The sequence below is a fragment of the Papaver somniferum genome, chromosome 11, assembly GCF_003573695.1.
Source record: "Papaver somniferum cultivar HN1 chromosome 11, ASM357369v1, whole genome shotgun sequence".
In the NCBI taxonomy this organism is placed as follows: Eukaryota; Viridiplantae; Streptophyta; class Magnoliopsida; order Ranunculales; family Papaveraceae; genus Papaver; species Papaver somniferum.
The window spans coordinates 75,508,569-75,580,657 of record NC_039368.1 but is presented as its reverse complement, the minus strand read 5'-3'; the positions used below and the strand labels follow the sequence as shown (position 1 = coordinate 75,580,657).

The 72,089-nt window shown below is 39.0% G+C and overlaps 2 protein-coding genes and 1 pseudogene across 7 annotated transcripts; 1 reads left to right on the top strand and 2 right to left on the bottom strand.

Moving 5' to 3' along the window:
* Positions 1-30,207: 30,207 nt before the first annotated feature.
* On the top strand, positions 30,208-33,959 carry LOC113323258 (annotated as a pseudogene).
* A 7,798-nt stretch (positions 33,960-41,757) lies between these two features.
* On the bottom strand, positions 41,758-50,423 carry LOC113321108. 6 transcript variants are annotated; one of them, XR_003346474.1, is made up of 7 exons: positions 49,427-50,423; positions 48,593-49,287; positions 43,854-48,381; positions 43,649-43,779; positions 43,477-43,563; positions 43,256-43,405; positions 41,758-42,599 (listed from the first exon to the last, which is right to left on the bottom strand). XR_003346474.1 is itself a non-coding variant. In XM_026568992.1 (6 exons), the coding sequence occupies exons 3-6, from the start codon at positions 48,617-48,619 to the stop codon at positions 42,399-42,401; spliced, it is 465 nt and encodes a 154-aa protein (XP_026424777.1). In that variant the 5' UTR covers positions 48,620-49,287; positions 49,427-49,500; positions 49,883-50,423; the 3' UTR covers positions 41,758-42,398. The 6 variants fall into 6 exon arrangements, 2 of the variants coding, with proteins under 2 accessions (XP_026424777.1, XP_026424776.1); XR_003346475.1 differs by having other exon boundaries at positions 43,854-48,813; positions 48,924-49,287; XR_003346472.1 differs by having other exon boundaries at positions 43,854-49,287.
* A 1,635-nt stretch (positions 50,424-52,058) lies between these two features.
* LOC113321107 (plant UBX domain-containing protein 7-like) lies at positions 52,059-55,465 on the bottom strand. Its single transcript, XM_026568989.1, has 9 exons — positions 55,341-55,465; positions 54,605-54,926; positions 54,338-54,494; positions 54,142-54,249; positions 53,452-53,572; positions 53,166-53,246; positions 52,699-52,767; positions 52,442-52,585; positions 52,059-52,278 (listed from the first exon to the last, which is right to left on the bottom strand). The coding sequence occupies exons 2-9, from the start codon at positions 54,918-54,920 to the stop codon at positions 52,186-52,188; spliced, it is 1,089 nt and encodes a 362-aa protein (XP_026424774.1). The 5' UTR covers positions 54,921-54,926; positions 55,341-55,465; the 3' UTR covers positions 52,059-52,185.
* Positions 55,466-72,089: the final 16,624 nt, after the last annotated feature.

Below are 72,089 nucleotides of genomic sequence, written 5' to 3'. Positions count from 1 at the left end.
ATGGGTCCTTTTGAAAACAGATCCACTACTCTGAAGATCTTTGATGTTGGTCCTATTCAGCAACATTTGACCCAACTGGAGTATGGCCTGCCAATTATTCTCAAACAAATTACCATTCAAAATGTTACTGTGGCAGCCTCTATTTCTGGTTCCGAGTCAACTCCTAGTGGTCCGATTCGTACTACTAATTCATCAAGAAGGTTGAAAATTGTTATTATCCCAAATACCAATCCTACCATCACTAGAGGAACAATTAACTCAGCTGAACAAGATGCTCTAGCAAATCTCAAAAGAAAAATTAACCCCAAGGCTGATTTAAGGTAACGTACCAAAGCTAATTCTAGTTTGGCAAGCATGGTAGTTATCCCTGAAGAACAAACCTCTACTGAACCTGATTATGCTCAACTGTGTCCTCCAATTACCAAATTGGGGGATTTACCAGCCATTGACCTTTCTACATGTTCTCTTAATACCCAACCAATTTTTAACTCTTTCGGGATCTATAATGTAGCTGCTGATAATTCCCCAAGCAACAATGGTGTATGCAATAATTCTCCTCTCAATGCTGCTAGTTCTAGTCTTGATTCTTCCCAATTTACTTCTCAGAGTGGTGATGGTACCAATGCTTCTCTTGGTGGTGGATCCGATTCTACCACTCAGGTAAATTCAATCCCCTCAAACCCCTTATCTGATAACATCAATACTTCTATTAACCAATTTCATGTTAACAACATCAACATAGTTTCTTGGAACATTAGAGGTTTTGGAAAAAATCTGCAAATAAATAACTTAGTTTGCTATGTAGGAATGTTAACCCTGATATCATTTTTGTCTCCGCGACTAAAATGGGTAAAGATATGGCAGTTAGGAAACTTAAAAACATGGGTTTTCCTTGTAATTTTGATGTCCCTAGTGTGGGTAGAAGTGGAGGTCTAGTTTTGGCTTGGAAAAAGGAAATTCACTTGAATATTATCTCGTCCAGCTTGAGAGGCATCTATGTTACTTCAACTGACATCATACACTCAAAAAATTATCACATTCACTTTGTGTATGGGGAACCTAATAATAACTCAAGACCTATTTTTTGGGAACAACAGTGCATACAACCTAATGCTCCCATAAATGATCCTGTTTTATTCATAGGAGATTTTAACACCCTTCTAGGAACTGAATATAAAAATGAGGGCCTTGAAGTTAATGATTCTGATTTTGAACATCTTTGAAATTTCTGTTCTGTTTTTAATCTGCATAATCCTGGTTTTCCTGGACCTAGATTCACTTGGCCAAATATGCAACAAGGTCCTGGTTTAATTCTTGAAAGGTTAGATAGATGCTTTATAAACCAAATTGTTGAATATCTTTTCCCCAAATTTTGTGTTAATAACCTCCCTAGGAACTCTTCTGATCATTTCCTCATGCATATAGGATTTAACTATGAGGATATTTGTATGCCTAGACCTTTCCACTTCATGGCTATGTGGATTGAGGACCCCACCTGTAGAAACATTATTGCCAACTCTTGGTCTGTCAATGTAGTGGGTTCCCCAGCTTGTAAACTTAAAGCCAAGTTGTTAAGTACCAAGAAAGGTCTAAGGGATTGGAATAAAACTTCTTTTGGTAATATCCAAAATAATATATCTACCATTAGAAAAGACTTAGCTGAGATCCAAGTCTCCAATCCCACAGACACCAATACCACTTCCAGACTCAAAGCTAGACTTGAGTACCTCTATAACTTAGAGGAGTTGTATTGGAAAGACAAATCCATGGAGGTTTGGCTTCTGGAAGTGTTTGAGGGTGAAAACGATTTTTGCTGATTTTGGTAATTTCGGGTGTGTGGGTAAGAAACGAGTGTAAACCCTAAAAAATGTACTGCAAGGGAGTACTTTAGATTTGAGAGAGTCAAACTGTACAAATCCGGCCTAAACCAAGAAATGGCCATTCCATACTTTCTTCGGTCACAAAGTGAATGATAAGGGTTGGTTTTGGGAAGGGAAGCGAAGAGAGTGTTGAGACCAGAATAGTTGATTCTGGAAGAGTAGTTGTTTCATGACTTGTATCAGAAAGTGGGAAGCTAACAGATGGAAAGCTAGTAAATATTTTCTGAGTGTTGTATCCTCCTGACCTGAACTTGTTGTTCGGTAGAAATAAGTAATGCTTATTTATACCAGTCGAAGTGAAACGTACTCTGGTCTCTTAAAGAAATGGGAAATGGGTGAGTAAATGGGAGGAGGTGGTAACGGATAACGCCTGGAATTGATGTTCCATAAAAGAAAGCGTTTCACCATTACTCCTTGTATTTACTAACCGCCTCATCCTTATGACACTATCTTATAACAGGCGTAGTGTACGCCGCACGCTGTAAACCGCCAAACCAATACCCAATAAGCATCCCCAGTTTGTGACATGTGTTGATGTCTCGAGCGTTTTCGTGGAAAACATGTAGCATGTTGTTGTTGTCTGGTAAGTTGAGCTTGGGAGACTTGCCGACTCGGTGGTGACCTTCGACAGTCGAGATTTTGCTTCTTGAGAGGAAAGGTAGTCGTTGATTATTATAACCCTTCGTTTGTTATCCAGTGGCGTGAAAGCATGATCACTATGGCTTTAATATGGACTAGTTTAGGCGCGGCCAAAAGTTAGGGTTTTGGCTTTGTTAAGGCGCGACCAAACTAGGGAAAAAGGTTGCCATGCGTTAGCTGGTAACCTTGGACGGTTAAGATCTGCATCTTAGATGAAAAGTGGTCGTTGAATGTTGCGGGCCTTCGTTTTGGTAGCCGCATAGGGAAGGCCGACATGGTATGGCGCGGCAAGGTGGCTGGAATGCCATTGGCACATGTGGCATGGCCGGCTTTCCTTGGTGCGATTTGGCGTGGCCAAAATTAGGGTTTTGGCGTTGGGCCAAAGGTTACCATGCGTTGGTTGGCGACCTTGGACGGCTAAGATTTGCATCTAAGATGGAAGGGTGGTAGTTGATTATGCACGCCTTTGTTTTAGCAGCCATGAAGGGGAAGCTGGCATGGCATGGTGATAGACGCATTTATGTGTCTAACTTGTCCTCAATTTTCCGTATTATTAGTACTCGATTTAGTACTTATTATGGTGTTTTGTGTGTTTGTAGGTATTCTTTGGGAAATAAATATTGTTGGAAAATTCGGCTCGAAATGTTGCTCGGAGCACCCCGGAGGACAATAGTTATACGGACCCCCATTTTTGCTAAGTGTCACCCACGGCTATATGTAGCCCATTTTTATCCACAACACCCATTTTTGTCCACAACACCCTTATCCCACGTTTGAATTAAATTTTTTTGGCGGGAAATATTTTTTTTAACCTGCAACATATTCTTCTTCGGATTTGGAGGAGCTGCAGTGAGACTCAATGGCTGAATTTGCACGGGATGACTTTACGGAGCGTAACAGGCGTGGTATGGTTGATTATTTCGATTGGAATTGGCTGCATCATCGGATTGAAGCTAAACAGGGCAACCGTGTTCACAAGGGAGACAGTCACGGGATTACATCGAGTTTGGACGTGTACTGCACGCGTTGGTTGCTTCAGAAACGTGAAAGAATTAAACAAAGATTCTATACACGTATCCAGACGCGTGCAGGAGAAGAAAAAGGGAAGAAACTATTCCCGAGAATATTTTCTTTGCTTTCGGAGTTATGAGGATTATTTGGAGTAATGGGGTGATATTCAAAGGCCTCTGTGGGTATATATTGGCTTATGGTATCACATAGAATGGGGATAGAGAGTTTGGGAGAGTTACAGAGCATCACAGAGCCGAAAAATTGAGTTGCAGAGAACACCATTTCTGCTGCTGCAGAACTGAAGAACAGACTCACGAAGACAGTCGTTTATCAACAGTGATAACGACACAAAGGCGGGGGTCGTAGAAGCTGAACATCGACAGTTGGCTTTTATCGTTTTATGTAACAATGTTTTGCAACAATTAAAAACGTTGCAAACACCCGATTTTTAATAGTTTTTCTCCAATTCATCATTTGTAAACACTTTGAGCAAAGAAATCAACTTTTGAGCGCGTTTCCATAATGATGAGCTAAACCCAATCCTTGGGGCGACGGAGGATGCTATCTTTCCAATGAAAAAGTGGTAATTCTTAATTATTTAATTTGTGAAATTTTTATTTATGATTATTTGCCTAGATTGAAAATAGATTTTATGGTTTTTGTTAAACAATTGTATTTTCTTTTGATGGAACATGCTTATCCTAGGGTTTTGATGTCTCATGCTTTGGATTAACATTTGTTGTTTCTAAAAATCTACATTTGTAATAGTTGAGAATCAATTTGAACGTGTGAAATTGCATGATTATAATTAGTATCACTTTGGAATTGGTAAATAGCGGAATCCTAGCCCCAGTCTCTCCATAATTTTCACAACACTTTTTATTCGAATTTGTTACTACAACAACTTTGAAACCACATCAAATTTTTGGCGCCGCCGACGCGGATTTGTCTTTAGGATAGAGTTTTGGGATTTTTTTTTAGGTTTTTATTTTTATTTGTTCTTCTTTACGTTTTTGGGTTTTTGTCTTTTTCTTTCAGATTTTGGAATTTGGAGCGAAAGAAAATTTTGCCAAAGCTTTTGGTGAATACTTAAAGACTGGAGTAAAAGGCAAAGCGAAAGGAGCGAAAGAAGAAGATTTTTTTTTTATATAAAAAAAGAGAGACATTTTTATTTTTTTTAGACTTTCTTTTTCTTTTGCACTTTATATTTTTGGACTGTGGACTTTAAATTTTGGGACATTATTTTTTAAACCCTACGGAAGGGTAGTTTAAATATAAACTGTTTGCAGAGAAAGAGGCTGACTACGATATCACCTCGGCCCCTCGGGTTCGTACATGACATAGGAGTCGTAGCCCGAGTCGACTACAAAGTGTCATCCCCCGTCTGGTAAGGTAGGTAAGTTTGTAGAAACACTCGCGAATCCCCTGTCAGCGAGTTACTGTCTTCCTTCGTATGCATATATGTTGAGGACTTGAAAACGGTTGCTTTAATTTCCTAGTAAAGGGCAAGGACTGGCCATACAAGATAAGGGTTCGGATTTCATCACCGTTCTCTTCTTGCCCGCCTTAGGAAAACGACACCAAACGCGAACCTAAGCCTAAAATTTTGACTAGAACGAGACCGATAGGGTAACGAGCTTAACAGGAAAGTCACTCGAAAAATATTGGTTACTCTTTTAAGCATACTTCGAAGTTCTTGACGGTTTCTGTAAGTTGAATGCGTGACTGCGCCGCCTTGTAATACCGGTGAGGCCTTGGGTATCAAAGCTCCACCGAGCTTCCCTCACCTCTATTCAACTTACTTTAACTCGGATTGATTCCAGAGGGGTTTGCTTAAATTGTAACGAATTCCCGTTCGAAGGGTTAGAAGATGTTCTAGAAACAATCTAAGTGGAGCCATCATGCTTTTTGTTTGCTAGAAATCAGTAGGTTTGCTGTGGTGGAGTCAGCCTTGTTTGTGTTTGCATAGAACATCCTTTCCGTTTTAGGGCTTTTCTTTTTGATTTTGTTTTTCTAGTGTATGCCCGAAGTTTTTAAACGCGCTTGGAAAAGAAACACTCTAGGTCGTTTGATTAGTGAAAAACCTAGTAGTTCTTCTTGTGAAGGTCGGGAGCTCGGAGACTCTTATTTTGAGAGCCCCGTTTTTGGAAACTTCAGTTTTGAGAATCGGTCTCTTTTTCAGAAAAGTACCCCTAATACTCCTAGTCCTTTGGTAGTGCCAGAAATGACAACTTTGAAAGCTTTGCTAAACCCAACTAGGACCTCTCGTCCGTCTTGTATCAAGTTAGCTGAAACCGAGGCAAATTATGAAATGAAACCTGGGACTTTACAGATGCTCCCAATTTTTTTAGGGAAGGAGAATGAGAACCCCTATTTTCATGTTAGGGAATTTGAGGAAGTTTGTAGTACTCTGAAAATTAAAAACCTAAGTGATGATGCGTAGAAACTTAGGTTATTCCCCTTTTCCTTAAAAGATAAAGCCAAATCTTGGCTGTATAGTTTGGACTCTGAGTCAATTGAAACCTATGACCAACTTACTTCTGCCTTTATACATAAGTTTTTCCCAAGGCATAAAACATCGTCTATTAGGACACAAATATGTACTTTTGCCCAACAAGAGGGAGAATCTTTATATAGGTACTTATAAAGGTTCAATGACTTGATATCTCAATGTCCCATCATGGTTTGGAGAAGGTTAGGTTAGTTCAGATCCTCTACGAGGGTTTACATTATTCAACAACAACCATGGTTGAGTCATTATGCACAGGTGGGTTTGAGAATAAAACTGCTGATGAAGTGATGACATTTTTGAATGAAATCACCGATAAGACCCAACAATGGGAAAATAGTAGGGAACCCTAGAAAACAATTCTTCTAAGTAGAGGAAATGTTAATAGGGTAGAAGGATCTTATGAGTCAGATGCCAAAATAACAGCTATAGCCAAAAGGATAGAAGCCTTAGAATTAGGTCATTCTAGTGGTAGTAGTGGAAGAAATGAGCCTTTTTGGGAAGGACATGTTGTTGAAGAGCAAGCCAATGCTCTTTATAACAACACTAGGTTTGATAACCAACAGAAGTTTGACCCGTATTCAGAAACCTATCACCCTGGCTGGAGAAACCTTCCAAACCTTTCTTGGTCCAAGGGCCAGAATCAAGGTTAGTCTAGTAATGCTCAGGTTCCCCCAGGTTTTGGATATACTAAGAATCCTTCAGCTCCGGCACAGTTTCAGAACCCTTCGGATAAGAAGATTATGAGTTTAGAAGAGTCTCTTGCTTTGTTAACTCGTAACACTGTGCAGTTTCAGCAATCTGTTGCTCAAAGTTTAGAAGAAAATAAGAGAATAGGTCAGGCTAACTCTCAGGCTATTTCCGAGTTGAAAACCCAGGTTAGTCAGATAAATGAGTCTTTAAGAGAAATAGGTAAGTTTCCTAGTCAACCACAACCCAACCCTAGGGGAGTCCATCAAATATCTTTAGCTGGTGAGAAATCATCAAACCATGTGAACTCGATAACAACCCTTAGAAGTGGTAAAATGGTAGACAATAAGTTAGCCATGCCTAGTGGACAAAATGTAGTTCCACCTTCTACTTCCCAAGAGGAGCCCGTAGACGAGGAAACTGAAACAATCTCTAAGGATTCCCAAGAAATTTCTGATAGGTATACTTTTGTGCCTAGAGCCCCATATCCACATTTGTTAGCCCCAACAAAGAAGGAGTCGACTTTCAACGAGATAATGGAAACATTTAAGCAGGTGAACATCAACATTCCGCAATTAGAAGCAATTAGGCAGATGCCTGCTTATGCCAAGTTCCTTAAAGATCTTTGTACACGAAAGCGTAAGCTTAATGTCCATAAGAAAGCTTTTTTAGCTGGTCAGGTAAGTTCCATTCTTCTGAACCAAACACCCCCTAAGTATAAGGATCCTGGATGCCCCACCATTTCTTGTGCGATTGGTGATCACATGGTCGATAAAGCTTTACTTGACTTAGGAGCTAGTGTTAACTTACCCCCGTATCCTGTATACACCCAGCTAGGTCTTGGTAAGTTGAAACTGAATAAAATGACACTACAATTGGGTGATAGGTCTGTCAAAGTCCCTCGTGGTGTCATAGAGGATGTTCTGATTGAGGTTGATAAGTTTATTTATCCTGTGGATTTCGTTGTTCTAGACACCCAGCCTGTTTAGGACCCAAGTCGTCAAATCCCAGTGATTTTAGGTCGCCCATTTTTAGCCACAGCTAACGCTGTCATCAACTGTAGGACTGGTCTTATAAACATATCCTTTGGTAATATGACCACTGAACTAAATGTCTTTAATGTTACTTGACAACCTTCTGAGAACGATGATTTAGAAGAGGTGAATATGATTAGCACTTTAGTTCAGGATTTGGTTCAGGATAATTGGCTTGACACTTTACTGGTAGATTCTTTAGATGATTTTTAGAAAACCATTCTCTTAGATCAGATATGTGATCAATCTTTAGAAGAAGCTCTTGAGTATTTTAAAGATTCTATGGACCCAGAAATTCAGGCAACAGTTTTAGGTTTTTCTGAGGATAATGATGACCCTAAGTGTGGGGGTAGAGAACTAGAAGAATCTTTTGAGTATTTTAAGGACTCTGAAGATCCGGAATTTCAAAAAATAGTTAGAGGTTTGTCTGTGAACCCTAAGTTCGGGGGTAGTGATGGTTCTTATGATTGTATTGTATCCCTAATTAGAGTCCCTAACTTGGGACTCGAGCCTTGTACATCTGAGATATTACTTGAGTCTTTTCAGACTCCGCAACCCGATCCTCCTGATACTGTCCAGGAGGTAACCCAGGTATTAGAGACCTATTTTTCGGATGAATCTATTTATCGAGACACACATATGAAGTTCAATTACGCGCCGCAGATAAACCCAGTTGTCTTGACAGAAACCTTAGATGAGGATGTGCTCCTTCTTTTCATTTTTCTGAATCAGTGCGGTTGTCTCATACTGGTGTCAGCTCTATTTGGTCTTATGGACCCACAATTGTTTCGACTATTGATATATGACTTTGGAAGGTGACAATCCTTTTTGAGGTATTTGATGTCTATCTAAAGACTTTAAATTTAGCATTTCCTGGGAGGTACTCATGCTTACGGTAATATCCTTCCTTATTTCTTTTTCCATCCATCAAGTGGTAACAGTTTCTTATTGTTCATGCTTTTAATTTTATCTTTAGAACATTGAGGACAACGTTAGATTTAAGTTTGGGGGTGGGGAAGAAACTTTTTGTTAGCTCTTAGCTGCAACAAATAAACTCCAGAGCCTAGAAATTTATGCTTATTAAGGTTGGAACTAACCAATCTAAGTGGATGGGAACATCTTGGTTGTATGAGTTGAGGAACCAATCTGATTAGATAGAAACATCTAAAGAGTTTATTCATAAAAGCACAGAGCTCAGGTGTTAGAATTAAAAAAAAACATGGTAGTTTCGCCATATCTCGTTGAATCCTAATCCTTCTATTTTTATTTTTTTAAGTGATTTGGTGGGGCACACGATTAAAGTTGTTACCTTTACTAGGGTGGAATAGAGTGATTGAGATACCTACATAAAAAAAAAAAGAAAAAAAAAGAGAGAGACCAGACCATTAGACCAACCAGAATAAATTCAATAAAGTCGACCACTGGTGCCCTTGTATATGCCAGATGTGTTGATATTAGTTAGACCGGTATCTCAGTCCATTAGGATAGGTTCACCTTGGCAGAGGCCTTCAGACAGATATGGGAAACACCGTTCACTTTTAACCATCTCTTTATCCATCTTCTTAATCTTTCCATGTGATTGGTTGACTCCGGTTATGATGTACATAAACTATCTGAGTAGAGCTCTGTCACTTATATATGAATTTTAGTATGTTGAGTGCAAACTCGTGTACAACAATTGGAAATTCGCATCAGGGTACTTCCTCCTATAGTCAATGTTTGTATGCCAACCAAGGAGATTCTTTAGTGCCTTCCAAGGTTCTGCGTAGATAGCTAGGGTCTGGAGTAATGGTTTTTTGGGTACACCTCTGGTAAACCCTCCGGAGACAACACTCCGCCGCTAGGGCCACCTAGCGGTTTAACGGCTTGTTGCACGTGCTAAGTGTAGCCATTTTTATTTTCTAGATTAGATTAGCTCGAGGACTAGCAAATAATAAGTTTGGGGATATTTGATAGACGCATTTATGTGTCTAATTTGTCCTCAATGTTCCGTATTATTAGTACTCGATTTTGTACTTATTATGGTGTTTTGTGTGTTTGTAGGTATTTTCTGGGAAATAAATATTGTTGGAAAATTCGACTCGAAAAGTTTCTTGGAGCACCCCGGAGGACAATTGCTATACGGACCCCCATTTTTGCTAAGTGTCACCCACGGCTATATGTAGCCAATTATTTTCCACAACACCCATTTTTGTCCACAGCACCCTTATCCCTCGTTTGAATTAAATTTTTTTGGCGGGATATATTTTTTAAACCTGCAACATATTCTTCTTCGTATTTGGAGGAGCTGCAGTGAGACTCAATGGATGAATTTGCACGGAATGACTTTACGGAGCGTAACAGGCGTGGTATGGTTGATTATTTCGGTTGGAATTGGCTGCATCGTCGGATTGAACCTAAACAGGGCAACCGTGTTCACAAGGAAGACAGTCACGGGATTACAGCGAGTTTGGATGTGTACCGCACGCGTTGGTTGCTTCAGAAACGTGAAGGAGTTAAACAAAGATTCTATACACGTATCCAGATGCGTGGAGGAGAAGAAAAAGGGAAGAAAATATTCCCGAGAATATTTTCTTTGCTGCCGGAGTTATGAGGATTATTTGGAGTAATGGGGGTGATATTCGAAGGCCTTTGTGGGTATATATAGGCTTATGGTATCACATAGAAGGGGGATAGAGAGTTTGGGATAGTTACAGAGCATCACAGAGCCGAAAAATTGAGTTGCAGAGAACACCATTTCTGCTGCTGCAGAACTGAAGAACACGAAGAACAGACTCACGAAGATAGTCATTTATCAACAGTGATAACGACACAGAGGCGGGGGTCGTAGAAGTTGAACAACGACAGTTGGCTTTTATCGTTTTATGTAACAGTGTTTTGAAACAATTAAAAACGTTGCAAACACCCGATTTGTAATAGTTTTCTCCAATTCATCATTTGTAAACACTTTGAGCAATGAAATCAACTTTTGAGCGCGTTTCCACAATGATGAGCTAAACCCAATCCTTGAGGCGACGGAGGATGCTATCTTTCCAATGAAAAGTGGTAATTCTTAATTATTTAATTTGTGCAATTTTTATTTATGATTATTTGCCTAGATTGAAAATAGATTTTATGGTTTTTGTTAAACAATTGTATTTTCTTTTGATGAAACATGCTTAGCCTAGGGTTTTGATGTCTCATGCTTTGGATAAAAAATTTTTGTTTCTAAAAATCTACTTTTGCAATAGTTGAGAATCAATTTGAACGTGTGAAATTGCATGATTATAATTAGTATCACTTTGGAATTGGTAAATAGCGGAATCCTAGCCCCAGTCTCTCCATAATTTTCACAACACTTTTTATTCGAGTTTGTTATATTTTTTTTTACTTATAAAAATTAAGTCTAAAAAAATCTTACTTCACAAGTCTCAACGAACCTTTTTACTACAACAACTTTGAAACCACATCACATGGCGCGGCAAGGTGGCTGGCATGCCATTGGCACATGTGGCATGGCCGGCATGCCTTGGCGCGGTTTGGCGTGGCCAAAATTAGGGTTTTGGCGTTGAGCCAAAGGTTGCCATGCGTTGGTTGGCGACCTTGGACGGCTAAGAATTGCATCTAAGATGGAAGGGTGGTCGTTGATCATCGCACGCCTTCGTTTTGGTAGCCGCATAGGGAACGCCGGCATGGTATGGCGTGCGAAGGTGGTTGGCATGCCATTGGCATATCTGGCATGGCATGCCTTGGCGCGGTTTGGCGTGGCCAAAACTAGGGTTTTGGGCCAAAGGTTACCATGCGTTGTTTGGCGACCTTAGACGGCTAAGATTTTCATCTAAGAAGGAAAGGTGGCCATGATCATCGCACGCCTTCGTTTTGGTAGCCGCATAGGGAAGCCCGGCATGGTATGGCACGACAAGGTGGTTGGCATGCCATTGGCACATGTGGCATGGCCTGCCTTGGCGCGGTTTGGCGTGGCCAAAACTAGGATTTTGGGCCAAAGGTTACCATGCGTTGTTTGACGACCTTGGACGGCTAAGATTTGAATCTAAGATGGAAGGGTGGCCGTTTATCATCGCAAGCCTTCGTTTTGGTAGCCGCGTAGGGAAGGCCGGCATGGTATGGCGCGGAAAAGTGGTTGGCATGCCATTGGCAAATGTGGCATGGCCTGCCTTGGCGCGGTTTGGCGTGGCCAAAACTAGGGTTTTAGGCCAAAGGTTACCATGCGTTGTTTGACGACCTTGGACGGCTAAGAATTGCATCTAAGATGGAAGGGTGGCCGTTAATCATCGCACTCCTTCATTTTGGTAGCCGCATAGGGAAGGTCGGCATGGTATGGCGCGACAAGGTGGTTGGCATGCCATTGGCACATGTGGCATGGCATGGTTTGGCGCGGAGGTGCAACTGGCATGGAATGCCATTGGCACAGTGGTGCGGCTGGCATGGTTGGTATGCCTTGGCGCGGAGGTGCGGGTGGCATGGTTGGCATGCCTTGGCGCGGAGATGTGGCTGGCATGGTATGCCGTTGGCACACTGGTGCGGCTGGCATTCCTTGGCGCAGAGATGTGGATGGTATGGTATGCTATTGTCACAGTGGTGTGACTGGCATGGTTGGCATACCTTGGATCGGAGACGTGGCTGGCATGGTATGCCATTGGCACAGTGGTGCGGCTGACATGATCGGCATGCCTTGGCGCGGGGACGTGGCTGGCATGGTATGCCATTGGCACAGTGGTGTGGTTGGCATGGTTGGCATGCCTTGGCGCGGGGACGTGGCTGTCATGGTATGCCATTGGCACAGTGGTGCGGCTGGCATGGTTGGCATGACTTTGCGTGGAGACGTGGATGGCATGGTATGCCATTGGCACAGTGGTGCGGAGGGCATGGTTGGCATACCTTGACGCGAAGACGTGGCTGGCATGGTATGCCATTGACACAGTGGTGTAGCTGGCATGGTTGGCATGCCTTGGCGCAGAGACGTGGATGTCATGGTCTGCCATTGGCACAGTGGTGTGGCTGGCATGGTTGGCATGCCTTGGCGCGGTAGCATGAGAATTAGGGTTTGGCATAGATGATGTCAGTCAGTGTTAAGTGTTCTGCCGTGTAACATGACCCATGTAAAAAAAAGGTACCCCGGTAATTCTTACGTAGGCATGTGATAGACGCATTTATGTGTCTATTTTGTTCTCAATTATGTATATTGTCAGTGCTCGATTTTGTATTTATTTTGGTTTTTTATGTCTTTGTAGGTGTTTTTGGAAAAATAAGATTTTGCGGCGAAATTGGCTGGAAAAGTGTTTTTTTGCGTTCATGGGAGGAAATTTGCTATTCGGACGCTCAATTTGGATAAGCAGTAACCTAATTACTAAGGGACATCCCATTTCCAGGCAGCTGCTAATCGCACCCCTACTCTGGATAGGGGCGACCATCTTCTTCATTTGAAAAACAAGAATTGGCGGGAAACAAAACCAGTTACGGGAGATTTTAGGGTTCAATCTCTGGGAAACTTCCAAACAGATTCAATCGGAGAAATTCATTGGTACGTACTTGAATGGAGTAAACAGGCATGGTATGTTTGTTTAAATCAAGAAACTTGGGATGTTAACTCGGTGTTAGCCGAAACAGGGAGGAAAATATCATGGGTTTCTATTTTACGGAAACAAGGAGACTTTTACTCGGACTCTCTCATGGATTTCGATTGGTTTGGGCTGGATATTTCAAAACAGGGTTCGTATGTGTTTGAGGCTCGATAAAAAGAAATTTACACGGACTTTAGCCAAAACAGGGGAGGATTAATATTACGAGAATTTTTGGTTGTATTTGTGGAAGGTACGTAGTGATATTGGAAGGATATGCACTCTGCAAGATTTACTGCTATCTTTAGAAGAAGTTTCAACAAAACAGAAGACATAGAGAAGCTTGGCATGGAAAGAAATCCCGAGACTTGAGGTGGAGGGAAGATAAGAAGAGCCGAAGATTTCTTGAAGTGGAATCGACCTGTGGGCTATAAAAGGAGTTAGGATAGTTCATATTAGACTTACGTACACTTTGGGGAAGTTTAGAACATAACAGAGCACAAAAACACCAAGTTGCAGAGATACAGGCGAGAGGAAGAAGAAGAACTCAGAACAACAGTAAGAGATAGTCGCGGAATCCGTGGTCTTTTCTTTCAAATTCAATCAGTTTGTCACAATTTCGGTAACAATTATTCAGAGTTCGCAACAGTTTTGTGTTAGGGTACTTTGTAACAGTGGTTCGTAACAATTATATCCGTTACAAACACGTTGTTTTATACCTTCTTTTCTTTTTAATCAACTTTTGAGCAACAAACATGTATTTTGAGCAAGTGATTAATATGAGGAGCTAAACCCCATTTCTGAGGCGTTAGAGGAAGCTATTTTTTCAACAAAAATTGGAATATTCTTATTTATTTATTTATCGCAATTATTTTTATGATTGTTTTTCCTTGAGTGAAAATTGTTTGAATGATTCTTGTTAAGCAATTGTTATTTCTTTTGATAGAGCATGCTTGGACCTAGGTTTTTGATGTTCTATGCTTCGGATTTACACTTGTTATTTTGAGAATCTACTTGTTGCAATAATTTAGAATCAAATTGAACGAAAAAATTGCATGAATATAAATATTGGATTAAATCACTTTGAACTTGGAAAATAGTGGAATCTTAGCCTCAGTGTTCTTTTAATATTGATATCAACTTTGATTGAGTTTGTCATAATTTTTAGTGAGTTTTCTATTTTAATATTGAATTTAAGTCTAATTAATATCCTTCGCAAGTCTGAGAATCAAACCACTTTTACCACTATCTACAAAACACATCAGCATGCTGATTGATTCAATAAATGCGCTAATGGACATAGTGAAGTTATGTCAGATGTACAATTTTTCGATTTTGACCCTAAGCTAAAAACCACCATCAACATTAAGTCCCCTACTTAGCTCGAAACAGGAGCATTGTTGTGAGGTAAGCATAAGATGGTGACAGGCGAGGACAAAAATCGAAACGACAGGTCTTGAAAAGATGGTCAGGAAGGTCTGACTAACCTTTTTCTAGAGGTAAGGAAAGTTCATGATCCTCATGTTTGGCGGCCTTGCATAGATTCTATTTGTGGTGTAGACCGTGAAGTGGTGAGATGAAGATCGTCGGCTTAGTCTGGCCATGCATCACCTTGGCTGGGTTAGGGAACATCATGACGCTGTCTTGGCGAGTTTTTGGTGTTGGCGCGGCGAGTTATGGCGCGACACGGTGGTGCAAGGCATGATGCGGTTTGGTGAGGCAAAACATGCGTGGACGGCTTGGCGTGGTGGGGCCAAGGCATGGGCGCGGTCCTGGTGAGGCAAGCATGGCGGACGGCTCGGTGTGGTGGGGCCAAGGCATGGCGCGGTTCTGGCTAGGCAAGGCATGCGCAGACGGCTTGGCATGGTGGTGATTTGTCTTTGTGATCCCGATTGCCTCTTTTCCTTACTTGGCTCAAATATGAAGTCATTTCCTCATTCAAATGCCAAAGTATCGTGCCATCCTGTCTCGTTTGGCTTTCATTACGGTTTTGATGAGGAGTTTCGTTTGAGGCTGATTTCCCGGCCGTGATGTAATCACGTTCCGTTTGCTCAGTCTTTGTTTCTCTTTCTTCCTTTAGGGTTTCCACAGTATTTATTCCGGTGAAGTTGCATCGTCTTCCCCGTTTTACAACAAAGATTTCCTCTTGTTGAGTCTGTCTCTCTTTATCATGTCGATCAGAAGTGAATCATCCTCGAGCCAGCTAGATTATTCAGTCAAATGCGTGAGGCCTGACTCTTGCAACAATTCCCCGTCCGGGTCATTCAAGTCAAGAAGATTATACCAGTATGTTTTTATTGATCAACAGGTGTTTCATTGTTTGCCGATGAATGAAAAATTTTCTCTTATGTGTAGAGATATCCTGTCGGAGCATGCGTCACCATCATTGATGAGGATTATTTGGTTAACCCTTTTCCTTCGAGACCGCTCCTACCAACCGCTGCAGATCTGGAGAACGCCGACTTAGGAATTTCTTGTCATGAGTATCCCAATGCTGGTTTGTCTTTCGGAAACCACATGAGGTTTCTTTCCTCTAACTACCGGAACTTTGGTGGTTTTATGGTGCGGAAAGAATTCATGGCTCTTTACACAAAGATATGGAGGATATATGGCCATATCGCCACCAGGAGTGTGGTGCAGTATTGTTCGTCTGCTTTAGTTTCTATAGTGAATTGTCTCTTGCCGATGGTCGCCGAAATGGAAAGTATGTCTATCCATATTGTCGCGAAATCAACTATTCAAAAGTGGGAGAACATGGTGTCTACCTGTGAATCTCTGAAGTTCAACGTTAGTTGGTTGTGGCATCGTCTTGATATTGTGAAAGTCGACAGAGCCGGCATTCTTACTTGCGTGGTCCCTTCTACGAAAGAAATTCTGGAAGAGGAGAAAGGTCTGACCATGGAGTCAGAGAAGGTGGCAGAGTCAATCCGGAACTTGAAGAGTAGGACTGAAAGGTATCAAAGCCGGGAGGGATTAAAATATGTTGGATGGGATTTTCTGAGTTATGTAGTTGCGAGATGTTTGGTTTCTTTCTGGGTTTTAAGCATGTTTTGCCCCCTTCCTTTTTTTGTATCGTTTTTTTTTTGAAAGAATAAGAGAATTTTATTGATTTGCTTCAATCAAACAAAGGAAAATAAACTTAATATTTGAGATGTGGAAGAAAAGTGGAGAGATGCCTGGATATCCGTGTTTGTGATATGGCGGGGCGCGAGGTGGCGGTCAGGCGTAGTATGCCTAAATCCACTTTCCGTTGATGACTGCCTCCAGTTTTCCTCCGTCTTCTTTAATGAACTTGTAGTACCCACTGTTGTACGCTTTCGTGACTATATAAGGCCCTTCCCACTTTACGGAGAATTTTGGTGCAGACGCGTCTTGCTGAATGTGTTTGGCAGTCTTTAGTACCAAATCTCCCACTTAAAAAACCCGAGGCTTCAAGATTTTGTTATATGCTCTGGAAACCCTATTTATGTATGCTCGTGCGTGTTCTTCCTCCTTGGATCTTCTGGAATCTACAGTGTCCAATTCTGCGACTCTGGCGCTCAATGCTTCAGCTTCATTCCATCGAACTCTGCTTGCTTCGGAAATCCTAGCCAACGGGATTTTAACTTCTGCTGGGAGGATGACATCTGCGCCGTAAACGAGGGAGCAGGGAGAGGCGCAGGTGGAACTTCTTGGTGATGTCCAGTACGCCCAGAGTGTCATTGGAAATTGCTCATGCCATGTCCGAGGATTATCATGCACTGTCCGACTGAGGATTCAGACCAGAGTTTTGTTAGTGCTTTCATCATGCCCGTTCCCTTGGGGGTAGTACACGGTGGAGAATGATTGCTTAATTCCGTATTCTTCGAGTAGCTCCCGTACTTTCTTGTTTGCGAAAGGAGTGCGGTTGTCGGTGATGATGTGTTTAGGCACGCCAAATCGGCAGATAATGTACTCCTTAATGAATGTCGCGATTGTAGTTCCATTCGTCCCTCTTAAAGGTATGTATTCGACCCATTTGGTGAAATATTCAGTTGTTGTTATTATGTACTCGTGATGCTTTGAGGACGGTGTATTGATCTTTCCAATGATGTTGAGTCCCCATCTGTGAAAGGGCCATGGACTGCTTATCGAATGCAGGGGAGTCGACTGTACATGGATAAGGTTTCCGTGAATTTGGCATTTTTTGCATCTCTGGACGAAAACAGTTGTATCATCCTCCATGGTTGGCCAGTAGTATTTCTCGTGTATCTGAAGAAATAATTTCCGTTTTCCTTGATGTTCGCCTTCGCGCATTTCTTTCAGCATGATCGTAATTTCTTCTTCGTTCAAACATCGTAACAAACTTCCTCCAAAGCTTTTACGATATAAGATTCCTTCGTGGAATACGAATCTCTCGGACCTTTGTTTTATCTTGGATGCATCCTTCTTATTGGTGGGGAGTATGCCATCGCGAAGGTAACTGATGTATGGTTCCTGCCAGTCCCCAGCGTGACCAATATTGAAAACTTCTAATTGGTGCTGCGGCGCTTGACATTTGGAACATGTTTTTTGAAGTAACCGGGATTAAGCCTCCATTTCTGGCCACTAATAGCCAAGGCATTGCAAACGGCGATATAGTTTTACCACTAATGTTTACCCGCAGATTTCATCATGGACGCGTTTGAGTTGTTGTTGTGCTTCTCCCTCTCCAAGACATATTGAAAAGGAACCGTCTGGATTTCGATGATATAGCACCCCTTGGAGCATGAAGAAATTTTGTACGGTTTTGAGACTGACCTTTTCCTGCAAAAGCGAGTTGTTAAGCTCTTGGATAATTGGTGTTCTCCAGTTGTCAACTTCATCTTCTTCGGGTTGTGAAATCCATGTTGAAGCCACGGTTCGTCTCTTCACTGTCAGGGTTTCCTCAAAACCTTCAAATTGCAGTTTTGATGCTAGCGTGGCTACGCAATCAGCGTGTTGGTTGCCGCTGCGCCCAATATGCGTTATGGTCACGTCGGCGAAGTAGTTTAGAAGTTTTTGTGCCTCGGCTCTGTATGGGGAAAAAGTTACTTCCTTCAGTGCATATACTCTGTTCACCTGGTTGACAAGTAATTTAGAATCCCCTCTTATTTCCAGACGTGTGGATCCAACTCGTTTAGCCAAGGACAGCCCGATGAGAAAGGCTTCATATTCCGCTGGATTATTGGTGCAGGGGAAGTCTAGCTTGAAGAAGTGCGAGAATACTTCACGGCTGGGATACTAGAACCACGCCTGATCCTCCAGTACCTTTGTTAGGAGTAGGGGAAGCGTCGAAGAATAGTATCCATATTTCTTCTTGGATGAAAGAGATTTCCGGAAAGTCTCCAAGGAGGTCCTCGTGTAGTGTCATGGTATTCTCTCCTGGGAATGCCGCCAGCAAATCCGCAACTGCTTGCCCTTTGATGGCTCTCGGGGAAGCGCATGTTATGTATAACTCTGACATTTGGAGGAGCCATTTGGACAGTCTTCCTATCAGGGTCGGTTTTGAGAGGAGGAACTTCACAGGATCGGACTTAGATATCAGCACCACTTTATTGGAAAGTAGGTAATGCCTGAATTTCTGGATGGAGTGGATCAAAGCTCAGCATGCCTTTTTTGCTTTGGCATATCTGAGTTCGACATCTCTTAAAGTTCGATTGAAGTAGTAGATGGGATATTCAATCCCTTCGTCATCTTCTTGGGCGAGGAGAGCTCTGACGGCAGTGTCACTAAAAGCAGTGCAGAGGTGAGCTTAATTATTGAGATTGTGGCTGCCAAAACTGACTACTCAAGTTAGTGACTCCGTATAACAAGCTTGCGGTTAGAGAACTGAAGGAAACAAAGGGATGACCTTTATTAACGCACTCAAGCACCTCAAATGTACTAAGAGCTACGAGATGGTATTTTTATTCTAAATGATGTGGCAACTCCACACATTTCTATATGACGTCGAAGTAATGACTGGCAGTGAGTTCTCAAGCTACTAGTGGAGGTGTCATGCTATAGACATTTTGGGTTCATACTCGGACTGAAATTGGGTTTGTTGACAGCGTGGTTCTGAGATGGGTTAGAGCGCGCAGCCGACTAAGAGCAACACAGAAGAAGTGTTGGAAAATTTGTGTCGTGGACAGAAGGGCTGTTTCTTTCGGTTGGTGTTTGTGGATGTATGCGTTGGATGGTTACAAAATGAAAATAGTGTTGAAGCCGATACTGAGATGATGGTTGTCGATGGAGAAACAAAGTAGATGACCAAGAGAACGAATTGACATCAATCTTCTACTCGAACTGAAATCGATGGAGATGTTGTGCGCAGTCGAAGGAGCAAAAGAGTGATGGTTGGTTTGTATTTTGAACTGTTGGCAGTAGAATAGAAGGAGATGGAAGGAAAGAATTGCATGATGAGTTCAATGGGTATCAGCTGCCGGTGATGATGGGTTTGGTGTGAAATAATTGGGGCAGTGCTGATGAAAGTGGTGGATTGTCTACTCTCAGTTTGGTTGTGGATCGATTGCAGGTGGTATAATTTGGAAGAAGTAGGTGACTGCAATGGGTTTGAATGATGATAAGTCTCGCTGCTGGGATTGCATGGCTGAATGGACGACGACTCAACGACGACGATGGTGATTAATTGTGAACTTGAAGGAAGTGAGTGGTTCTTGTTGGCTGGTTCCGTACGGGAATGCAACCATCGATTCAGTGAACGGAGTTAATGCTCAGTTGGTCAGAATGGGCTGTGCTGCCATGGTATCTAGTAGATAAAGAAGAGAAGTGGGTGTTGGCTTAGAACATGTTGTTGGTTTCTGCTCAGAGGGAGAATGCTCAGGTGGTCAGGGAATAGAGTTGTGGCCGGAGTCTGGACAAAACTTGGAGTTGATGTGTAAACAGTGGAGGCGAGTTCTCAGACAGAGAATACAAAGTGCATTTGGGTCTGAATTGGTGACGTAGGTTTAGAAGTTCAGGGAACGGAGGCTGTTTCTGTGGCCAGATTTTGAAGGGTCACCGGAAAGGAGTTGAATTTGGACGTTGGGTCAGTTGTTGGACTGGGCCTTGGCAGATTTGCTAGCTCTAAGTTTTAAACTCTCGTAGCAGACTATATGAAGAACGAACAGAAACTTGAGAAGGGGAGGTCGGCTTTGGAGTTCTTTGGAGGCCGCCGAAGATAGAGAGGCGTGGCTACGGAGGTGGAAGAGAGGGTTTGCAGTTCCATTTCTTCTTTTCCGTTTTGGTTTGCTAGTGATTTTCTCTCGTATGTTTATGGCTTTTAAGAAACCCATAGTTATGTCTTTCTAGATTTTTGTAACTAGGGTTGAATGTTTGAAACCATTTTGGGTATTAGACTATTTTGATTTGAATAATATGAAGCAAAGACCATTATGATTTGAATAGATTAATTCTTGAATTCTGCTTATTGATTGATTGAAAATTAGTTGTTGCTTCACCTGTTTTTAAAACCTATGTGCTTAATGAATTAGTTTTGCAAATATGTTTGTCTTATTATTTGATGATCCATGCTTGGTTAGTTTCTTTGATGGGTTATGCTTAGAAAATCCAAATAAAATTTGTGAACTATATTTAGTTTCGTATAATTTTCTCGCTAACGCAATTTGATGGTGCATGCTTTGGTTTAGTCTTTTGATGTGCCATGCTTAGGGTGTCCCAGTGATATTTGCGACTCTAATATATATAATAGGTGATGTCAATAGAACGGACAATAAATAATTCATGATTTATGTTTCATTTTAGTATTTGAATAGAAATAGTGGTGGATACATTGAACACTGGTTACCAACTTTCCCATTTGATTCGTTTTGTTATTTTAGATTATTTTTCTGTTATTATTCTTTCAAAAATCCAAAAACATTATTGTTGGTTAATTGATTGAGAATATTTATTATTGGTATTTCCACCGCTCCTCGTGGGAACGACCTGTACTTGCCTATGTCTACTAGTTATACACCGTGCGATTGCGGTTATTTACATATAGGCATCTCCGGAAACTTCTAGCGTCACATGGTATCCGGATAGCTAAGTTTACATACTGTTTCTCACCGAAAAGATAGAAATTGGAATGCTAGGGATAACAACCTTTTGAGACATTAGAGAAAAAGACATTGAGATCCTTGAAATTCAGGAGAGAACTTGTTCCTTTTAGAGGGTAACCGTGATGGACCTAACCATACATGATGGAAAGGCAAGTAGGTCAGGAAATGCCTGAAAGACAAAGCAACCTCACAATGTAGTCTTAGTTACTGGATTGCGACTCTCTCTCAGTAGAAACTTATCATCATCAACAAGCGGAGCGACATCAAAAAAGTTGAAGATGTTTTAGGTTTAGAAGCAACAATAGAAAAGAATAATTCAAAAATCAAAGTTGGAGTTATAAGAGCAAATGATATAAGTTGTTAGAATCCATGATACCAAGACATCACAAGTTGCGAAGATCCAAGTTTTGAAAGTCCTTATCTCATGACCATGTAAATTGTTGTTTTGTAATTTTTGTTTCCAACAAAAAAAAATGAAAAAAATGAAAAAAAAATGAAAAATGAAAAAAATCATCGTTACGTTTTGTTCAATAAGGCCAAAGGGAAGTAGAAATTTATAAGTCAAGGAAGAAATCGAAGAGAAGAGTTAATTGTCAAGGTTCTATGAGGTTCGATAGTTTATCATCAACAGTTGAAGACCGAAGAAGACGTTGTTTCTACTGAGCACTATGAGAGATCGAAGAAAGATACATTTGGTTGCTTTGTTAGTCCGCTTTCAATCTGGCACAAGATCTTTCTAACACTGGTTTAACTCATCACACGTAACTAGTCCAGCTGTGTAGCAGATGTCCCTCTCATCTTTATCTCTCTCCTAATCTTATCCAGCTGTAAAGCAGCGGACGCATCTTACAATGTTTATCTAGCTGTGTAGCGGATATCTCTTTATCTAGCAGTGTTGCGGATGTGTCTCCCCTTTTCTTCAGTCATTTTTAGAGCTGACACCTTTAATTTCTCTGGCATTCTAGTTACTTGGAGATAGGTTGATAATATGTATGTCCTCATAGCTCTTTGGATACTTGTGACCAATTAGAAGTCATGGTTTTGTGGGTACACCTCTGGTAAACCCTCCCGAGATTAACTCGGTCACTAGGGACACCTAGTGAGTTAGGATTTTATTTTCCATATTAGTTTTGCTCGAGGACTAGCAAATAATAAGTTTGGGGGTGTTGATAGACACATTTATGTGTCTAATATGTCTCAATTGTACGTATTGTTAGTGCTCGATTTTGTATTTATTTTGTTATTTTATGTCTTTGTAGGTATTTATAGAGAAATAAGCTCTTGCGGCGAAATTGACTCGAAAAGTGGTGTTTTACACCCCAGGATAAAGTACTAAAGGCACCCCAGAAAAATTACTAAAGGCACCCCATGTGAATGTGTTATTCGAACTCTAGCAACGGATAAGGGGCGACCACTGGATAAGGGGTGTCCTTCTTCTAAAATTCAAATTTCATTTTTGGCGGGAAAATTTTCTTCTTCACTGGCAGATCTTTTTTGATCGAAGTTTTGAACGTGTTCTAGGGAGATTCAATGGATGATTTTTGGTAGGAAGTTGTGATATGACCTAGCAAACACGTTGTGGGCTTTTGGTTCGATCAGAATTAGATAGAATCGGCTAGGAAATCCACGAGTTGCAAACAGGGAAAACACGTACAGGGAGAAGATATCCACGGGTTCTGGAAGAATTTGTACGTGTTCTGATGATGTGTAATGACTTGAACAACTTGTTGCAGTGTGACAAAGATAAACAGGGATAGTTTTCACGTAATTGACAGCTACAAATACGTGATCGAGATAAAAAAAGGAAAGAAAAATATATCGTTTACTGCCGAGTAATGTGAAAATATTTGGAGTGATTGAGCGAGATTTTATGAGGCTGTTGGGTATAAAAAGGATTCTCGAGAGTCAGAGAAGGGGGTCGAGAGTTTGGGGTTGAGAGGAGAGCTCAGGAAGCAGAAATCACGAGTTGCAGAAACTCGGTTCCTACTGCTGCTGCTGAAGAACGCGAAGAACATGAAGAACGAACGTCCAGGAACCGTCGTTCTTCAACAGTGACAACGACAGGTCAGTGTGGGTCTTAGAACCACAGCGATAATAGCACTTCTCTTTTATCGTTCTTTTGTGACGCTTCCTGTGGGTCGCACATTAGCTGTTTACACCATTTTCTCTTCTTCTCTTCACTGTAAACACCATTTGAGCAATAAATAAATATTTTGAGCGTGTTTTTATCATGATGAGCGGCTAATTCTCCCACAACCAAGGCAATGAGGAAGCTATTTACGCATGAATAATTGGTAACTATTTTATTTTCTCTAATATTTAATTATAATTCACTCAATCACTGCTTTTGCAGAGTTTTAAATTGTTTGCGTAATTTTCCTAATCAATTGTGATTCAATTAGATAGTTTATGCTTTGTTTAGATAATCTATGCTTAAGGGATACAATTGATGTTTGAGAATTTGCTTGATTATTAGTGAGTTAAAATATAAAAGACTTAAAAGATAATTAGAGTTTTGGATTATTTACCATCATCAATTCATGTGTAATAGTGGAATCAATGTTTTGGTTGTTTTCTCATACCTCTCGCCCACTTTATTAATATTTTTGTATATAATTTTATTAATCTTTAAATTTAATCTTCACAAGTCCGAGAGTTTGAACTTCATTAGTATAACAATAATCAAAATCAATATCACCTCCTATCTGGTTGTTGCCAGTTGTTGAGGGGATCATTAGCTTCGCCGAAAGCCTTCGTTTATAAAAAAAGAAAACGAAAAAAAAGAAAAAAAATGGTTTACAATAGTATTATGTACCATAAAAACAAAAACAAATGGATAGGTAGTGGCTATCTACTCGTAGATATGTTTCACCAAAACTATGAGATAATAATCTTACACCACCCTATTCATTACACTAGATACTTACGTGCACTTTTGCATGTCTTATGGACAAAAAAGCTAGCGTGTTAGTATGCATGGTGGGGTTAATGTCCTACTCACACCTTGAGCTGGTGGGTGTCTTCACATGGTTAAGTTAGAATCGGTATAAATACTGAAGGGGCTGTAACTTATTTGAGTATCCCATTTTCTTATTAAACTTAAGTTTAATAAGAAATCACTCTTCTCTCTTACATTATCTAAAGTTCATTATTTTGAGATTATATCTAATATTAGTGTCTAATTAATATTATTAGTAGCTTAATTATTACACGTTATCAATACGAGTTAGCTCTATTTTCTTCGAGTTTTGGGTTATTACTAGTTCTGGTAATATAGGTGCTGCCAAAATTTTCCGAAGCGAAAGGTAATTTTAATTACTATATTATTGTTATGTCGTCGAAATTAACTAAGCTAGACTTTGCGGCTTTAGATATTTCTGGTAACAACTATATTTCATGGGTTCTGGACACAGAGTTACATCTCCAGGCCAAGAATCATGCACACACAATTAAAGAGGGAAATGTTGTGTCCCAGCAGGATAGAGCATTGGATTTAATTTTTCTTCGTCATCATATCCACGACGGGTTGAGATCAGAATATCTAACTGTTAAGGACCCTGAGGTTCTGTGGAGTTGCTTGAAAGATAGATATGACCACCTGAAGATGGTTATTCTGCCTAAAGCCAAAAATGACTGGTTGAATTTACGTTTGCAAGATTTTAAATTTGTTTCTGAGTATAATTCTGCGTTGTTTAAAATCACTTCACAACTGAAATTGTGCGGTGAAAATATAACAGATGAACAATTACTCGAGAAAACTTTTACCACTTTCCACGCCTCGAGTGTTTTCTTCCAACAACAATATCGAGAGCGTCGTTTTAAGAAATACTCAGAGTTGATTTCATGTCTGCTTGTTGCAGAACAAAAGAATGAATTATTATTAAGAAATCATGAATCTCGTCCCGTGGGCTCTGTTTCTGTGCCCGAAGCACATGCAACAACGAGTTCTACCAATGGTAATGAACGGGGAAATAATAAGGGTAAAGGGAAACGTGTACGTGGTAATAAAAAGAACTAAGACAAGAGTTCACGGTTTAAGACAAACCACCAGGAGCGGAAAGATGGCACCCAAAGAAAGAGCAGAAGCCAGATAAAGGAAAATATTCGTCTGACAAGCCTATAAAGAACAAGGAAGATGTTTGTTACCATTATGGTATGACTGGTAATTGGTCACGTACCTGTCGTACTGCCAAGCATCTTGTTAATCTATATCAAGCATCCATGAAGCGACCCGCAGTTGATATTGAGACAAATCTTATAGAGACTAATGAGGCTTCTACTAGTTCTCCCCACTTAGACTTTGATTTTCTTACAAAGTTAGAAGAAGGAAAGTGGGACATATCTGATTTTCTTAATAAGTCAGATGATGAAGAACTTAACTAGTTTTGTAAACTAGTTGTGAACTTGTGTATTTTGTAATATAGTTGTGTGTACTCTAAGTTTTGTTTTGTTTTGTATATTATCTTTTGTATGTATAATTACATGTTTAATATACGACGTATGTTGTATTAAATTTATGTTGTTCATGTATTATATTTGTTGTGAAGGGTATGGATTCCAGAAGTAATCTATCAAAAATTAATCTTGACGGTGAAGATATGTGTTTGGTAGATAGCGGAACAACTAATACAATATTTCGCGGTAATAAATATTTTACTGATTTAAAAGGATATAAGGCAAAAGTAAACACTATCTCTGGTTCAATTAATTTAATAGATGGTTCCGGAAGAGCCAATATTATCTTACCAGGAGGTACACAACTGAAAATCAGTGATGCCTTGTATTCCTCGAGATCTTTGAGAAATCTGTTAAGTTTCAAAGATATTCGCCGAAATGCATATCATTTAGAAACAATAAGTGGAGATAATACAAAGTACTTATCTATCACATTATCTGACACACGCCAGAAACATGTTGTAGAGAATCTTGCAGCTATCTCTTCTGGGTTGTATCTTACAACAATCAAAGCTATTGAATCTTATAATGTCATAAACAAGAAGTTTAATGATCCAAAAATATTCAAGTTTTGGCATGACCGACTAGGATACCCAGGATCTACCTTGATGGGTAGAATAGTATATAACTCTCAAGGACATCCTTTGCAGAACCAAAAGCTTTTGTTAGCTACGGATATAAATTGTATTGCTTGCTCTATGGGAAAATTGATCCTCAAACCGTCATTTACAAAAGTTGTTCTTGAATCGCCAACTTTTCTTAAGAGGATCCATGGAGACATATGTGGACCTATCCACCCTCAGTGTGGACCTTTTTAGTATTTTATGGTCCTGATTGACGCATCTGCTAGATGGTCACATGTTTGTCTCTTATCCACAAGAAATGTTGCATTTGCTCGACTTCTCTCCCAAGTAATTAGGTTGCGTGCACATTTCCCATATTTTCCTATAAAGTCTACTCGGCTAGATGGAGCTGGTGAATTTACATCACAAACATTTAATGCATACTGCTTGTCTGCTGGTATTGATGTTGAACATCCTGTAGCTCATGTTCATACACAAAATGGTTTAGCTGAATCATTTATTAAACATTTGCAGTTAATAGCTCGACCCATGTTAATGAAAATGAAATTGACCGTTTCTGCATGAGGGCATGCTATTCTACATGCTGCGGCCTTAGTTCGACTTCGGCCCACTGCAAATCATCAATACTCTTCCTTACAACTTATTTTGGACCATCAAATAGATGTTTCTCATCTGCGTATTTTTGGTTGTTGTGTATAGGTGCTTGTTGCACCTCCACAATGCACTAAATTTGGCCCACAACGTAGGAAATGCATATATGTTGGTTTTGACTCACCATCTATTATTAGATATCTTGAGCCTTTAACTGGTGATATATTCACATCCCGTTTTGTTGATTGTCATTTTCATGAGACAATTTTCCCACCATTAGGGGGAGAATGTAAGCCGCCTAAAGAACGAAGTAAACTTTCTTGGTATGTACCTACTCTGTCTCATCTTGACCCCCGCACTAATCAATAAGAAATTGAAGTGCAGAAGATTATCCATCTTCAGAACATTTCCGATCAAATTCCAGATGCATTTGTTGATACAGCAAGAGTAACTAAATCATACATACCCGCTAAAAATGTCCCAGCACGTACTAATGTCCCAGTTGGACAGGTCGTGACTGTTCCAGCAAATGATTAGTCTAAGGTACGCCTGAAGCGTGGACGCCCCGTTGGTTCAAACTATTCTGTTCCCAGAAAAACTAAAAGCCAACCAGAATCAACAAAAGATAGTGCTCAAAAGGAGACTATAGATGAACGATCCTCATTTCCAAATTTACTACCTCCAGTCGAGGAAAATTCCCTTGAAGGGAAACTGGTACCAGGAAATGAAGAAATTTCCATAAATTTTGCATGCAAGAAAGAAATGTGGGATCGTAATAAGGTTCTTGTCGATGATAAATTTTCGTTTACAGTAGCTACTGAGATTACTATGGATAAAGATGGCCTCGAGCCACAATATATAGAAGAATTTCGTGAAAGACATGATTGGCCAAAATGGAAGGACGCCATTAAAGCAGAATTAGTCTCTCTCGCTAACTGTAATATTTTAGGACCTGCAGTCCTAACACCTAAAAATGTGAACCCAGTTGGTTGCAAATGGGTGTTCGTAAGAAAACGTAATGAGATAAATGAAGTTGTTCGCTATAAAGCGAGTCTTGTAGCACAAGGTTTCTCGCAGAGACCTTGGATTGACTACGAAGAAACATATTCCCCTGTTATGGATGCTATTACATTCCGATACTTGATTAGTATGGCAGTCTCTGAATGACTTGATATGCATTTGATGGATGTGGTTACAACATATCTGTATGGAGAATTGGATACAAATATACATATGAAAATGTCGGAAGGATTTACATTGTCTGAAAACAAACCACGCCATTTGTATTCACTTAAACTTAACAAAGCTGTATATGGATTAAAGCAACCTGGACAAATATGGTATAATTATCTAAGTGAATATTTGATAACTAAGGGATATGTGAATGATCCTATTTTCCCATGTGTCTTTATAAAGAAGACCACAATAGGATTCGCTATCATAGTTGTATACGTTGATGATATCAACTTAGTTGGAACTCCTGAAGAAATCTTAAAGGCAATTGAATGCTTGAAGGGAGAATTTGAGATTAAGGATCTTGGAAAAACAAAGTTTTGTCTCGGCTTGTAGATCGAGCACTATCCAAGCGGCATACTTGTTCACCAGAAGATGTACACCGAGAAACTTTTAAAACGTTTCAATATGGATAAATCTTATCCAATTATCACTCCCATGGTAGTACGATCTCTTGACACTAAAAATGACCCTTTTCGTCCGAAAGAAGAAAATGAGATTCTTCTTGGTCCAGAAGTACCATATTTGAGTGCAATTGGTGCACTACTGTATCTTGCACAATATATTAGACCTGACATTTATTTTGCAGTTAATTTGTTAGCAAGATTCAGCTCTGCTCCAACAAAGAGACATTGGGCAGGTGTAAAACATATCTTTCGATAGCTTCAGGGTACTGTAGACATGGGATTATTTTACTCAAAAGATGTATCCCATTGTTCGCATTTAGTCAGATATACAGATGCAGGTTATCTCTCCGACCCACACAAAGCCATTTCTCAAACTGGATATGTGTTTACGAGTGGCGGTACCGCAATTTCTTGGAGATCGTGTAAGCAGAGTTTTCCCGCAACCTCCTCTAACCACTCCGAGATAATCGCCTTCCATGAAGCTAGAAGAGAATGTGTACGACTAAGATCATTAATCACCCATCTCCGAAGTTCATGTGATTTACCTTCTGTCACGAAAATACCAACCATCATCAATGAAGATAATGCAGCATGTATCTCACAGATGAAAGAAGGTTACATCAAGGGTGATCGAATAAAGCATATTTCACCAAAGTTATTTTATTCTCACCATCTAGAAAAGAATAAAGAGATATGTATCCATAAGATACAGTTGTGTGAAAACTATGCAGATTTATTCACCAAATCTTTACCGACAACAGTGTTCAAAAAGCTAGCTTATGGGATCGGAATGCGACATCTGTACAAGAAGTAAACTCAGCGAAGTTTTCATGAGGGGGAGTCAATTTTTGGAACTTGACGCGTTCTACTCTTTTTCCTAGTCAAGGCTTTTGTCTCTCTCGGGATTTTTCCTTGTCTAGGTTTTAACGAGGCAACATACGCATATCTGTTTTTCTAGAATTGTACTCTTTTTTCTTTGTTCAAGTTTTTCCCAATGAATTTTCCTGACAAGATTTTAACGAGGCGATCCTTATGAATTGTAAATATCCAAGGGGAGTATTATATAGGTAGTGGCTATCTACTCATAGATATGTTTCACCAAAACTATGAGATAATAAGCTTAAACCACCTTATTCACTGCATTAGCTACTTACGTGCACTTTTGCATGTCTTATGGACAACAAAGCTAGTGTATGTTAGTATGCATGGTGGGGTTAATGTCCTACTCACACCTTGAGCTAGTGGGTGTCTTCACATGGTTAAGTTAGATTCTGTATAAATACTGAATGGGCTGTAACTTATTTGAGTATCCCATTTTCTTACGAGTTTAATAAGAAATCACTCTTCTCTCTTACATTATCTAAAGTTAATTACTTTGAGATTATATTTAATATTAGTGCCTAACTAATATTATTAGTAGCTTAATTATTACAATGGATCATTATTTAGCCGGTTGTTGGTGATATGGGCTTGGTCTTTCTATCGGGCTTCAAATATCCCGAGGTCTCGACTCTCGAGCCTGTTTTAATTCTTTTCTCTCCGCACCGTTCAAAGCCGAAGGAATTTCTAGTGAGAATTTTGGACATTTTTACTCTATTTCTAGGGTTGTGAAATTCACTTCTTCTACTTCTTCTTATTGTGAGTTTTGAATCAGCATCAATGAATCCCTTAACGCTAGTAAAGCGTATTCAACAGATAAATTCAAAAGAAGCAGCTCTAGGTATATCGGATGATGCTTCATGGCATGCTAAATATAAAGAATCTGCATGTTTTTGTTGGTGGTATTCCTTATGATCTTACTGAAGGTGATCTTCTCGCCGTTTTTGCACAGTAAGTAGTAATTCACTTCTCCCCTTATTTTATTTTTTTCTAATTTTAGTGCCAGAGTATTATCAATGTAGATATATAAGATTCCATGAAAATTTTGATTTGTTGCTTTTGTAATCAATGTAGTTGCAAACTCTTATGGTGATTATTGGAGGTTGAGAAATATGCAATGAAATATTTACTATGAACAACACAAACCTAAAAAAATGAGAAATATAATTTGTAGGGTTTCACAAAACTTTTCCCCAATTTTTTTGTTTGAAGGGATAAAGTGGATTTTTTAAGATCTGTGTGTTCCTTTTAGTAGTCAGTGAGAAAGAGAATGACTGGGTAGAATTAACTAGATTTGTAAACCAAAAAAGGAATTAGAGCTAAGAGAGACGGAGTGAGTGAGAGAGTGAAAAGGAATACAAATTTAAAAGAAAAAAACTCAAGAAAACGTTAAAGTATTGTTTTCTATTTGCTAGTTTTCGATTTTAGTTTTCGTAAATTTTATTTGCGAGGCACACTCCACCAGATATGTTTTCTATAATGTTATGTATTGTTGAGTTTTATGGTACACAGAATAATCTCATAAATTCACACCAAACAGTCTCTTATGTTTTCACTCAGAGATATTTTATGTTATAAAAAATGTGGAACTTGTTTTGATTTTCATTGATAATTTTCAGGTATGGAGAGATTGTTGATGTTAATCTTGTTAGAGATAAAGCGACAGGTAAATCGAAAGGGTTTTGTTTTGTTGCATATGAAGATCAGAGAAGTACAAATCTTGCTGTAGGTTGGTGCTATTTCAGATCCTTGCTTTTAGTTATTTGGAGATTTTTAAGTTAAAATATCAGTTTTGTTCTGATTTAGAGTGATAGGTACAAGATTGCTAGGTACCAGTTCTCTGAGTTTTTTGTTTCTTATAGATAACTTGAATGGAGCTAATGTTCTTGGTCGCATTATTCGGGTTGATCATGTTACAAAGTACAAAAAGAAAGAAGAAGAGGATGAAGAAGAGGAACAGCAGAAGAGGGAGGAGCGTGGTGTATGCCGTGCTTTCCAAAGGGGCAATTGTAATCGTGGAGCTTCGTGCAAGTTTTCACACAATGAACAAGTAAGAAATTATATATACTTTTTTTTTTTCTGTTTGACGCTGATGCAAAATGATCATGTTCGTTAAACTAATGGAACTAAGATATATCCGATAGAAGTATCTTCTTAACTAGTCAGTATTACCCTTAGAAATTTGTGCATGTCCCGTCCCTATAATTGTAGGATCGGAGTCATGGCCTCATAAGGTCAGGACAATATACATGTGTCGTCTGGTAAAGTAGGATGCAATTACACCTATCAAACACCAATTGAGTTACTGAATAGGAACATGTTTCGTTTCATCGATAATTGAAAATATTACGATGCTACATGACATAGGCTGTTTGTATCTTTGCAGTGGGATATTTTGTAGTTCCAAACTGACCACGGGACCAAATTGCTCCACGGATTTGCCTCTGTGCCCTATAATCTTAGATTCAGCTTCCCCTTCCCTGAAATAGATTTATTAGGGGCTAAGGTCTGTAGATCCTGGCTACGCTTAGAAACGTAGAAAATGCTACTTGAATATTGACGTTCCTTGTTCTTTGTGCGCATTGCACACCTGGTGCTGAATTGGATTCACACACAGGCTCATAATTGGTTAGGACTGAGGACTGAATATGAGCTCAATTGCCAATTATTTATTGCTCATCTTGTAGATTCATGCATAAGCAATTTAATTTGTTTTCTTAGCAAAATTGTTTGTTTTTTTTTTCTATTTGGCTCAATTTTCTGTTTTTTTTTTTTTTTTTTGAATTTCGAATAAAGTTGTTAAGAGAACGTTAAACGCTGGTGCTACTTGCCATAGATTAAACTGTACCTTGAGTTGCCATCCATTAGAGAAAAATAAGAAACCAAAAACCCAGCATGGCGTACATGATTGCACTCTATAAGAGCCTTCTCAAATTAATGCGTGGCTAATGCAGTAATGGAAGTACATATATTCAATTGAAATCTTGACACTGACTTAGGTTATACTACATAAATTTTAGTGCTAACATACAAGTTGGGATGCTGATAACTTTCAAGCTTAGGTCGTGGTTAGGTATCCAACATTTCTTTCTTGTCGCCTGTTAAGGGCAGCTTCTCTTATCAATGAGCTGGGAAGGTGATATTGGTATTATCTCTCTTATCAATGAGCTGGGATATTGGTATAATCAACAGATAGACACTGTATAAAGAGAACTCACAGATACAAACAGTTTGACGTAAAACCTTCTCAACCAGAAACTAAGAAAAATTATCCACAATTGACTGGGAATCCTTTTTCAATGATACCAGAATCCGCAGATATAGTATCCCATTCCCCATGTTTTCTTTCTCACAGGCATCTTCATCAACTATGTTCCATAATATCAATACGGCGTTTTAAGTTCTGATTTGAGATTTACAATATTTTGCTTACTCTTATGTAAGACCAGTATTAATATCCAGTTCGATCCAATAGCATTCACCCATGCTACACCATGCATGTTCACCTACCTTACTAGCTTGTGCCATATACATTAGCATGTTGCCTCTTGCTAATATATATACTCTGTTTTGAAGGTTTCACATTATGATCTTGCTTATTCACATCATGTAATTACCAAATACAGAGAGCTGCGAACACGGGTTGGGGTGATAAGGAAGATACCGGTGCAAGATGGGGAAAAGACAAGTACGATGGTTCACCAAAGGGTCCCAAAAGTACTGGCAACATGTCGTCCGACCGTCACGGAGAGCCTAAGGGAGGGTTCTCAAGGTTTAGGTCAGATGATAAAAACAGGAGACTACCTAGATCTGAGGAGAACGAAGGGAAGAAGAATATCTTTGAGAAACAAATTGAAATGAAACCAAGAGATGAGGATAGGCGAATCAATGGTAAAAGGTCAGAGAGGTATGAGAAAGAAACAAATCACAAGGACTTGGACAGGCGGTGGACTGAACGGTCTTCAAGTCATGATTCTGAATTGAACCTGAAGGAAGATGGTGATGATAGAGGAAGGCAGGAGAACTCTGGAAGGCGTGATTCAGAACTAAGTTATAAAGGTGACCGTGAGAATAGAAAGGAAGAAAGATTGGGAAGACATGTATCAGAAAGATATCAAAAAGAACGGCACCACAGGGAAGATGAAAAGCCACCAAGGTATGATAGAGATTCTTCTTACCATCACAGGAGAGAGGAAACTGATACAAGCCAGAGGAGGTCACATAGATAAAAGAGTCCTTTGGATGGATTTGATGATAGCTAACAGATGGTTCCAATTGATCAAGAATATCAGGTAAGCATTGGGTCCTTTTTTTTCTTAATCGTCTACATGCCTGAACTTTGTATCAGTTGTGATATCGTATTGGTCTTGCATTTGATAATTGCAATATTTAGAACTGAAATGTTTGCTTCCCAACATTATAATCTATGTGAGCTCATTTTGGTTGAAACAAAGCCTATCTTCAGGCATGCCTTCTCTACCTGAATATGTAAATTATCATTCAGTCGCTTATTTCTGCATTTTGGTTTCACGTTTGGGAGTTGGTTTTAATTGATGTTGAAAAATTAAATGTACAAATAGGATGCTAAATTGGGGTCGGCATTTACCTTGCTTATTTATTATGTCAGGTTGTTGAACGTAAAAGAAGTACTCCAGCAGTTATGCGGTGAAACTGTAAAACTAAAAATGTATGTTTCTAAACAGTCTCTCGCTTTTGCTCTTTTAGAGAAAGAAAATAAAATATCATACTGGATCGGTGAGGGTTGTTGGCTTATTTAAATGAATAAATACTGTCACGATAATTTTATCAAAGTAGAGATCCCTTATAAGTGGGAACTATTATCTTAAAAATTGTAATATAATATTTGGTCTTGATGATACAACGTCAAACCCAGAAACTCAAATCAGATCTTGCCTCCTAATTCCTAAACATTACCCAAATTGCATCTGTTATCCAAAAATAGAAGGGATTATCAAAGTAGTGAAATGAGAAAATTAATGGAGGATGATGATCATGACGATGAGATACAAACTTTCATCAAGGTATGGTTTTATGTTGTGTTGTCATTAGTTTATACGTATTTTATCGTATCAAAATTGATCCCAAAGGGATTTCTTAGATTGATTTTTCTGTTACCAGTTTTCTATCTCTTCACAATTCTTCCATTTTCCCTCAACTCTTTCCATCTTGGTGCTCCTACAGCTTTTTATCTCATTTGGCTTGGAAATTTCAAACTCCTCCTCTTTGCTTTCAATCTTGGCCCATTATCCTCCACCTCCACTTCAAGATTTGATCCATCAAAATCATCTGTACTTTTCATCTCATTAGCTTGCTTTCCCATCAAACTCAAAGAAAACAGTTCAAAACCAAAAATCATCAAAGAACATATTCGCATAAACATTCAAAATAAGAACAAATTCTGGAGAAACCAGTATCTGATTTTAGGCTTAAAAACTTTGATTTTATCTGTTGTGGTCAAGATTTATGATTAACAGACAATATGTGAATCCAAACGCAATCTTGGTTATCTACTGCTTACATCTTTACTTTGGTGCTGAGGTCGTTCTAGGCATAAGTCGTGCCATACCTAAAACCATATTAGGCCTAGATTTGGCACCAGTGTTTGATCAACCATACCTTTCAAACTCACTCCAAGAATTTTGGGGTCGTAGATGGAATCTGATGGTTACCAGTATTCTACGGTCGACCGTTTATGATCCCGTATGTCGTGTTTCTACGCCTGTACTTGGGAAGAAATTAGGCCCATTACCAGGTGTATTCTTGACATTCGTTGTCTCCGGATTGATGCATGAGGTGCTGTACTATTACTTGACGCGTGTGGATCCTACGTGGGAGGTGACGTGGTTTTTCGTGATACAAGGCGTATGTACAAGTTTGGAGGGAGTAATCAAGAAGTCGTTAAATAACAAGTTGCAGTTGAATCGATGGGTGTCGAGGATTTTGACTCTTGGGTTTATTAGTGGTACAGGGTTTTGGTTGTTCTTTCCGCAACTCATTCGCAATGGTGTTGATATAAAGGCTATAGGTGAGTATGGGATTATGGTGGAATTTGTCAAGAATAAGCTGCACCTTTAGCTAGAAGGTCTATTTTTTTTATGCATGATGTTTGATTGTATTTTGATCTTCAAAGCTCTTTGTATCCAAAAATTCATTTAAGAATGTTGTCCATTTACAGTTCTTTCAGCTGCACAATATAAGAATTGGCGCTGCCTACTGTTTTGTTGTTTTCTCGTGCTTATTTCATTCCTGTGTAAATACTAACGGTTACTTAAACTTCAATTTTGGTACTCTGATATTGTTTTTATGGTTAGTTTTCCTGTCCAATGACAACTCAAACGAGGAGAGTGCATTGCTACCAATTGACACTCTCTCCTGTTGCATTGGAAGTATCCCATTGTAAACATCAAGTTTCTTTCTCCTGTTTTTCTTATACTCAAATGTAACAGGTTTGTGTCCCGATCATGTGAATCAGTTGTCTTATCGTGTTGACGCAACGATGGTCGGTGAGAATGGGTATGAAGAACTAATTTCCTATCGGTGGTTTAACTGTTTATTGTTTCTTGTTTGTATTATTAGTTCTCTTATAAAATAAAATAACAAAACATGAGCTAGCACTGCAGCACATGGACTCCGAACAAAGTCTTGCAATTTGTTCTTAAGTTTAAATGCATTTAGGTTGACGTTTGACTCTTATCGAGATTGAGAAGATAATCTGCAAGATGAACTTGATGATAGTACCTGTTGCGCTAAAACCCTGCGAAAGCGATTTGCACAGCTATACAATGGTACTCCAAATATAGCAAAGAATACAAACTAAAGAAGATAAAAGAGACAAGAATTTAACGAGGTTGAATCCTCGGGAAAAACAAGAGATTTATATATTATCGTTTGGAAGAAAACGTATAAACCCTAAGAGAGAAAGAAGAATTTTTTGGTATAGTTTTCTAAGTTCTCTACTAGGCTATTTATATAGATACATTACTTAGCCTACAAGACTAGGGTTTCATAACTTGTCCACAAAGTTCCTAGAATTTAGGATCAAGTAAACCAATTAAGAGTTATCATAAAACTCTTAATCCTAATCCTAACTCATAACCGACTAAAATTGGGTTTATCCCAATCTTTGGTCCACCGACTAAGTTTGGTGAGAGTTATCTAAAAACCTCCATCACTGACCCATATCCAACAATTCTCCACCTCGGATCATGCATTCATGCATGAGACGATCAATAACAAAATCACCTTCGTCTTCCAACGTCGATTGCGCCATAGGCTGCCTACGTATCCTCTGCAAGGAATCAAACCGACCGTAGTTCACTCAATGGCCTTGCTAGAAGTCCTCCACCAGGTTCCTAAGAACCTCTACCCCAAAGGGTATCACCAAACCGGAAGAATGTGGATCAATTTCGAGCAATGACGAAACTTGACCCCAGATACTACTTTCGTTAACATATCAGCTGGATTGTCTTTGGTATCGATCTTCACAAGTAGAATGTCTTCTTCTTCCAGAATTTCTCTAACAAAGTGAAATCGAACATCTGTATGTTTGGTTCTGGCATGATGCACTTGATTCTTAGCCAAGTAAATTGCACTAAGACTATCACAATGCACATGCAGTTGTTCCTGCACAACACCCAAGTCATCTAGCAAACCCTGTAACCATATAGCCTCCTTAAATGCTTCAGTCACTGCCATATACTCCGCTTCAGTAGTTGAGAGAGCCACAATAGACTGCAAAATCGATCTCCAACTAACCGGTGCTCCAGACAAGGTAAATACATACCCTGTAGTTGAACGCCTCTTGTCCAAATCACCATCATAGTCAGAATCCACATAACCAACACACAGCTGATTGTTCCCATCTTCCTTCACAAATTCCAAGCCAACATCAACAGTACCATAAAGATACCTCAAAATCCATTTCACAGCTTGTCAATATCCTTTACCAGGATTATGCATATAACGGCTGATCATACTTACTCCATGTGAAATATCCGGCCTTGTACATACCATCGCATACATCAAGCTACCAACAACACTAGCATATGGGACTTGGGCCATATACTCACGCTCTTCTTCAGTAGTGGGAGACATATTAGAACTCAACTTAAAATGAGGACCAAGGGGAGTACTTACAGATTTAGTTCCTTCGCAGATACCAAATTTCTGTAACACTTTCTTCAAGTATGCCTTCTGAGACAAACAAAATTTACCCTTCTTTCTGTCACGTTGAATCTCCATGCCAAGAATATTCTTAGCTTCTCCCAGATCTTTCATCTCGAACTCAGTTGACAATTTTTTCTTCAAATTATCAATCTCTTTCTTGTTAATCGATGCTATCAGCATATCATCGACATACAAGAGCAAATATATGAAAGACCCATCACGTAGCTTCTTGAAGTATACACAATGGTCATAGTGACTTCTTGTGTATGTCTGGCCAATCATAAACTAAGTCATCGAAGATAAAACAAAATTCTAAACCGCTCAAACGTTAATTATACTAAAATTAACATGGGTTTAAGAGGGTCGAGTTTGCTCGGTGGGGAGTAAGTCGGTGGCTACGCTGCCAGGGGGCAGGACGGGCCTATGCAGGATTCACTTGCAGGATTCGTTTACCTGAATCGAAGTCATCGAAGATAAAAAAAAATTATAAATTTTTCTAGATTAGAATAGACAAAACCGCTTAACCATGAATTAGAATAAACATGATTCACCAAAAAATCGTGAAGACAGCGAGTGGAATTTATCAAAGATAAAGGAATGCTTTATGCAAAACTGATTTTAAACACACCTTTTGGTTCCATATGATCTTTTTAAAATTTATGTTTTTTTGAAAATAAAAATTTACCTGTCGGCGCCGGAAAATCGCCGGAGATGGTTGGCTGGTGAGAGCTTCGGAGAGCTGCTATCGCCGTCGTCAAACAAGGTGGAGAAAGGTAGAAGGGGTGCTGATCGGTGGTTGGAAGAAGAATGAAGAAAAACTAAGGGTTTCACTCCCTTTTATAAGCATTATATCGGATTTACTGATTTCTGTCAAACTAGAATTTCCTCTTCAATAGTATGACAAAGAGTAAAATCTTAACCTTACATATTCCTGATCCAGTATTCAGACAAATATTAAGACTTATCTCTCATTAAAACGTGAAATCTCATGCCACAGTAATATCTGATCGATTATATTGTCTCTCAGAACATCTCTAAGAACTATATGCAATCTCTCAACTGAGGCCACGACATATTTCGTTTACTGATCAATTTTTGTAATCACTTTTGTATAGAATCGAAACAATTGGATGGCTCCCATATGTATTACTCACTAGTATAGAGCATTAATGTCTTCTGGACGTCGCAATGTCCCCTGACTTTACAGAATAAACATTCAAATCGAGTATAACGATTCAACTAGCTCATACCTCGATTTTCGAATAATTATAATGCTCCTATACAACTTATCTTCTAGTACAAAGCCATCAATTAATCAATTAATTATTTCTAGTTGCACGATTCATCAATTGAATTCCTAGAAAATGTTCTACGTTCATCGTAATATTTCATTACTTCAATTTATGGCTCTTCCCAGCAGAATTCCATGGGTTAGTAATAAATATTCAAAGTACGAGCATCTGAACCACCATCGAGTAAGCCCCGAGAAAATGGTGCAACTGTAGTCAGCAATAATGCATTAACGAGCACCACGAACGGACATTCAAAAACACGAAAGAACGATGAAATACATGGAGAAAAATAATAATAATAAAATATTAACAAAAGGCGTCTAAGGGGACCAAGCCCACCGGATGTCCGGTCATGCAGTCGTGGCCGGTCCAACGCCATTTTCTTTATTTTATTGTATTTTATTTTTTTCCATGATCACATGAAAATCCCTTCATTTGAACAAATTCCTTCCTTTTATTGAAACTCCTCAGTTTCATGATATTTCCTTCACATCAAGGAAATTACATACAATTAGGAAAGGTGTCAAGGGACCGGGCTTACTAGCCGACCAGCCATGCCCTAGCCGTGCCCGATCCCACACCTTGTAATTCCTTATTTTATTTATTAATTATTTTCATCATCTCATGGAAATTCCTTCATCTAATGAAACTCCTCAGTTTCATGATATTTTCTTCACATCAAGGAAATTACATAAAATTAGGAAAGATATCACAGGACCGGGCTTACTAGACGTGGCCGGTACCACACCTTTTAATTCCTTATTTTATTATTAATTACTTCCATCATATGATGGAAATTTCGCCATCTTATGAAACTCCTCAGTTTCATGATATTTCCTTCACATCAAGGAAATAATATAAAATTAGGAAAGGTGCCACAGGATCGGATTCATTAACCGACCGGCCATACCCTAGCCATGTCCGATCAGCAACTACCGCACCCGCTTTACTGGAAAGAGCAAAACCTACAAAAACTGAGGAACCACGAGAGACTCGAGGTAGCAGGCATCTGATCAACAAGAAGTACAACCTCCAACCTTCCACAAATGTTGTTGCATAAGGGAGCAACCGGAAAGCAGAGTCACAACGCAATCATGCTTCTTCAGCCCCTCCAAGGGCACCAAGGAAGGACAATCAAACTCGAGAGCGCAAGATCCAACTCAAAACAAAGAAAAGGATCCAGCGGAACCTGACTTCCCTTTATCCATTGAAGAGTTGATTGAGATGCTGGAGACTTGGATCCAAGATGGTGCAATCAAGATACCATATGTCAGAAAAGATCCAACTGAAGAGGAAATAGAGAATCCTCGCTACTGTCGTTTTCATATATTCGGCAATCATCCCACAAGCGACTGCAGGATTTTGAAGCGCATGTTCAAATAAAAAGTCGAATCAGGATAGCTTAACTTTGGGACTGAAGGGGTGCACATAAATCCTCTTCCTATCAGGACCTTCACACTCTTTGAACCATCTATCAAGGAGTCAGTTCAATCTTTAATCGAGCATGTCTGGGAGTTCTTGTACTTATCAAAGGCTCAAAAAGATGACATGTTTGCTGCATTGAATCACATCATATCTGGAAAGCGTCTATCAATTCAGGAGATACTCCCTGAACCTCCAGTCATAGACAAGGATATGTACGACTGGGACTTCTCACCAAAGTCCATCTCAAAAGGAACAAATTCAAACGAGTGTTGATTGATGTTGGCACTGCTGTCAATGTCATCCCTTTGAAAAGCCTCAGAGATGCTGGAATTACTTGTAAAGAAGCTACTTATGCTCCCATATCAATCCGGGATCATGAAGGAATACTCAGAAATGCATATTGATACATCACTCTCAAGATCAAAGAAAACTCGATTTAGAATGAAACCAAGTTTTGTATAATCCGAGGGGATCCATGATATCATATGATTCTTCAGTTGCGCATCTCTCTGTTGAAGAAAGCTCTGACTCGGAAGAAATAGAGGATACTCCATCGTTTGAGCATTGAAGGAAGTCAAAGCCTTTATAGAATTAGCACAAAAACCTGAAGAAAATGTGCACGCCTTCATTAAAATGTTTTGTACTCTGGCAAGCCTTATTCCTCCTTATGCGTCCGTGTTATCAGTTTTCGAACATGCTGCTTTGGTCCCGGGCCTCACTCCACCAACAACTTAGCTATTGTAAAATGCTATGAATGGATAACCTCACCTCAGCAATATTTCACTAAGTGGTTGGACGCAGAGCCTCTCCGAGTCAAGCGTCTTAATGATACAATCATTGGTAAAATAATGGTTGAACATGACAAGCAGTACCCTAGATACTCCCCCTTGCACGAGTGTCCATATGTGACACAAGATTAGAAGGATTCACAAACATGGAATACCACTTTAAGAGGAATTACAAACTAACAGAAGATATTCAAGGCGCGGACGATCAAGCCTAACAAATTCCATGAAGGAGATTTAGTTCTTAAAGAAAATAAGTGTAATCTTCATTCTACAAGGAACTCAAACTGGGAAGGAGCTTTCATGATCTCTAAGTTTTTTGCTACTGGATACTATAGATTAGTCAACATGGATGGAAAGGCGAATTTGGCAGTGATACACGAGAATTGGCTCAAAGCATATGATGCTTGAGAACATTGGATGTTTGAGGTATTGGGCGTTTGAATATTCATGATGTCTGGATTTTGCATTTAGGATTTTCTTTCACTGTATTTCAATTCCTACAAAATGTTTTCAATACTTGCATTCTGTATTTGAATTCAGCAATTTATCAAAGTTCAGTTCACTTAAAGAAAATATCTATTAAAATTCAAAAAAAATCCTCAATCATTTACTTATCGAAAAACCAAAACAAATAAAAACCTCACATCTCGCATAAGTTCTAATTTCAAGAGATCATGAAAAGGAAATTAAAGAAATCAGCGAAGAAAGACTTCTGCTCCCCTGTATCCTTCAAGAACCGTAAAGCCACTTTATCCAACTCCATCTCTTCAGTCAGCTTAGCAATCTTGTCCTGCTTCTCCATCATAGCAGGATTGGGAAAGGGTATGTTATTCTCGCAAGAATCCTTGATAGCATTTATCTTCATGCAAAGCCATTTCACGTTGAAGCTATGTCTCTCAGAATTCTCCAAGTTGAACCCCAATCAAAGGGTATATCTTGAGTAACGACATTTCTAGCTCTAGTACATATATCTTTTATAACACACAAGATAATACCTACTTTCCTTGTTAAATAGAAGGTGTGTTTCAGATCTTTGGTAACGACAATATGACCAAACTTCTCTCATATCCTCTCGTATAAGCCTGCATATTCAGTAGGTACGCTGAATCCGCCAATCAGTTCATGATTTTGGATAATATCGACAAATGGAGGATCAAAGATAATTCCTGCATTGGGGTATTCATATACTACTATAGGCATCGGAGCGGCCTCTTCCTACGGAGCAGTTTCTTCCATCATTGGATCGGTTTCTTCTATCCCTGGAATAAGGACCTGAGCTTCAGTCTCTTTAGTAGCTTCATCAGCAACCTCCACACGTATTTGAGATGAAATAATGGTATTGGCATCACTTTGATTCATGATGCTGCTCGTACCATCATCATCCGCTCGATTATTCTCAACTTCGTCATTCGGTACCTAATATGATGATTACATGAGGTTAGAGCGCTCCGAGCATGAAAATCAAAGGCAACCATAAAATTAATATGTAAGTGATCTAAAATCGTGTAAGTTATTCATTATACATTCAAGTCACAATCAAACAACATGAAGATACAAGAAAACATGTTTTGCAACAAGTGCGTCTGAGAGGATTTTACTCTTCCCTGCACAAGAACACGAACTAGGAGCCATTTCCAATGAATCTAAGGTTGAGTTATATATCATTATCTTCTTATGGATTTTCTATAGAACATATCCAAATTTCATAACAACTGGATAAAGGCGCAGAGACATGTGGTCAAAACATTGAACTACATGCCAACTGAAAATTTTCTGGAAGTCTCCTGGAAGTTTACTGTTTTTCCTATTTCGGGCCATAAACATGCTTGAAAGTAAAAAATCTTCTTTGAAAAAGATTTGGAAATTTCCTGGGCATGAAAATACGTGGGTAGATCGCTAAAATCCGACTTCAGATGAAGGTTCTACAACGTTTTTGCTGAAAAACTGAGTTCTCAATTTTCTGGTGAAGTACTTCTATATAACTTTTCATTCATTCACATGGGTTATAATATATTCATCCACAAATATGAAATTTCATACTTTTATGAAGAATATATAAGAAGAATACTCACTTGGGTGGTCTCTGAAGCATTCGAAGAGCCGGGATTACCCGTATTAGCATTATGAGAATCATTGTCTTCATTCGGTTCTGAGTTTTGGGAATCTTCTTTGCCATGATACTCCGAAGAACGAGCAATACTCTCCATTTCCATAACATCCTCCTGGAAGAATTCATAAAAATTAGTGTTTTTTTCACAAAAAATTATAACTGGATGTGTGAATAGATACTTACATCAACTTCTTCTTCAACACTCGATTCAGAAACAGCTTGCTCAGCCGCAGAGAATTGAAGACCGCCGATACATGATGGAGCAAAATTCTGTAAAGGAGTAACAAACATTGGTTTGAAAATACTAATTACATGATGAGAAGAATTCATGGAAAAAGAAATGTTGACAACTCACCAAAGAAACAACTGGGACTTTATGGTGTTAGGTAACATCCTATAGTTTTTTTCTCCTGCCTTCTCCGCCGTGAATAATTTTCTCAATTTATAAGAAGTTTACATCAATTCCAGGTCTCACGATACGTCCATCTTGCAATGAAATTGATGAAATGGTAAAAATACAATTATCATGTATTTATGAAAAATCTAAGAAAGATACATACTGGTGAACACCCAGGAGATGCCTTTCGTTTATCTCCACCAGAGAGAGGCTTCAGTCTTGGTCGAATGAAACTCATTTCAGGATAAGGAGGATCTTTTACTAGAGCTTAAACAACCATCGCAAAACTATGTAAGCGGTCAAGTTGTTGATTCCAAAAGTCTATGTAACCAGGTGTTACGTTCGTAATCCGCTCAGAATAAAGGAACTAGTAATTGCTTCCTTCCACATGAGTACGATCTAAATAAGTATTAATTTGTTCGACTGATGGCTTCTTCTTTCGAAAAGTCAGAACACAATGTGTGACGGACCGGAAAATTACGCTTTGGCGCGTTTCTCCGCAGGCCGTAACTCCCCCGGTGCGCCATGATGAAGCTATGATCCGAGCATCATCCCCATGCAAATGCACATCCATCTTCCCTTGTAAACATGCTTATGGAGCATGATGCATCTAACTTAGCTTCCACACCATTCCAAAGTCACCCTCGTCCGCAGAAGGGTGCAAGGCCATAAGGCCAAGGCCATAAGGCCAAGGCCAATGCATATTGCATGCATCACTTGGTCTGCCTCAACGTAGGGAATTCATCACTGAATTTCCTATCTAGATGAGCAACCGTCAGTTACCGAGTCATGTCCAGGCATAAGGCATATGCCTTGGACTTAGGCATAGGCCGCACCAAGTCTATCACCATTCCCCTACTTCGCTTACCGACTCTCCGTAGATTGATAGGAAGTATGAGCATCCACTTAATGGCATACAACATTCCTCATCAAGTCTGGCCACAATCATCTCTCGCATCGAGCCACTGAGCTTAGATGATATGAGGGGACAACGTGCTGGACCGACAATGCTGCAACTCATTGCGGCTGCCTATGTACCCTTCCCTACTCTAAAGGGATCAAGCACATACCGTAGTTCATCCACTAAGGGACAAGAAACTTAATCCAACTCATTTGCTAGGCCGTGGCCAAGCAATAGTGGTAATGGCCTAGTCCGTATAGGCCGTTTCGTCAAATACATCCAAGTGATGGATCATCGAGTCCGTGGAATGGCATAGTGATGCCTCCGCATCATATGCTCCATTCGTAAGGCTACACAACTAAGAATCAGGCTTATGCATCATTCATACCGTTCTGTCTAAGCTATGAAGCTTATTTGGTTCATAGTCCGCATATGCACCTTCAACCAACTACCCCTCCTTATATATGTTAATTTGACATTTTTACAACTTGAATTGGGGGACTAAAAATCATTCATCAACTTCCTATTTACTATTCATGGCCGTTGACATATGTTTTTCCTGAATAACCGGCCAAGATGGATGTGCATTCAGTTTTGGCTCACATGCCAGTTCCAATGTCCGGCCATGACGACTGAACATTTCCAGAGCTAGACCCGATAAAGGGCTATGATGGCTGTATTTCCAACTTTGGCCCATATGCCACTCCAAAGTCCAGCCATGATGGTTGTACATTATCAACCCGATTTCCAACCATGTTGGCTGTCCGCTGCCAGCCCGATGTCCAGCCGTGTTGTCTGCACATTACCAACTCGATGTACAACCATTTTGGATGTAAATTTTCAAGGCCATCTACCCAACTGGCCTAGTGCATCATTTGATGCAAGATTGTCCCTTGGCAAATGTATCCCCCAACTAATGTAATATTGGCCTTAGCCAATATGCATATGCGATGTGCCTGACTTGGCACCAAATATGGCTTCGGGCCAATTGCATCTCACAATGCTAAGAAGCTTTGGATGAAGCTTCGTCACAAGAAAATAGCGCATGTTTTAGCATGCACCATGTTAAAAAAACACTAGGTGTTACATTATTACACCCTTCAAAGAATTTCGTCCTCGAAATTCAAAATAAAAACTATTGTGGACAATCTCTTCGGTGTGGATTTCCTGAGAAAAAGTCTCATACCAGATGCTCAGAAATCACGGGTTTCTTCAAGTTGTCATGAACAACAATTTATATATTCTGAGCAAATGTTCCATACCACCTGCCCAGGAATCCAAAAGTGCCCACAACAATACCAAGAATCACAATTGGAAAGTCCCAAGAGTATATCTCGACCATGTATCTTGAATGTGCATCCCATACTACGCACTCAGAAGTCCCTAAAGTTCAGAAGTCAATGACATGCAAAATCTTAACGCAGTACTACGTGGATCAGTATCCAGTTGCCCACCGTCCCTGACGGTCATCTGGGTTGCCACTCGTAAGTGGGATGCTAGCCGGGCCTGACAAAGCACACCCTTGGACAGTGCCAACGTGTGGGGATGATCAGTCTCATTGTCTACCCACCGTCCCAGACGCTCTTCCGGATATCCACTCGTAAGTGGGGTGCTACAGAATCCAGGAAAATTCACACTACTTGAACAAGCTCAACTTGATTCGCAAAGTAACTGGCGCTGCAGTTACTACTCTTTCCCGCGTAAAAGTTGGCCTACTCTCCAACTTTAAATTTCCATTAAGAAAAGTAATCGCTTGACGAGTCCACTCCGCACAAGTCTCTAAAGTTTTCTTAGAACTTGCTCTGATACCAATTGTGACGGACCGGAAAAATTACGCCTTTGGCGCGTTGCCCCGCAGGCCGTAACTCCCCCGGTGCGCCATGATGAAGCTACAATACGGGCCTCATCCCCAAGAAAATGCACGTCCATCTTCCCTTGAAAACATGTTCATGGATCATGATGCAGCTAACTTAGCTTCCACACCATTCCAAAGTCACCCTCGTCCGGAGAAGGGTGTAAGGCCATAAGGCCAAGTCCAATTCATATTGCATGCATCACTTGGTCTACCTCAACGTAGGGAATTCATCACTGAATTTCCTATCTAGCTGAGCAACTGTCAGTTACCGAGTCTTGTCCAGGCATAAGGCATATGCCTTGGACTTAGACATAGGCCGCACCAAGTCTATCATCATTCCCCTACTTCGCTTACCGACTCTCCGTAGATTGATAGGAAGTATGAGCATCCACTTACTCATGCAACATTCCTCATAAATTCTGGCCACAATCATCTCTCGCATCGAGCCACCGAGCTTAGATGATATGAGGGTCCAACGTGCTGGACCGACAATGCTGCAACTCATTGCGGCTGCCTACGTACCCTTCCCTACTATAAAGGGATCAAGCACAGACCGTAGTTCATCCACGAAGGGACAAGAAACTTAATCCAACTCATTTTCTAGGTCGTGGCCAAACAATAGTGGTAATGGCCTAGTCCGTATAGGCCGTTTCGTCAAATACATCCAAGTAATGGATCATCGAGTCCGTGGAATGGCATAGTGATGCCTCCGCATCATCTTCTCCATTCGTAAGGCTACACAACTTAGAATGAGGCTTATGCATCATTCATACCGTTCTGGATTAGATATGAAGCTTATTTGGTACATAGTCCGCATATACACCTTCAACCAGCTACCCCTCCTTATATATGTTAACTTGACATTTTTACAACTTGAATTGGGGGACCAAAAATCATTCATAAACTCCCCATTTACTATTCATGGTAGTTGCCATATGTTTTTCCTGAATAACCGGCCAAGATTGATGTACATTCAGTTTTGGCTCACATGCCAGTTCCACTGTCCGACCATGACGGCTAAACATTTCCAGAGCCAGACCTGATAAAGGGTCGTGATGGATGTATTTCCAACTTTGTCACATAGGCCACTCCAAAGTCCAGCCTTGATGGTTGTACATTACCAACCCGATTTCCAGCCATGTTAGCTGTCTGCTGCCAGCCCAGCCGTGTTGGCTGCACATCACCAACTCGATGTCCAACCATGTTGGATGTACATTTTTAAGGCCATCTACCCAACTGGCCTAATGCATCATTTGATGCAAGATTGTCCCTTGTCCAATATAGCCCCCAACTAATTCCATATTGGCCTTAGCCAATATGCATACGCGATGTGCCTTACTTGGAACCAAATATGGCTTCGGGCCAATTACATCTCACTATGCTAAGAATCTTTGGATGAAGCTTCATCACAAGCAAATGGCGCATCTTTTAGCATGCGCCATGCTAAAAAAACACGGTGTGTTACACAATGATCCATACCCATTTGTCGGGATGTTCTGTCAATATTATATTCTTCCACTGAAAATTCTCCATGTACTGCTGATACTAAGTAACCAGGAGTGCAACTCAGCATAAAAGATCTCTCGCCATCGCTTCGATCTGTATCGGACTTCAAGGCAATACTTTATCCGGCATTGAAAGTTTTCAACTGGGAAACATAAGAAGGAATTGACACCCATGGGACAAAATTGAACTCATACTCATCGTCTTGTACATCGAAAAGACGCGTCTTGACTCGGAGTTGCTTCGTATACCAGCGCATAATCCTTGCATTGTCTTTCTCATAGAATACATGGAGAGCGTTATCATTCGGTCCTTGCAGGATATTACGAGGAATTTTTGCATAATTTTTGAAGCGCTCCCACAATAAAGCTTGGAGAAACATCGTATTGGCATAGCACTCAATTTTCATAAAGCTATTTGAGATGCTAGAGTCTATAACCAAGGAATGTAAGTTAGAGTACAAAGTGCCAGGAGTGTAAGTTAGAGTACATAGTGCCCAAGAATAGACTACCTATCGGGAGTTGCTCACCTTGAGCCATTTTGATAGTAAAAGGAATCATGAAAGGCTTCAACAAATTCCCGTTATCTTCAAATACATCTATGGACAGCCATAAGTATAAAAAAACAGTGATAGATAACATACCATCGACAGGCCTGTCAGGAGCTTCATCTTGCAGCCACCGGTGTATTAACTAGCGAGCATAACAATATTTGTTGGATACTTTATTAATTTCTTCCATCTCATCCGTCAAGATTTTAAAAATTGTTGTCTCCTCTGCTGAAAGTTTTTCAGGAAAATAGCCCGTGACTGGGAGGTGCAATAAAGCAACTACGTATTCTAAAGTGATGGTAAACTCTCCCCATCTGCATATGAAAGTATAGGTCTGAATGCACCAGCGACCAAGCAGAGATACTATACCTCGCGCATCCTGAAAGATAAACAAGTCTCTAGATGCTTGAATAGCTCTTGTTACCTGTGCATGATCCAGTATGTCTCGAACACGAGGAAAACCCAGCATATGCCTTACCCATCTAGGGAATTTTTCCAAAGGTCGTCGAGAAAGATTGGATTTTACGATTGAAGAAGAAAAATGTCCTTTCTGGAGATAGAATCGGATGTCCACATGAGTTCTAGGATTTATCAGAAGATAAAATGCTGGAGTTCCGAGACGTTTTTAACGTCTGTTCTGAAATACGAATAATTTATCATCAGTATTCGGGATATTTTTGACTCCAGGTATTTCTTCCTCTCATTCTTCACCAATAGAAGTCTCATCCATACATGTGTCATTGCTGGAGGTATCATTATCTTGGGAATCAGACATCTTTGCAAACCAGCTGTGACATCCACACAATACTCTACTTCAATACATTATCAATACAGGATGCAAAACTCAATGAAGCAACGGAATCGTGCAATTATACGATCAAAATGCTCACATTAGCATCCACAAAAATGGTAATTCTTAATTCTTACCTCTTTACGATTCCACTAACGCGGTGATTGTGATATAAGAGTTAGCACTTCAAAACTTGCTTGTTCCTTAAAACCTGCAAAAACAAGCAAAACTTTAAATATTTGAAAATTAAAACCTGATTTTCCATAATAGCATGGACATAATTTTCATTGTGTGAACATCCACGACTGAGTTAAAGCTGTCTTTTATGAGACCGAGCGCGGCTATGGGAATTGAGTTTATGTGAATCAGATCACGCTTGAAGTCCTGAAAAACGATAGTCATATCTATTACCGCAGGTTTAAGCCTCAGACTAACAATCTCGATCTTGTCTAGGTAGGCCACAACGAAAGGTTCATCTACAAGCCCAACTAGGGCATAAAAAGTCAGGCCAAAGACGGTTGGCGCCTTGGAGCGAAGATTTCCCTGAAATTCTTTCCTCTTAAGAACCTCAGCAACATGAAATGTATACGTACTCCATTTGTCTTCCACTTTATTGACAAAGTTCTTTAAGTCTTCCCCATCCCTGGTTTGCTTCTCCGAATCATTATAAGATGTCCTCTGCCCCACAGGGGTTTGCATCAAACGGAATTGGATATCCTGCCTCATTTCTGCCCCCATCTTGACGGGGTGATGAAAATGGAAGTGCAAAAGAGGCTGCGTCTTCTCATCTCCAACTCGAAAGAAAGTTCTCTGTATGTCTGCGCAGATGAAATGAAAATGGAAACTGGGACTAGAAGTTGCATAGATGAACGTCGAGGTTGCCAACAATGGTCTCTCCACCTAGTTCTCCTACCTTGGGAAAGATTTCGAGGCCAGTTAAAGTTATAACATTGGCCTTCTTATCCTTTTGCAGACTGCTACTCATGTCTCCTGATATGCATATTATCTCATCATCATCCAGTCCCTCCGACAATAACCATAATCTATAGTCATTTAATTGTTGCAATTGGGCACCAAGTCTTGCCTGCATAAGCCTGCGCTCAACTTCCAGCATATGCGTGCGCATTTTCTCCTGCAGTTCCTCCTAGTTGCATGTCTTAGACTTTTCTTTTATTTTCTCTCTGGCCATGGTAAGAAAATAAGTTTCAATTGAGCATCTAGGGAATTCCATTGGACAGCTATCTGCGCCTGAAACAGAAGAAAAAGAACTTGGTAATAAGACCGCATGAACTTCAGTAAAGCAGAGAATAAAGGATCTCAAGAAAAGAAAAAATGACGTATGCAGGTAGATTCGACAACCAATCCTCGATGACTGACATCCACAGATATAACGAGGGCCACTTTCCGGAGTTTTGATGAGTTGGAAACATGTCCGAGTGACAACAATTGGACATGATAAAAACTAAAAAGTCTTGTGTAAATTCTGGAATAGTTGCCTTTCATTAAAAAACATAAATATATAATCTCAACAATTCTGAATGATTCTGATGATTCTTGAACAACAATTCGAAACCATAGAACACAAAATTTGACAAAAAAATGACCAAAAAAAGCTGACGAAACTAGACAGAATTGGAATCTCATGAATAAAAATCACTTATTTACAAAGCAAATCTCAAAAAGGGTGAATTCCAAAAAAAAGATCGACATCAATCACTACTGGATCATGCACGTTTATAAATTAAGAGCTGAATGATTCTGATGATTATCGAACAACAATTTGAAACACTAAAACACAAAATTAGACATAAGATTGACCAAAAAAAAAAAACCGAGGAAACTAGACAGAATTGGAATCTCATGAAAAAAAATCACTTGAAATTTGATGTATACCTGAATCGAAGTCATCGAAGATAAAACTAAATTCTAAGTTTTCTAAATTAGAATAGAGAAACCACTTAGAATAGCTACAAAATTATTGCAGTTATAGCAAGAACATGAATTATAATAAACTTGATTCACCAAACAAGCGCATGTGTGGGGACAGATGAATGCTTTATGCACTAGAGAAGAAATAATTATCACCTTCGATTATCAATGGAACCGACAGCACCACTTGTTTCCCGATCTCAGCTCCTCCGCTGTAAACAGACGCATCCGTTGTATCGTCTGCATTACATATCTTGTATGCGGTTTCGTTGTATGTTTGAATCACCGTTTGATTCGTATTTGTATCGAAAACTACAAAAATACACGAACAATCAAAAATCAAGAACATAAAATATATATTACTCCTGAAAGGCTGAAACTGAAACTAAGATCTCACTGAGATAGTCGCCGAGGTTGAATGTTTTGCCGGAAGCCCATTTGGAGTAATCAGTGATAGACTTGTTGGAAGAGCGATTGAAGTACCAACCGGAAGCGCCACCAACTGTGTGATTAGTGTATGATTCCGATGATGGGATTGTTATGAGTACTAGAAGAGTAACGATGGCTAGATATGAAGAGATGTTGATGATCTTCATGATCTGAATCAGAAAAGACGACTTAGATTAGATGAGGAGAGTCGTGGTGGGAAATGGTTTTATAAGAAACGGATGTGGATGATACAGATCCGTTAGATATGTATGGTGAAGGTGTTGTTGGTCATATGGAGATCAAATTGGCCGATTCTGATTTCTTCAACAAATTTTCAGATGATTTTGATGATTCTGATATCAATTAACAGAAGAGAGGGAGTGCGAAGAGGGATTTATCTGGTTTCTTATCTACACAACTCTATTTCATGTTAATATTTTGGTCAGGTTTTTTTTTTTCCTAATGAATTTCTTGTTTTCTTTTGAACGATTTGGTGTTGAAATCGTTTGGTAATTACTGTTACTTCTTGGTATATTAATTAGAATCGAATGGAATCTATATGATGGATTTTTGTTATTATGTTTTGTTCCAGGTTATCTTTTGGACCTCCATCCACTAAAGGAAGTAGCACCTACATAAGATAAAATATCTTCTCAAAATTGGTGGCTCAAGAAAAGGTGGAACTAATAAAGCAAGAAGACACACATTACGATTGAACTTAAACTTAAGCTGTAAGCTATATGTAATGATACAATTATGTTTGATGGCCAGAAGCAGTCTAAAACAGGCAATACCTTCAATAAAGGCCTAGGTCGAATCATTCCGCTCCATAAGCGCATTTTTTTCCCGGATATTGGGTCCAGAAGCAGAACTACAGGAACAGAAACCAGGTTGTAGTAGTTGCAGACTTGCCTACCTTCAGTGGTGTCATCGTGCACCTTGTTACCAAAATGACACATACAGAACCGAACAATTCAAATTGCATCAAATCTAAGAAATAAAATAAAATAGTAAATTTAAGTAATATTAAATTATTAATAGATCGTTATACCTGCCAAAAGATGAATTTAGTGCGGATTAGTTGAGCAACCACTTTATCATCCCATGTGGCACGGTTCAGCTTCACATGGCAAAGTAATTTAGAAAGTATTTAACGTAGCGGAAGCGTATAATTTGGATTAAAGATCCAATATATATATATAGAAAAACTAGTGTGGAATCAATAGAAATAGTGAAACTAGAAAACAATAGCTAAATCAAATAGTGTAGAATTCTACGATACTAGGCCATCTTATATAGGCTTCACTATTTCCTAACGTCCTTCTAACTAGGAGAAGAAAATCAAACTAAAGTCGGAAACCAATTATAACTAGAAAAAGGAAATCCTAAATTAAGAAACAAAATAGAACTAGGAAAGGGGTTTGATTCATGTCAAACATGGGTGACTTGTGTACCTAGATGCCCTACATCAGGGTTAACCAAGATTATCCCAAACATGCAAATAGGCGAGACATGTACCATGTCTGAGCCGAATTCCATTTTAATGGACTCCACATTCACTAGAAGCCACTTGTTCTGATCTGCGGCCTCTTGTTTTATCTGCATTTTAAAGTAAATATAGTATCAATAACAAATCTAGCACAACTCACGGAAAACTAGAACTGACTGAAATTGTTCCAAGAAAGAGAAGTTATTAATATAAACGTGCACGAGGAACGAATAGTTTCAGCCTGATTAAATCAGTTTTATAAAAATAAAACTAAAGAAATATAACAACATAAGAGAGTTTCTCTAAAAAAATTACCTTGACGAAAGGGGGACCATGGAAAAGAGCAAGATCATCTCTGGAGTTATCTGATGTTGATGTCGCACCTAGTGCGACCATGGAACTAGGTTCGAGGGAAGGATGTCCCATTGCAGCGGCTCTGCAATGAAATAGAAGATATAATACAAAACAATTATCAAAGCCGAGTAAATCATCAATTGAGAATCCACAAACTAATTCAAAACGTTTAGGATTCTTTTCCACCTAGCTCATATATGCGCATCTTGCATTGATGTACAAAATCTGCACTAGTCGGCATTTGGATATTCCATATCTGAGATGAGGCTACAGTACGGATATGTAATTTGTCTTTTACAGAGAAAACATCGCATACATCCCCTCAGCCAAACAGCTTACCCAGATTCAATTCATACACTACTCGGCTACAAGTAACATTCGCTTAATTCCTTTCAAGTTTCATAACATTCTCTACCTAAAGCAATTTACTCATGAGCATTTCTCAACTAAAAGATACATTCCCAACGTAAAATTTAAGGAGGATGTGCAACTCACGCAAACAACACTCCTTTACCTACTATCATATAATCAATAACTATTAAAAAAAGGTTTCGAGTTTCCCTTCCGGATAACCATTTCCGTCTCAGTGAACTGGAAAACATGCATATGCAGTGTTATACAGATACGCAACAGAGGAGGACATGAGCATACCTATATAAGGGATCATCAAATGAATCTTCCCTTTCCACAGGTAATGGGGCTAGCACCTCTACACTTCTTCCACTACCTTGCCCAGAACTGGAAATACCTTTATCTCTTCTACAAACAAACATAAACAAATAAATTAACTCAACTGAAGGAAATTAGCGGCTTAATCTTTAAAGGATAAATGCGTTCTTCAACCTACCCAGGACTTTGATCAGCCAAAGGAGGACTACTTTCTTCAGGTGGGGCAAATGATGATGATAAATTAGCTCCAGTTTCAGACAACTGAATTGCTTTTTCAAGTTTCTTTTTTTTTTCTTTTCTTTTTTCTTTTCTTTTTTCTTTCTTTTTGAAGCATTCTGTTACAAAATTCATTTTTCCGTGAGTTTCAAATGTTTACACATTTATAGTACAGAACTTTAACAGTATGTATTTAAGAGTATGTATTTAGAAGTCCCATGTTTCTTACCACCAATCTTGTAATTAGATATTTCACAATGTTTACACTTCGCTCTCTCACCATTTTGATAAATATTGTAGTGTCCCCATACCCATGATATTTGCACACCAACTTCAGGATTATTAGATACACATTCATCTGCTGCACAAGTTTGTGAAGGTTGAGAAGATGGTGTAGATGATCCAGCTGTACTCCCTATCCCTACTGATGGTCCATGCACTTGTCCAGAACGCGGTGGATTTGGAGGGGGAGGTCCCATTTGTGATGCCATTCCATGTACAACTGGAAGATTAGAAGCAGAATCAACTTCTGAGATTTCAACCATGGTAACCTGCACAAAAGAAACAAGTTACAACAATAGCTACAGTACAACAATCAACAAAATACAAAATGGTACTACTGGTGGTGAAGACTGAAAAACATAAATGGTCATCAAATTTAAATACTAAGTAAAGTACAGCAACATAAACTCATCCAAATCAGCAGAACAAGGGATTGTAAAACTCATGAAAGAACAAATGAATCTATCAAATAACTGAACAGATTAAACTTTACATTTCACAAAATCCCCAAATCCAATTCCAATATACACAAAAGATTAACAAATCAAAGTCAGAATATCGCAAGATCAATTAATCAAAGATTATAACAGAAATAGATAAACCCCAAATTGAAAAAAAAAACCTAAACAGATACCCCAAATTCAAAACCAAAGAAAATCACAGAATCAATTAGTCTGTCTTACGATTCTTGCTTTCTGTTATTGGTGATATGAGTTGAGAATTGATGCAAATCATGCGATTGACAGACCGAGGGAATGAGAGAAGAGTCCGAACTTCAGCCGCTGAAGAGGAGTGAAGTGAAACCTGGTGTGAACTGCGAATGAAAGTTGAGAGGATTAGGGTTAGGCAATATATATGGTCTTTTCTGTGGCCGAGATTCATCCTAGGATAGATAATCTAAGGGCTAGGGAATTCTGGCGGGTGGGCGGTTGGGTCGGGTGATGAAAGTTTCTACCCGCAACCAACCCAACATATGGAGGGTTCTGGCGTGCTCACCCATAGTCAACCCACTCCTAAGCGGTTGGATCGGGTGCGGGTGAATCTTGGCGGGTGCGGGTTGGGTCGGCGGGTTGGGTCGTTAATGTGCAGCCCTATACTAACGAGTACAAATAAGAACAATAATTCTTAAGAAATTTTTTGATGGGGGTGATTTTGGATGGGGACATGTGGGACCGCTAAAAAGCTGTCATTTGTCAATATCAAGTAGCTAGTTAATTTTGTAAAATGACGTATCTTAGGAAATTACCACTAGTTAATCTTCCTTAAATCTGAAATTTGGGGAGTATTATCAGAAAAGTATTAATCTTAAGATTGTAATTAGTTGATAGTGATATTTTTGTTGATTCAAAGAAGGTTAAAGATTAACGATAGCAACAGACCTTGAAAAATAGAGAAAATCAAAAATATGAGATATTTCTACTGCCGTTGACAATCACCTTAAGATGAGAATCATCATTGATGGAGAAGCAAAACGAACATAAATTTTAGTCTTTTCACTTTTCGAAAAACAAAGCTTCCGGCTATACTCATTGATGACACGAAGAAATTAATAATCACAACCAAACTTAACGATTGTTTGGACTTTGATGGCATTAAAAGGTTTGTTAGGATCAAGATCTAAAATCACGATTCAAAATTATGAAAATAAAAATATAATATTTTAGTTTTTAGGTTATAATTTTCCCTAACACAAACAAGATCCAATCAATAAGAAAATATTAGTAAAAAAATCCAAACCGAACCCAAAATTTTAGTCTTATCATTTAGATTTATTCTTTTTTTCTTTCTTTGATATGTTTGTTCATCTTCGTCTGTTCCATGTCCATGGAGATGAAGAGAGGTATAATTGCTTCGTATCTTTTTCAAAAGAAAAAAAAGGAAACTGACCGCCTATATTTCCCTAAACACCCTTGTTATATTATAATAATTAGAAGATTAAGTAGTTTGAAATCTGATTGACAAATGAAAGTTTTATAGTGGTTCCTCATGCCCCCTTCAAAAATCACCTCCATCAAAAAAAATCTCGTAATTCTTGTTTTACGCAAAAAAATCTCATTGTTTTCAAATTTAGTATTGTTAGTTAAGTAAAATTCAAGCATGTGTATTGCACATGTGTCCTTACTAGTATTTCATAATAGTTATATCAAGTTTTTAGTAGATTATTTAGAGAAGGCACAAAATATGTAATTCACAAATTTTTATTTTTATTATTTTTAGTACTACAAATACCTCGTGTATCTAAATCCTTAGAACTATTGAAGATGTACGACAATTATATACCCACATATGAATAAGTGGTTTTCCAAATAAGTAATAATTTTCGTATAAGTTTAAGATCATTTAACACCTAACACAAAAAAAATAAGGCAAGAAGAAATTATTATGGAAGATCACCAATTAACTAACACAACAAAATGGAATATTCGTCTCTATTTTTAGTTGTCATATTTATGCCAAACAGGTAAATAAATTTCCACATTCATGAAATCACCAAAAAAAATACCATTATCTCCATTTTCATGCATGTGTACCTGTCAATTAGTAATACTAAGAAAATCAACGTTAACAGCAACTTTGTTCTTTTCTTCGTCAACTATTATATTGTCTTCCACTGCACTGCTCCCTCTCCAAAAACATTCTTACAAACTAAAGTTCTTCTTGTATTATCACTAAAGGACTAAGAAAGTCTCCAAGTTCTTTAGAATTTTGTTCATGTACCAAAAAAATATTCCCTTCTAACTTGGTCGGTCATTTTTGTATTAGCTTATATAACAGGTGTATGACTCGAATTTCGTGTCCTTTTTCTTCGGGATTAAGTCTAGCATTTTCCATAATATTTACGATCTCCAATATGCGAACACTGATTTTTTTTGCAATAATGAAAAGCGCTGCAGTTTTATATCGGAGTTTCCCATGTGCAGAAAAGCACCCATGTCCATTATGTTTTAAAAATACTTTATCAAATTTACATCAAGACTGGTAAATGCATTTGATGCATATATTATACTCTTGAATATGTTTGCGAAATTATGTCGAACGGTCATCATCATTGTGATACAAATCTACCAAAGCATGATTTACTTTCCCGTGGCAATAAAAATTCCTAAAAAATTTATTACCAGTGGATAAATTTTTATCAGTTTTTCATTTGTCATATATTCCAATGCAACGCTCCACAATGTAAACTTGTAAAATGAATTGTTCCAAGTTAGTGACAAACTACGTTTTGAACAAGATTTTGATTTCCAACAATATTTTTTATTTTTTATGTTTTCGTTGCTATCTTCATATGATGAAATACAAAGAAAAAAAATGAATAATTTGATATTAAAACGGTATCGGTAGTCTGGATATATGAATGTTTATCACAAATACAATTGATTTCTTTCTTAAGTAAATACACAAGTATATAGATATCAAATACAACTGAAAATTTAATAAAAATATTACGTCAGAATGTACCGACATATGATGTGCTAATTGCTTAATCTGTATGCAGTATGCTAATGTCGACAAACACCTTCTTAAATACAGTTTTTACATTCGTTGATATGTATGGGTCTACAATAAAAGAACCATTTCAAAGTTTCTTTATTGTTAGAAAGTAACTAAACCCACATAATAAATTGATTTTATTTTCAACTCATTATCTAAAATAACATCGTTATGTCGAATTTTTCGTATGGCCACCGTATATTGATCCAGATCGAGAATTCTGTAAATATAATTTTCTTCGTAGCATCTTTTCTAAGAAATCAGTGCAAACCATAATAATATGAACATTGATTTTAATTCCTTCGATCAACATACATCCTATTGCACATTGCTTAATCTACTTTTACGCATGGCTCTTGTACTAAATGTGAGACTGTATTTCTTAATGGTCGAGCTTTTTCCTTTACCGCCCAGGATTAACATTTAATTTCAGCTTTCCCGTATATTTTTGGTTTTTCAATAAAACCTTTTAATGTAATAAGTTTAAGAGTTTATATGATTTTTCAGTCCGTTCTCTCTTATGGGTTTATTATTATTATTATTATTATTATTATTATTGATGATCAATTGTTGATGGTGGTTTTTAGTTCAAGGCTAAAATTGTAAAACCAGTATTTAATGCGTCGTGACCCTGCAAGGGGTAAAGCCATTTGAAATGTGACGAGTGCAAAAAAGCTCCTCGCTCATTGAGCAATTCAATGAATATGAAATTCACTCAGAATGGTGCGCGTAGTAGCAATCCCAAATATTCTGTGAATTCTATTTTCCACCAGCATTATTAACTAATGCATGACTTGCCTAGTATTTTCCCGTTCTATGTTCCTAGCCAAACTTTCATTATTGACATGACATAACGATTAAGTGTTCACTCTCAGCAGAGTAGTATGAATCTCCCGAAGTGTCAGTATTGAAATCTGTATGAAAATACTCACACAGGCTACATCACTCTCTGACAAAGAGAATCTTATATCGACGCACTTTTAAGTTAGCTCGATCGAACACGCTTAAATTCCTTAAATAAAATCTAGACTGTTAATATCGGTCTCAAAAAATAATCACGGGCACAAGATTTGGCCGCGCAATCTAACAAGCTTGGACTACTCCTAGCAGAACTAGGTGATCACTGTAACGACCACCGGTGGGCCCACTAGTGCCCTAATTGATCAAACCCTATTTTATTCATTCACAAGAGCTTTAAACATTAGCCAAAACATGGGTGCTCGCGCTACTTATAGCTCAAACGAGCTGAAACCGACGAAAAGGATCTCAAGAATGCATCGCGTCCGTCCAACTTAGCCGGCTTAGTTGGACGGATTGGATAACATCTCGAGCGATCAAAGAGATGCCAATGTGTTTACTTTTGGCCCAACTCCTCTCTTGGTCGATCGACCTGTCCACGGGAAAACCAGAACGTATCAAACCGTTCGCCCTAAGTAGGGTGGCCGCGCTGATTGGAGAAGCTCGAACGAGCTTGAACTGTCCAAGACAGTCTCAAAATCATCGCAACCGTCCAACTTCGCCTGCTTGTTTGGACGGGTTATATGATCCCATGAGCAATTGGGGAAACGCTTACATGCACACCGGCGGGCCCATTTTCTCCTTGGTCGAACGACTTGCCCATGGTGGGACCACTTGGAAGTGAAACGCTCGCTCAAACCATGGGAAGCATGATGTTTCCAAACCCTAAATTGGGTCGCGGAATTCCGCTGGTGTCTTAAATCGATCACTACCATCCAACTTAGCCAACCTATTTGGATGTCTTAGATCGCATTTAGGACCGGCAGGAAGGTGCAAACGCGTTCACCATCATCCCAACATGGGCCCCACGTGATCGATTTCTCTAAAAGAGGATCACGGCATGCCAAACTGCTTGGCCAAATTCACTTATGCGTGACTGATTCAAAACCCTAATTAGGGTTTGCGGCAATGCACATTTGTCGTAGTTCAATCGTGATCATCCATCTTCACCACCCTAAACGGACGGTGTAGATATAGACTCAAGAGGTCACAAGGATGTCAATGTCATCACCGTGAGCCCGCCTTTTCGTGTGACCGAACGGCCTATGCAGAATAGGGCCCAGCGTCTCGAAACGCGCGCCCCAAAGGTGGCATGCCATACGACATTTAAACTCTTTGCGGAAATGTATTTATGTTGCAAATCGATCACACCCACTCATCTTTTCCAGTCAAGTTGAGTGGCCTAGATCAAATCTTTGTGGGGCCGAGAGGTGTAGGCATGCACGCCAGTGAGCCGTCTCCACGCATGCCCAATTGGACCATTAAAAAATAGCGCCAATGTTTGGATTCGATCAAGCCAAAGAGGGATGTTAGCGCACCTCTAAAAGCCCTAAATTCATTCAACGGCAGCAAACATGTGTCGTAAATCATCTCGTCCGTCCAACTTTGCCTGCTTGGTCAGAAGGCTTGGATTAAAAATTAGGCGATCAATGAAGTGCCTCAATGTTCAACGTATGCCACTCTACCACAGGGAGTGATCGACCAGATGATGGTCCAACCACACGACCTCCAAACGATCACTCGAAGATGGTTGGACGTACAACCATTTTAAGACGCCAATCTGCGACTTATGCAATCAGGCTCTAAAACAATGATGATTCATACACATCGATTAGTTTGAGATGCTTAATTGCGATGCTACACATGCATTAATACATACAATATCTTATATTGGCCGCATGAACAACTTAGTTGTTTCACCTAATAGCACCATGCTATTCTCCGCGGTGGATCCCACGGCCCACTTATTCGAGACATCAAACATGTCACAAACTGGGGGATACTTACTGGGGTATTGGTCTGGCGGTTTACAACGTGCGGCGTGCAGCGCGCCCATTACGAGAACGTGTTAGGAGGAATGGAAGGTTAACGATGATGAGGGAAGTGGGCAAAAGCGTGATCGTGTGACAATCACTACACGACCCCAGTACTCCATCACTCAACTTCCTCCACTTCCTACGGGATGAAGATTGTGCTCATATGACTTGTATAAATAGGTTCTTCAACCTATCTTCAAGAACACAGAGAACCAAGTTGTTGTTAACACAGTATCCAGAAAACACCCATAACTGATAGCTTACATTATGTAAGCCATTTCCATATTCTGATACAAGTCATAAAAAACCAACACCTTCATAATCTCAAATACCTTCTTCGCTTCCCTCCCTAAGATCAACCCTTCTCCTTCACTTTGTAACTGAAGCAAGTATGGAACGAACATTTCTTGGTTTAGGCCAGAATTGTACAGATTGATATCTCTAATCTAAAGTACTCTCGTGCAATGCATTTGTTTAGGGTTTAGATTCGTTTCTCATCAACACACCCAAATTTACCAAAAATAGCAGAATCAGTTTTCACGCTCAAACATCAATTTTATATAATAGTAAAGCAATTGAATTACAAAGAGTTGGCTTGTTGCTCCTGCACCAGCTTAGTGTTTCCTCTTTCAAGGATTTTCTCTTTCAATCAAAACTTCATTTTCCTAAAAATTGCCTCATAGATCATATGGATGACGAAGCAATTGATCCAGTAACCATTATGTCTATCCATCACAAAATATTAGAGTAACATTTTTTTTAATATTTTTAGTATGGTCAATCAAGAATTAAGAGTATCAGTCAAATTCATATTCTTCATAAAGGGGTGATTAATGCTCGATGGACCACTACCAAAATTCTCAGCATTGGTCCTAGTTGTTTCAAGTTTTGCATTCCAAAGCTAACCATCTACAAAAGTATGCAGTTTGACGCAACTCCTACCCGGCATGGATTTTATAGTGCACTCCTTGGTTAAAGTAGGTTGTCGGTTTTATTGGTAATGGTGCATGTAACCAACACTATTGGAACAAACTCCAGTAAGATTTCAAAGTTGTAGGTCCAGTAAAATGGAAGGTGTATGGCCAGGCGATTGGAGACGTATAACATTACTTCGGCACATATATTTAAGATCTAATTAGGCATACAAGTATTGGCAGTGCTATTCCAATCCATATTCTCCACCTCCCTATTCACTTCCCTACAATCTAAACCACCTTCATGTTCACCTCCCTTACATTCTAAACCACACATTAGGAAAATGATAAACCTCACCTAGACCTGAATGCGTATTCGATAAAGATGTGGGGCTTATATTTGAGGGAGTGGGAGAATAAGGAGGTGAATAGTATTTCAATACAAGTATAGACATTAAAACATTCTACTCCAAGCAGTTAACCTGTGAGTGCCACGTCACATAACTAAGGGAGAACTGATAATGACAAGAATCAAATAGAAATGGCAAAGTGATCAACTAAACCGTAGAAAACACTCCCAGCAACAACTTAGAAAAACCGAAAAGAAAATATGGAGTCTCCAGACGTCAATGAGATTTGGTGTTACTTGGGTTTTTCAGAGACTGTGAAGGAAAATATTTGGGAATGAAAGAATAGCAAGAGAAATACAATGGTGAATAAATTATGTGGATTACTTCCCTTTTCAATTTGGTGGAACGTCTGGGAGGAGAGAAATTCTAGACTCTATAACAACAAGAAAAGAAAGCTAGAACATCTAATTGTCTCTGTAAAATGCACTTTGTATAATTGGTCTGTGCATACAATTTTTTTTGAAGGTTATGCTCTTAGTACTCTTATTTGTAATTGGAATGTTGTCATTCACAGCTAATTCCTCCTTTTCTTAAGCCCGGTTCATCATTTTGATGAGTCAAACTTGTTTTAATACAATTTTCCTTTTCCTTTCAAAAAAAAGAAGAGGTGTGCAGGTAGATTCGACAACCAACCACAGGTATAGCGATGGCTGTTAGGATTCTACACAATTCTAAATAGATTGGATTCTACACAATTCTAGATGAGAGTATAAAAACAAAAAAGTCGTGTGTAAATTATGGGAATAGTTACCATTCACTAAAAAACATAAGTATATAATCTTAACAATTCCTAATGATTCTGATGATTATAGAACAACAACTCAGAGACCATAGAACACAAAATTTGACAAAAAAAATTAACCAAAAAAAATTGACAAAAAAAAAACCCATCGGGTTTAGCCCAGTTGGCCAGGATTCTGACTTTCAAGTAAGAAGTCAGCGGTTCGACTCTCCGCTCAAACGTAAATTATACTAACATTAACATGGGTTTAAGAGGGCCAAGTTTGCTTGGTAGGGAGTAAGCTGGTGGCTACGCTGCCAGGGAGCAGGACGGGCCTATGCAGGATTCACTTGCAGGATTCGTTTACCTGAATCGAAGTCATCGAAGATAAAACAAAATTCTAAACCGCTCAAACGTTAATTATACTAACATTAACATTGGTTTAAGAGGGTCGAGTTTGCTCAGTGGGGAGTAAGCCGGAGGCTACGCTGCCAGGGGGCAGGACGGGCCTATGCAGGATTCACTTGCAGGATTTGTTTACCTGAATCGAAGTCATCGAAGATAAACAAAATTCTAAATTTTTCTAGATTAGAATAGACAAAACCGCTTAGCCATGAATTAGAATAAACTTGATTCACCAAAAAAACGTGGGGACAGAGGAGTGGAATTTATCAACGATAAAAGAATGCTTTATGCAAAACTGATTTTAAACACACCTTTTGGTTCCAGATGATCTTTTTAAAATTTATGTTTTTCTGAAAATAAAAATTTACCTGTCGGCGCCGGAGATGGTCGGCTGGTGAGAGCTTCGGTGAGATGCTATCGCCGTCGTCAAACAAGGTGGAGAAAGGTAGAAGGGGTGATGATCGGTGGTTGGAAGAAGAATGAAGAAAAACTAAGGGTTTCACTCCCTTTTATAAGCATTATATCGGATTTCCTGATTTCCGTCAAACTAGAATTTCCTCTTCAATAGTATGACAAAGAGTACAATCGTAACTTTACATATTCCTGATCCAGTATTCAGACAAATATTAAGACTTATCTCTCCTTAAAACGTGAAAGCTCATGCCACAGTAATATCTGATCGAGTATATTGTCTCTCATAACATCTCTAAGAACTATATGCAATCTCTCAACTGAGGCCACGACATATTTCATTTACTAAGCAATTTTTTTAATCACTTTTGTATAGAATAAAAACAATTGTACGGCTCCCATATGTAGTACTCACTAGTATAGAGCACTAATGTCTTCTGGACGTCGCAATGTTCTCTGAATTTACAGAATAAACATTCAAATCGAGTATTACGCTTCAACTAGCTCATATCTCGATTTTCGAATAATTATAATGCTCCTATACATCTTATCTTCTAGTACAAAGCGATCAATTAATTATTTCTAGTTGCACGATTCATCAATTGAATTCCTAGAAAATATTCTATGTTCATCGTAATATTTCATTACTTCAATTTATGGCTATTCCCAGCATAATTCCATGGGTTAGTAATAAATATTCAAAGTACGGGCATCTGAACCACCATCGAGTAAGCCCCGAGAAAATGGTGCAAGTGTAGTCAGCAATAATGCATTAACGAGCACCACGAACGGACATTCAAAAACACGAAAGAACGATGAAATACATGGAGAAAAATAATAACAATAAAAATATTAACAAAAGGCGTCTAAGGGGACCAAGCCCACCGGCCGTCCGGTCATGCAGTCGTGGTCGGTCCCACGCCATTTCCTTTATTTTATTGTATTTTATTTTTTTCCTTGATACCATGAAAATCCCTTCATTTGAGAAAATTCCTTCATTTTATTGAAACTCCTCAGTTTCATGATATTTCCTTCACATCAAGGAAATTACATAAAATTAGGAAAGGTGTCAAGGGACCGGGCTTACTAGTCGACCAGCCATGCCCTAGCCGTGGCCAATCCCACACCTAGTAATTCCTTATTTTATTATTAATTATTTTCATCATCTCATGGAAATTCCTTCATCTTATGAAACTCCTCAGTTTCATGATATTTCCTTCACATCAAGGAAATTACATAAAATTAGGAAAGGTTTCACGGGACCGGGCTTACTAGCCGTGGACGGTACCACACATTTTAATTCCTTATTTTATTATTAATTACTTCCATCATCTCATGGAAATTCCGTCATCTTATGAAACTCCTCAGTTTCATGATATTTTCTTCACATCAAGGAAATAATATAAAATTAGGAAAGGTGTCACGGGACCGGGTTCATTAACCGACCGGCCATGCCCTAGCCGTGTCCGATCCCACACCTTATAATTCCTTATTTTATTGTTTCCATCATCTCATGGAAACTCCTTTATCTCATGAAGTTTCTCAGTTTCAGCAAAACTCTGATTTCTTCATATTTTCTCAAATGTTGCTCAAATGCACACCAGAAAATATCAAAATTCTCAGGACTGAGATGCGAACACTATGGTGACACAGGCATGTTATCTTGACAGACCAAGATCATCCACTTGGCTTACAGGAATCCGGTCCCATATATTTTAATAATTTGACCTAATTTGCTTATATTAGGTTCAAACCCTTCCAAACGACTGGGACTTTCATCAAACGATCGTCATTCGGTCCCAATACCACTAGGAACTGTCCCATGAGCCCTTGGTCGGTCCCTTACTCCGTCATAAATATTTATTATCACCTAAGGCTCATGCGAGCATTATTTAAATGATTAAACTAACATTTATCTTCCTTTCATCAATTGATCTTCAAGAGAGTGTGGTACTGGCTCACTCGAGCATTTGGGAACTATATGGTCAGACCATCATCCCATGTAGACGATCCCTCTCTCACTCCATGGTTGATTTTCAATAAATCAATTAACCAACAATTGGTTAAAATTAGGGTTTCGAATCCAAGGCTTTGTGAAGCATAATTTTGAGCAGGTTCAAACATTAATAATTTTATGTTGATCCCATAATCATCACTTTAATTACTGGTACTTGGTTCAGTTTCCAGTATCTTAATTTAATATTGTATTTGGTTCCGCTACCAATAATCCATCAAACGAGCAATATTTTCTCATACGAGCAATATTTGCTCAGACCATGAGTATTGGTTCACAATATTTCAGCAATTCATCAAATAAGCAATATTTGTTCACTTCAACTATCAACATAATAATATCTTTGTTTCAACAAACATGTTCAAGTTATAAATCCCAGAGCATTCATAAACCATGGTCGACTCAGCAATACAAAGACTCATCGTCGCATCAAGTCAATGACTGACTAATTAAATACATGTCATCCTCGCAGACTCCACAACCATGAGACATCAATCGTGTCACATGGGGGATATTAACTAGTGTTTTGGTCTGATGGCGTATTGCACGTGTGTTCATCCACGATGAGAATGTGACTAAGTCTTGCTAGCGGTTTAAGGAGTTAAAGAAGTAGTGGGTAGAAAATCAACCAAATTCTCCGCACAATAATTAACTGGTTTTAACACAATTTCCCACTTTCCCACTCTTTGACTCCAGCAACCTTAACACTTACGGGGATCAATGTGTCAATTATTCCTTGCAATATAAATTAGTCTCTGAACCCATGATTGAGGAGATCATCGATCGTCTAGACAACACGAACTCATCCTCTAAGATATCACTCTCAACAGAGTAAATTCAATCATTAGAGCTTATTTTACTCACACATAATACACAACATATCCATAATTCCTGATCATCATTGATCTCACACACTTCTCAGCTTTCCTCCTACAGATCAACCCATCCTATCTTGTGACCGTATTGACTCTGGAATGGACATTGTCTTGGTTTAGGTCGGAGTCATACAGATTGATCTGTCGAATTCAAGCACTCCCTTCTTGCAGTACATTTGTTTGCAAAAGGTCAAAGCAATTTGCTCGGTTCGAGGAGTCTCCTCTGCACATTCGTCTGCTCACTTCCTAAGAAACTAGTAAATCGTTTTCTCCCATCAACATATTGGCGACCACAGTGGGAGATCATTCTATCGGTTGCAATCTCAAGCTTTCACAAAATAGTTGATCTTAGGTCAGTTTCAGTTAAAAATCCTAACCCAAACAACACTACCACTAGCAAAAATTTTGTTACTCTAGAAACTACTCGTGTCTCCAACAACGACGGTATCACTCCACCACAAACCAATATCAGAGACATTCCTCTTTTTATTCGGTCTCCTGAAGAGATCAAAGCAAATTCTCCTACCATATGTGATATGATGAAGGTGCAAGAAACTATTGCCAAAAATCAAATTGACATGGCCAACACTCAAAGGGAGATTTAAAATTACATCAATACTCTCACAAACAAAATGTCAGAGAAAACTCAAGAAAAGGGAAAGGGCAAAGAAATATCTTCCGCTGCTGATTCTGAAGTCACTCCAATTCACGTGGTGGAGGAAGATGAAGTTCAGAAAGTTGCAGATGATCCATCAGTGAAGGAACCATCAAGTTTCATCACTCGGAAAGATTTGTAACGACTCTTGGAGAACCGTGGAAAAGATAAGACATCATATGTCCATCGTCACCAACCTCCATACCCTGATGTTACGCAAAGGATTCCTCTTCCAAAAGGTTATACCTCTCCAACCTTCACTTTATATGATGAAATAGGCAATGCTAGAGAGCATGTTTCTAGGTTTCTAGAAGCATTGGGCGAATATGAGCACAACCATGTTGTCCGTCTGAAGGAATTTTCAAAGTCTCTGAAAGGCAGAGCATATACCTGGTACAACAACATCACACCGGGAAGTATCACTGGTTGGGGAGAAATGATTAATGCCTTCTGCAGAAAATACTTCCTTGTGTTAGAGAAAATTACTCTCTCTGATCCGGGGAGAATGTTTCAGAGGAGAAATTACCATCCCAATGACTATGTGAAAAGATTCAGAGTTCGGGCCTTAGATTATCATGATCCAAATGTCACAGAGCAACAACTTGTAGACTTATGCATCAATGGAATAATCTCGGTCTACAGAGCTTTATTGGAAAATCTTCGGTTCCAGAACTTTTTCAGAACTTCATGAAGCGGCTAAGCGATCAAAAACTACCGCACCCGCTTTACTGGAAAGAGCAAAACCTACAAAAGCTGAGGAACCACGAGAGACTCGAGGTAGCAGGCATCTGATCAACAAGAAGTACAACCTCCAACCTTCCACAAATGTTGTTGCATAAGGGAGCAACCGGAAAACCGAGTCACAACGCAAGCATGCTTCTCCATCCCCTCCAAGGACACCAAGGAAGGATAATAAAATTCGAGAGCACAAGCTCCAACTCAAAACAAATAAAAAGATCCGGCGAAAACTGACTTCCCTTTCTCCATTGAAGAGTTGATTGAGCTGCTGGAGACTTGGATCCAAGATGGTGCAATCAAGATACCATATGTCAGAAAAGATCCAACTGAAGAGGAAATAGAGAATCCTCGCTACTGTCATTTTCATAGATTCGGCAATCATCCCACAAGCAACTGCAGGATTTTGAAGCGCATGTTCAAATAAAAAGTCGAATCAGGATAGCTTAACTTTGGGACTGAAGGGGTGCACATAAATCCTCTTCCTATCAGGACCTTCACACTCTTTGAACCATCTATCAAGGAGTCAGTTCAATCTTTAATCGAGCATGTCTGGGAGTTCTTGTACTTATCAAAGGCTCAAAAAGAGGACATGTTTGCTGCATTGAATCACATCATATCTGGAAAGCGTCTATCAATTCAGGAGATACTCCCTGAACCTCCAGTCATAGACAAGGATATGTACGACTGGTACTTCTCACCAAAGTCCATCTCAAAAGGAACAAATTCAAACGAGTGTTGATTGATGTTGGCACTGCTGTCAATGTCATCCCTTTGAAAACCCTCAGAGATGCTGGAATTACTTGTAAAGAAGCTACTTATGCTCCCATATCAATCCGGGATCATGAAGGAATACTCAGAAATGCATATTGATACATCACTCTCAAGATCAAAGAAAACTCGATTTAGAATGAAACCAAGTTTTATATAATCCGAGGGGATCCAGGATATGATATGGTTCTTCAGTTGCACATCTCTCTGTTGAAGAAAGCTCTGACTCGGAAGAAATAGAGGATACTCTATCGTTTGAGCATTGGAGGAAGTCAAAACCATTATAGAAGAAATGCGCACGCCTTCATTAAAATGTTTTGTACTCTGGAAAGTCTTATTCCTCCTTATGCGTCCGTGTTATCAGTTTTCGAACATGCTGCTTTGGTCCTGGGCTTCACTCCACCAACAACTTAGATATTGTAAAATGCTATGAATGGATAACCTCACCTCAGCAATATTTCACTAAGTGGTTGGACGCAGAGCCTCTCCGAGTCAAGCGTCTTAATGATACATTCATTGGTAAAATAATGGTTGAACATGACAAGCAGTACCCTAGATACTCCCCCTTGCACGAGTGTCCATATGTGAAGCAAGATTAGAAGGATTTACAAACATGGAATCCCAATGTAAGAGGGGTTCCATACTAACAGAAGATATTCAAGGCGCGGACGATCAAGCCTAACAAATTCCATGAAGGAGATTTAGTTTTTAAAGCAAATAAGTGTAATCTTCATTCTACAAGGAACTCAAACTGGGAAGGAGCTTTCATGATCTCTAAGTGTTTTGCTGGTGGATAATATAGATTAGTCAACATGTATGGAAAGGCGAATTTGGCAATGATACACGAGAATTGGCTCAAATCATTTGATGCTTGAGAACATTGGATGTTTGAGGTATTGGGCGTTTGAATATTCATGACGTCTGGATTTTGCATTTAGGATTTTCTTTCACTGTATTTCAATTCCTACAAAAAATTTTCAATACTTGCATTCAGTATTTGAATTCAGCAATTTATCAAAGTTCAGTTCACTCAAAGAAAATATCTATTAAAATTCAAAAAAAATCCTCAATCATTTACTTATCGAAAAACCAAAACAAATAAAAACCTCACATCCCGCATAAGTTCAAATTTCAAGTGATCATGAAAAGGAAATTAAAGAAAATCAGTGAAGAAAGACTTCTGCTCCCCTGCATCCTTCAAGAACCGTAAAGACGCTTTATCCAACTCCAGATCTTCAGTCAGTTTAGCAATCTTGTCCTTCTTCTCCATCATAGCAGCATTGGGAAAGGGTATGTTATTCTCGCAAGAATCCTTGATAACATTTATCTTCTTGCGAAGCCATTTCACGTTGAAGCTAGGTCTCTCAGAATTCTCTAAGTTGAACCCCAATCAAAGAGTATATCTTGAGTAAAGACATTTCTATCTCTAGTACATATATCTTTTATAACACGCAAGATAATACCTACTTTCCTTGTTAAATAGTAGGTATGTTTCATATCTTTGGTAACGACAATATGACCAAACTTCTCTCATATCCTCTCGTATAAGCCTGCATATTCAGTAGGTATGCTGAATCCGCCAATCAGTTCATGATTTTGGAGCAAATCGAAAAATTGAGGATCAAATATAATTCCTGCATTGGGGTATTCATATACTACTATAGGCATCGGAGTGGCCTCTTCCTATGGAGCAGTTTCTTCCATCATTGGATCGGTTTCTTCTATCCCTGGAATAAGGACCTAAGCTTCGGTCTCTTTAGTAGCTTCATCAGCAACCTCCACACGTATTTGAGATGAAATAATGGTAGTGGCATCACTTTGATTCATGATGCTTCTCGTACCATCATCATCCGCTCGATTATTCTCAACTTCGTCATTCAGCAACTAATATGATGATTACATGAGGTTAGAGCGCTCCGAGCATGCAAATCAAAGGCAACCATAAAATTAATATGTAAGTGATCTAAAATCGTGTAAGTTGTTCATTATAAATTCAAGACACAATCAAAAAACATGAAGATACAAGAAAACATGTTTTGCAACAAGTCCGTCTGAGAGGATTTTACTCTGCCCTTCACAAGAAGACAAACTAGGAGCCATTTCCAATGAATCTAAGGTTGATTTATATATCATTATCTACTTATGGATGTTCTCTCCAACATATCCAAATTTCATAACAATTGGATAAAGGAGCAGAGACATGTGGTCAAAACATTGAACTACATGACAACTGAAAATTTTCTGGAAGTCTCCTGGAAGTTTACTGTCTTGCCTATTTCGGGCCCTAAAATACGACTTCGGATGAAGGTTCTACAGCGTTTTTGCTGAAAAACTGAGTTCTGAATTTTCTGGTAAAGTACTTCTATATAAATTTTCATTCATTCACATGGGTTATAATATATTCATCCACAAATATGAAATTTCATACTTTTATGAAGAATATATAAGAAGAATACTCACTTGGTTAGTCTCTGAAGCATTCGAAGAGCCGGGATTACCCGTATTAGCATTATGAGAATCATTGTCTTCATTCGGTTCTAAGTTTTGGGAATCTTCTTCGCCATGATCCTCCGAAGAACGAGCAGTACTCTCCATTTCCATGACAACATCATCCTGGAAGCATTCATCATAATTAGTCTTTTTTTCCTAAAAAATTATAACTGGATGTGTGGATAGATGCTTACGTCCTATAGTTTTTTCTCCTGCCTTCTCCGACGTGAATAATTTTCTCAATTTCTAAGAAGTCTACATCAATTCCAGGTCTCACGATACGTCCATCCTGCGATGCAATTGATAAAATGGTAAAAAATACAATTATCTTGTATTTCTGAAGAATATAAGAAAGATACATACTGGTGAACACCCAGGAGACGCCTTTCGTTTATCACCACCAGAGAGAGGCTTCAGTCTTGGTCGAGTGGAACTCATTTCAGGGTAAGGATGATCTTTTACTAGAGGTTAAACAACCATCGTAAAACTATGTAAGCGGTCAAGTTGTTGATTCCAAAAGTCTATGTAACCGAGAGTTACATTCGTAATCCGCTCAGAACAAAGGAACTAGTAATTTCTTCCTTCCACATGAGTACGATATGAATAGGTATTAAGTTGTTCGACTGATGGATTCTTCTTTCAAAAATTCGGAACACAATGTGTGACGGCGCGTTTCTCCGCAGGCCGTAACTCCCCCGGTGC

Excerpts from the sequence above, each read along its gene's own strand:
- LOC113321108 (XM_026568991.1), bottom strand. The coding sequence starts at position 48,619 with ATGAAGCTCCTGACAGGCCTGTCGATG. Across the intron at positions 43,564-48,592 it reads TCCTGACAGGCCTGTCGATG|AATTTTGCTCCATCATGTAT; the intron begins GTATGTTATCTA and ends ACTCCTTTACAG. Across the intron at positions 42,600-43,255 it reads ATGCTTCAGAGACCACCCAA|GTACCGAATGACGAAGTTGA; the intron begins GTGAGTATTCTT and ends TCATCATATTAG.
- LOC113321107 (XM_026568989.1), bottom strand. The coding sequence starts at position 54,920 with ATGGTTGAAATCTCAGAAGTTGATTCTGCTTCTAATCTTCCAGTTGTA. Across the intron at positions 54,495-54,604 it reads ATCTAATTACAAGATTGGTG|AATGCTTCAAAAAGAAAGAA; the intron begins GTAAGAAACATG and ends ATTTTGTAACAG. Across the intron at positions 52,279-52,441 it reads GACCTAGGCCTTTATTGAAG|GTGCTACTTCCTTTAGTGGA; the intron begins GTATTGCCTGTT and ends TATCTTATGTAG.